Source organism: Argopecten irradians, chromosome 7, assembly GCF_041381155.1.
Source record: "Argopecten irradians isolate NY chromosome 7, Ai_NY, whole genome shotgun sequence".
NCBI classification, from domain to species: Eukaryota; Metazoa; Mollusca; class Bivalvia; order Pectinida; family Pectinidae; genus Argopecten; species Argopecten irradians.
In genome coordinates this window covers 15,333,879-15,394,826 of record NC_091140.1, presented here as the reverse complement: position 1 = coordinate 15,394,826, position 60,948 = coordinate 15,333,879, and the positions used below count along the sequence as shown (strand labels likewise).

The window sequence follows — 60,948 nt, the reverse complement described above, 5'->3', positions numbered from 1 at the left end:
ATGTTTTTGTGTACGTCCGAAATGATGAAATACACATGTATAGAACAGTAATGGTTGAATGAAAAAAGGTGAATTTTGGACAAATGAGTTTGGAACTAAGACTTAACCTGTATAATGGACATAGTCAACATACACTGTACATGACATTATATCTATATACGTATAGTTCTTCTTGTATGCATAAATGTATACTGATATCAGATCAATTTGAAAAATTTTTACTAAAATTTTCTTTCTTTCACAACAGTACATCAGCAACAAAGAAAACTGTGGATCAGTGCAAAAAACAGTTCCACAACATCAAACATAGGGGTAATTAAACTATTATATTGCTCATAATTCATAATTAATTATAATTTGAGCTTATATGCCATGGTGCGGCGTCTGTTGTCTGTCCGTGGTCCGGTTGTCTGTCCGGCGTCAACTTTTCCATTGAAACAACAACTTAATTCTCCCAAAGTTGAAGATCTAGAGTCCTGAAGTTTAATTGGCTTATAACATGCTGAGATGAAGGGCTACAAAGTTTGTTTAAGTAAATGACTTCGACCTTCATTCAAGGTCTTCAAGGTCACAGGAGTAAATTAGATCAAAAACAACTTCTTCTGGATAACCAGCCTAGAGACATATTACAGATGGATGAATTGCCATTTATAAGTATGATTTACTCAATCAGTTTTGTCTTACACAGTTACTGTGTAGATGTATGTCTTTAATTTATTTTATGAAATATTAATTGGTTTATGAGTCATACAATACCTGTATATGAAATAGTATTTGATGATTTACTGATTTGTGTGCTGCAAATTAATTTATAAAATTTATGGATAATATATAAACACTTATGTTATGCATTATTCTCTTAAAGTGAACAGTCGGCCAAGGATGGCTAAAGTCGGTAAAAATGGTGTGAATGTATCCAGTATTATTTCTTATGGAATAGAAAAATAAACTTTCTCGTCAAAATCTGTCTGCGTAAGTAGAAATTAATTTAAAATATAGGAATCGTAAAACGTCCTCCCGACTGACTATGTCCGTGGTTACATTTCCACGCAGCCTCGCTTTCAATGCTTTCATCTTTTCTTTATTTCAATGGTCAGAACTGGGAAACGTAAGCAGAACTTGACCGTCTTATTATTATATGAGAACTTTTGGAAGGCCAATGAACGCATTTAGACTGGTTTTCTTTGCCCGACTATTCACTTTAACATTATCTTTTCAAAATTATACCTACTGTAAAGGAAAGGCATGATGATGCCCGTAACCCTAAACCCTAGGATGTTCTCGCCGCCACCTTCCAAGAAGTTGCTGTGGGTACGGGATTGGAAACCGGCCTGGGGTGAAAGGCATCAGCCAGCCAATAGATACAGAGGGTATAGCATTTTTAATACAATCGGTAGCACTTGTATTATAGCTATCTGGTATACTTTATGTGTAGGACTTGCCCTATAATGACATCTAGTGGTGACCTCTTGAACCATTTCATTCATTAACTTCCATTCATGAATTCATATATTTTGATATTGGAAATTAATTTGGAGTACTTTGAGTACTTTAAATATAGTTAGATGATAACATATACATCTCTAAATGACGGTATATTGAACCCTTCACTTAAGCTGGACAGAGAGATATCTAGCATTCTTTCAGTGAGGGTAAGATATCTCTGTCTTAATCAGGGTTAGATTCTTAGGTTGTCAAAACTTGCCAAATCTTGTGTTTGACAGGTTAAGAATCTTACCCCCTCTGGTTGAGATTTCCCTGCCTCACCCTCTAACATGTATATATAGGGTACAGGTATTTGATTAATGTTGATTACACTATTAGACATAGCCCACTTCATCTGTATCATCAAATTGTTTTACAGGTCTAGATTGTATTGATGACGCCCCTTTAGCTAGTACTGCTTGCATACCAGGTACTACATGTTTTTCCTCATCAGCCTGTACACCCGCAGACGCAGCAGCAGTTCCAGATTTAGACAATGGTAAAAATTAATATGTTATGAATATGCATAAATGATAAACTTAAATGAACTTTATTCTGTCTAAATGGAAGAATACTAGAATGAATATAGATTCCAGACCTACTTTGCTTTTAGGTTTAAATTCTTTGTATGCTTATCAAAGTTTTTGCCAGCTATTTTGGGAAAACGACCCTTAGCAAAATTTGGGAAAATATCATCAGTGTTTTTCAAAATAGGGAAAATATAAAAAGTATAGCTTAAAATGAAGTTCTTTTTCAATTTCAAATGATCTGGAAAAAATATAAGATCTTTACAAAAGGCCTTCAACTTTTACAAGATGTTGATATTATTGTTGAAACTATTCACATCATTTGGGTATTTTAACTTAATTTTACCACAATTGGGAAATTGTTGACTGAATTTGGGAAAATACAGTGCTATTTTCAATTTGAAATGGATCCTTTTACCGAACTCTACAAAGGCCTGGCAAAAACCCTGCTTAAAGATGCATGTTCGGTCATTTTTTCCTTGAAATATACTTAAAAATTGTTTTGATATCATATCTATCTATCACCCACAAGATGTCAATTTTATTACAATAATTGCTCTGCAAATAACCATTGTTAATGATTACCATACTTGTACATAATCTTTGGAGTTACAATATTGCAGCTAGGTGAATACATTATTTATGAATTATTTTGTTTTTAGATGTGTCCCCTAGAAGGAAGAGGAGAAAGACCGCCTCATCATCTGTTGAGACAGACTTGATAATAGCTGAAAGGCAAAGAGTGGAAGCTGAAACAACAAAACTTCACATGGAGACTGATCTGATAATGATGAGAAAGACCAACGAAAGGGAAAGACATGAGTTAGAGGTGCAATGCTTAAGAATGAAGCTAGAAATTTTGAAAAAAAATCTTGTTTTATAGATACGCAGGCAGCTCTCTCTGATGCTATTGGTTTACATTAGCTTGAAATGTAAAGATATTCCTTGTTTTTTTTATAAATAACAGTTATATTTCATTGGTTTGGTAGGGCAGTTTGATGTTTTTCGTTAGTGCGAAGCACGAGTGATGAATATAAAATATGCAACCTCATGAAATAAATAATCAAAATGCCAAAGGCCAGCTTTGCTGTTCTTTCTGCTCTCAAACAGCTCTTGTAATATGAAAAAAATGTGCAAAATTGACATGTTGGAGGTTATATTTGTTTTCTCCTGTTTGAAAGAACATTCAATTATTAAAATTTCACATATTGATGCATAATGGATAAATCTGCTAACTTAATGAAGAAAGTTAATAATTTAATATGCTTGTCATAATTTCACTTGTCACATATATCCTTCTGTATCAATTTTTTATATTGATTTAAGACAATGAAATATGATGTGAGTAAAGTGAAAGAGTGAAATGTTTTTTTTTTTTTTTTTTTTTTTTTTTAATTTTGTTTGTAATATTTTTGGATACATATAAGGATCTTAAATTTGTGTTCATTTCATATGATCAACAGCTTATAAGACTTGTTTCATAAATCTCATATGAAATGATCACAGATTTAAGATACTGTACTTTTTATTACATAACTACAACCTACATTTGGAAGAATCCTGCGTCAAATTCAAAATATACTGTAAAATTCCAGCAGTGGCCGCCATTTTGTCCTGCCGTCTCCAAAACCCTGGGGTCATTTTAACGTTTCTGTTATAACGTCACATTTTCCAGCCAATGAAAATCACTCTAGGTTATATTATATTATTGACATATGTTAAAATATTACACAGATGAAATCACTGGATATCAGGAAGTTCATGTAATGAATTCAAATATGAAAAGACTTGTAATAACAAAATGAATCACAACTTGGGCCTCTTGTTATTTAGTTTAAAATAGAGTGGCCTGCATTGGTATGGTAAAACATTACCTGTAGGAGTCAATAATCCGTCTTATTAAGCTTTTTTTCATTTTTTTCAGTTCTATAAACGCCATGGGCACTTATTGGCTGGAAAACGGTGTACTGTATTGGCCATGATTAGTAAAAATAGTTAAAAAAAAGTCAGGCATATTTTAAATCTTTCTGTACTCATGATAGTCATTTATCTTTTACAGTCTAGGGTACCGCGAAAATACCATTTTGAGCAAAAGATTTCATAGAGAAGTGAATGTTTCGAAGCCTGCTGAACAAGTTATAATGTTTCAAATGTTTAATGTGTGGGTAGGGTAATATATATAGATGTTAAACATGTAAAGAAATTTTGTAATTCTTTGAAGTCTGTTTCTGACCGGGGAGATAATCAAGATAGGGATTTTATGAAATTTTTGGTCAAATTTTAGTGTTGAATTCAACGAAAGATTGAACCTCCCACATAAAAGTTTAGCAAGATGGTACTTCTTTACCAATTTTTATTCACAGTTGTGTGAGATGACTCTCTTCAAAATAAGCGATGAATGACGTTATTCACATGTAAAAGACTCACAAGTTCATGTAACATTGAATATGATGCTGATGTTAGAGACATCACATGTTGCAAAAACATTGTTAAAGGGACAATTCAGTCTAAGAGTGCATTTTAAATTTACACATATATCGAGAAAAAAACAGTTTTTACGGAAGTTAGAGTAGTTGGTATTACTGTGATATGCCAGAAAACCCTACTGCGGTGAAATGTGTTTGAAATGTTCAAACTTGCCTGATGTCCGCCATTGTACAGTCATTGTGGTCTGACATCTTGTAAGCTGAGCCCTGGCCCGTGCCTGTGGAGTAAAGCTTTTGCCTGGAACTACTTAAATTGCTCTTACAGCAGTGTGCTTATGTTATGTGTGCTTTGTGCATGTTTTTGTCTAAAAACCTACTTCATCAAGTCCTCGGTGGTCATTTAATGTATTTGTTTAACTTGCGTTATAACGACTCGAATATGGGCACAACGTACATATTGTACCGGCTGAATAGTATTACGTACTATACCATTTGGAATTTCGACAGTATCAATTAAAGAACTTATCAAATTGGAATTGGTCAATTTTTGTTGTTGTATGTTTTATAAGGAATGCAGAACAATATGAAAAGAGGAGGGAGGCTTGTAAGGGGAGGGATGCTTGTAAGGGGAGGTACGCTAATTATGGTGAATACACTATTTAAAAAAAAAAAACGATTTTATAATTTCAGATGAGAGCTCGAGATGACAGAAGAAGTTCAGAAAAATGTGTTGGCAATATGATGTCTAAGTCCCACCCCATCCTGGATTCCTCTATTATTAAAGTTAAATTCTGCACTCTCATCATCATCGCTATCGTCATCATGGTCTGAATTGTTTATGATGTCTCTTTGCTGAATCCCGATGTTTTGGAGTACCACACAGGCTATCACTACTGTGGCAGCTCTGTTCGGGCTGATTCTCAAACCACTTTGTAGGCACGAAAAGCGTCGTTCAAGATTCCAAAAGTTTGTTCTATTAGCACTCTGGTGCGGCATAGTCCACTGTTGAAATTGTGCTGGCTTGGTGTTCCTGGATTCACATAAGGTGTCATTAGAAATTGCCTGGTTGGATATGCAAAGTCACCCAGAAGTAATCCTTGATGTGTTCCTGGACCAAGATAATTTACAGGTATATGTATAAATGACAAATACTTATTAGTTCAGTTTTGCCCCTGGATAATAACATCCAAGGGACCCTAATTATTGAATCATAACATTGTAGGTTTAAGACCACTTTAAAAATTATGATTGATTGGTTTTACAAATTCGTAATCATGCAATGACCAATTTTAATTTTTAATGTAAATAGCATAGCCCGAGTGTTACAATTAGACTTTTATAGACTGATATCTATTCTAAGTATCGATTATAATTCCTGCTTTCTATTTGCAGGTACCGTATACATGCATGGAATCCAGAATTCAGTTTCACCTTGTGAATTTGCTACATATTTTTAATTGACCTCCTGTTAATACCAGTAACAAAATAATCATACCATTTTCAAACTTGTGACACAAGCTACTGTTCCTGAATATCCTGGCATCATGACAGCTTCCTGGCCACTGTGCTACACAACTTGTGATCATGAAGTTTGCATCACAAGTCATCTAAACAAAACAATTATAATTTGAAGAAATTGATGAATACAACATGTACTGAAACTTATTTATATGTAATTATCAATAAAATTTATAATTAATGCAACAAAAAAGTAAAATACAATAATACATTCCCATTTTAAAAAATCATAAGTGTTGGAAATTAATATTTTATTTTTGAAAATAAAAATAAGATTTCATAATTCAAGTTTTTTGTCTTACATTAATAAGTTCTGAAGAAATAAATGTGTTTGTCTATTTTCACTAATATCAACACAAGATTATGTAAATCATAATAAGAAATTATCTATTTATTAACCTGGCAGTTCAAAGAGTGAAATCCTTTCCTGTTGACAAAATCTGCCTCATTATGATTTGGAGCCCGTATCCGAATAAATGTTCCATCCACACAACCAGACACATTTGGAAATCCTGCAGAATGCCATACATTTATATATATTTTTTTTTTTTAAAATTATTTATTTATGTTCATTATTTGTTCACATATTCAAAGGCCAGCTACATTTCCTAAAAAAATATAGTTTCTTTGAAACATTAATTGCATTAGGAAATATATATCGATGACCTAAGATGAGGTTACAATACCAAACAAATGCAAGATTTCCTGCGTAATAATATGATAACAGTGGAGATTCATTTCGCTGTTTTGCCTCTGGTGCAGTGATAATCAACTACCGTGCAGTATTTAGGACGACGGTGTGAAACATAAGACGACCCACGTTATGAAACTTAGCATTTTGTTTATTTTAATTCAATTGTTCAGAAGGTGATGATAAATGTAGTATTAACAGTAAGTTAATAACTTTTGCGACTCCATAAAATTATCGATCTCGTTTTACATTCCCATTAGTGGGCCTTTAAAAATCATTGGATAGGGTACTGTAACCGTTAATTCAATTTTCAATTCTTTATTTTCCTTAAGTTTACAACTTATTGGAATTGTGCAAAATACGCACATATACATATATATACAATCACATAGTAATTAGTACAATATCATAGACAAGTTACAAATGTACTATACATTAAAATCAAAATGTGTATTATATAAAGGCTACATAACTTAAAGGTTAAGTATACAACATTAATATAACTGTACTGAAATTACTGGAGGCGGGATCGTATTTTCATGGCCTCAAATATAAATTTTGCTAATTTACGTAGATCACTTATATTTTCGCAACATAATAATTGTATCAACTTGTATGTAGATGGTTTACGCCAATAAAAAGGTTTTACATATTTCTTTCTTAAATCATGATAATTAATACATATTAAAATATTGATATTCGTCTTCCACATCTAAATTGCAACCAGGGACCAATCTTTGTTCTCTAGCAGTATCGGTATATCTGCCTGTTTCGATGGCCAAATCATGAGCAGATAGACGAAATTTAGATAAAACAATTCGGTATTTCGGAGGTATATATTTGGTCAAATAGTATTGTATAGTAAAATGATTCACAATATGCTTATATAATATACATTTTAATGAGGAATCCAATAAGCCTCTCAAATGTTGCTGACTTTGGTCAAATAGTCGTTGCTTTATCAAACATAATATATGTTTATGGTTATACATGTACAGATAGTGATGATTCCATACATTACCAAAACCAATAGAAACATGGTTTATCCAATTGAAACAATTACCAGTGTCGCTATTACTTAAATATAAAAGAGCGGAATTCAAAATACAGTTATTTGAGACCATTAATTTAAGCCAATACTTTATCATTCTGTACTTCCTTAAACATTCTAATGGATACCGGCCTAATTCAAAATATACCATGGCGTTACAAGTTGATCTCTTAACTTTTAGGATCTTCTTACAAAATGATAAGTGATTTTTTTCTATATCACACCCTTTCGATGATCCCCACACCTCGCAAGCATAATGCAAGATGCTAGAAACATACGTGTCAAATAAACGTAACAAGGTTTCAAAATTTAAATATAAATTAGAACACATAGAAAAAAGTGCAAACATGGCTTTACGACCTTGGTCAGATAAATGTTTTTGAATTTGATTAAATTTATTATTATACTTCAGCTTTACATCAAGATAGCAAAAATCGTTTACTATTTCAACTTCATTGCCATTATATCTCCACGATTCCTTTTCAAGTATACGTCCTCCATTTCTAAATACGACTATTTTCGTTTTATCAGTATTAACAGACAATTTCCACTTAGTTGAGTAACTATAAAGACTATCTAAGAGGCACTGCAGCCCTTCAACAGTTCCAGAGAACATTACCAGGTCATCCGCGTACATTAGGTGAAACAGACTCAATTCGCCGAAATCATAGCCAGAATTTCCATTTTCAATAAATGAAGTTTCAAAATCATTAACAAAAAGTGAAAATAGAATCGGTGATAATATTTCACCTTGCATTAATCCAATATTGTTCTCAAAATAATTAGAACATTTACCATTTACCAAAACACAAGATTTAACCGATTTATATAGTGACTTAATAACAGATAACATTTTCCCTCTAATGCCTAATTTAGACAGCTTACGCCATAAGCAGCCAAAGCTTAATCTATCAACAAAGTCAAACGCTTTCCGAAAATCTACAAAACAACAATATAGGCGTTTCTTTGATGACAAAGTTTTAGATATAATTGAGTGCAAAGCAAAAATTGCGTCTATAGTACTAACTTCTGGTCGAAAACCAAATTGCGCATCAGTTAAAATGTCATATTTGATACATACATCTAAAATACGTTTATTTAATACAGAAGTGAAAAGTTTACAAAGACAACTAATTAAACTAATACCCCTAAAAACCGTTGTAGTAATTTAATACATATGAAGGGAGATAAATCTTACAAATAATAGTACCGTCTTCAAGAACCGAAGCTTATTTACAACAAGGACGTCGATCTACAATTTATCACTTATAAATTCTTGCTTACAGCTAACCAAAATGTAAGTTGTAAACTATGAATATTATTAACGTATACATGTGAAGCTTCGGGATATTTCTGTGTATTGAAATTGTACCAGATGGTTAATCGTGGTAACGATTGGGATTTTAGTACGACAAGGCCGATATCTGGGTCGCCGATAGGTGGCTCCAGCAGTCGGAAAGTTTGTGTTGTCATTACCTGCAATGCTGAAAAAGTCGTGTTTGACTGTTGAGAGAACCTGTCCAGTGGGAAACACTATGAATCGCCGAGCTAAGATGCAGAGTGCCGAAGAAACGGCCAATACATATCTAGAAACAGTCGACTCCGAGAGTCCAAGAGTGTCACATGACATAAGAATGCAAGTGTGAAAAGTACCGGTAGCGAAAAATCGCAAAGCGCACAACAGCACAGTCATGGGTGTCAGTGCTTGGCAGCGTTGTGTCGGTCTCTCTAAAAATGGCGAAATCAACGTTAAACTATACATAATCGTGTTCTGACGAAATTTGTATCTAATAAATATGTCTGCGTCAGGTAATGTGTCCAGAGGATTACCCAAACGGCGGTAAATTGGTACACGTCTTTGGCGTCGGCGTCTTCGCTGTAAACGACGCAGCAGTCCTCGAATGTCCGCCATATTTGAGAATGCGATTACAGACTTGAGAATGCTTAGGACCGTTCTCAAATATCGGCCCGTTCTCAACTTAAAATTTGAGAATTGAGAATTAAGAACGTTTGTGAAAGCCAAATTTAAGAATTTGCTTAAAGTTAAGCATATACTCAAAGTTAAGAATTAAGAACAGACTTAAGAAGTTTTGTGCAAGCGGGGCCAGGTGAGCTAAAAATTAACTTAAAGTTGTATGGTCTATAACTTTCGCTCTTTTTGTCATAGTGAAAACCGTTTAAGTGTTATACACATTCTTCGTCGTCTGCCTAAGTTTTAAACTTTCTAATTTTACCACTTCTTATAAAGTTCGGCACTGGAAGTATTTTTAATTATAAAAGTAAAAAATCTTTTTAACGTGTACACGTGAAAAATAGGCTCGAAAGATGCCGAATAATTCCGAACTCTTCCGAACATCGTCGCGACAATCTCGAAGTAAAACGATAGTTGTGAAACCAAGAGAAAATGTCAATAATTTTTCATAAACAAAACACGTGGTCGACCTCAGCAGACTCTATCTACAAAGAAAATAATGCTCGCACATTACAATACTTGATACACAATATTTTACGGCAATGTGTAAATTGGATGTTTCAAATACTCGCTCTGTGGACATATACCAGCATGATTTGCTCATATTAGCTTGAAGGAAAACGTAAACAACCTGGCTCACCACGTGCAGGCCGTGTTGAACGTCAGCCACGTGATACGATTCGGAATCCGACAAAACCCGAAGTCACTGAACATGGCGGTGATTGAAGGCGCTTTATTCAAACCAGGAATATATTATCCCTAGATTTCGGCTCTCTTATAGGCATGCCTTTGTGAAGCTAAATCATCAAGTTACATGGCAATGTTTAAATATCAAATGTTTTAGTTACATATCGTTACAATGAAATTAGCAGCAATATAACTTTAAAGAATCATCGATTGTTTAGCGGCTATGTCTCGTACATGTACATTTGAGGACCCGGATGTAAACAGTCTTTGACCTCACGCTATCTTTTCTGAGGAACAGTGCCTGTACCGGGATTAGCTCAGTTGAGCAGTAGCACACAAGGTGTGATGCCCCCAAGATTTCAAGACCCTACCCGTGGCTAGGTAGGACTGATCCGGGGTCCCCGCTCTGCACAAGTTTCATTGACACAAAACCCTGAACTTAACAGAACACACTGAATATAATCGGACACTCTGCATGAGTTTAACCTGACAACTCTGAATTTAACAGAACACTCTGAATATAATCCACCGTGGAGAAGGTAAACGGAATCGGGGTGCGCAGGAGGTACGTACCTCTGACTCAGGTGGGCGCTGCATGAGGCGGCATTGGGGGGGGGGGAGCTCGAAGGGAGAGAATGGCCGACGGTGTTGTTTTTTTTTACATTTTTTCAATGCGATCATAGACACAGATATTGAGAGGGAAATTAAAAACCAACAATTTTTGCATGTAGAGTGATTTCCATTCTACCAATGAGATGTGTTGATTGAAGCCAAGGATGCACGATTCGTTCAAGCTAAGCCACATTAGTCAAGCGAGTAGGGGTGTGGGGTGGTTTGTTTACATTTTTCGCTGTCAAAATACATGCGGTGGTATTACGTAGTTCACAATTCCAGAACTAAACGAATTAAGATTTTCATTACCATTGAAAGGTACTGTTAATAGTTAAATTTCTCCGTGACTTGTAAAATGGTTGAAATTTGGCAAAACCCTTCGTTAGCGAGGGACGGGATCGCGGGGAGACCCTATTTTACCTGGGGACGGCGCATGGGTGGGCCTCTCGGGGTTTTGTTAAGTATATACATGTACGTTAGGCCTACTTTAATCTGCAGCATGATCTCCTCAGTTAAAATTAATTTAGATGAGTCTAATTTCCAAATTATATACAATTGTACATGATTTATAAGTCATATGCGTTCCTGTTTTTGGCGATATTTAAACCAGAGACATACTTGATGCTTGACACAATGGTGTCGCGTGATGGATAGTAGAACCCGATATGGATCGCTCGCGTTCCTTATTCCACGTTTGGTAGTCTGTACTACGCGTTCTGCCTCTGCGTTACCATCAGGGTGAATCCCTTCATAGTCCTTCGCAATATATCATAAACGCTTCACTCGCGTATTGCGGAATGTTGTCCGACTCGACAGTTTCGGGATCCCGTGCCTTGCAACAAGGACGTATACACTTATAAATCCTTGCTTGCAAATATCGACTGCATATGGTTTATGACAGCTTGGGATGATGATGATTTCAACGAGACGATTTTAATATAACTCGAAAAATAGTCGACAACGAGTAACGAGAGAGTAGATCGCGTTCTTAATTTGTAATAGATCGCTACTGACCTTCCGGAAAGGTCCTTCTGGGAATTTCAATTGGTCTCAATCGTTCAGGATAGTCAAACTTTCTGTTTGAATTTCATTTCAACTAATTTTATTCATGATAATCAATAGGATTGGGTAATAGGCTTAGCCTATATAAACCCTCTCCTAGCCAGCGATTTGACAAATTCAATCATGTATACATTTGACAGATTTAACAACACAAATATTCAAACAATGATAAAGTATTGAGTGAGAATGGTATTATATAAAAAATATGCTATGTATTATTAATGATGCTCCTGTAGATGTACTTACAGTAATAATTGTATAAAGGGAGATAATTCAATAATAGACAGAATGATAGACTGATAGTAAGACAGTAATATAACAGTAAGCCACTGATACCAATGCCCTAGTTGGGCCTTTTGCTACTGCAAACCTTTCATTTTTTTGTTCATGGAAACAAGTTAAACATACTAAATTACTGTTTATTTTTGTCACCAGCTGTTTTTTCGCAGTTCTACAATACACACATTAAAGGATTTGTGCAGCCAAAATTTTTTTTTTATAATAAGTCAGGATATTGCTTTGGATGAATGAAAAATTAAGTCCCACCCAACGAATCGCCTAGCTTTTAGGGCTATCGGTTGGTTTTGGTCGTGATTTACGGGTTATGTCGACTACGGTTCAGAGATAATGATCTAGGTGGTCACGTGGTCTTGTGATGTCAGAGTAGTCCGTGGCTACACAAGGTAAGCCTAGTACTATACATGTATACAGCATATATACGCATACGTTAGATCTACAATTTGAGTTGTTCGAGTAAATGGTTATGCTAGCTTTATGATGTAGATATTTTCAGTTTCAAAACATTCCATTTACACCACTTCAAAAATTCAAACAAGCATATATCTAACTTTAGATAAATCATTCCAATTTGATAGTGATATCAAAATGATGTTCGGATCAGTCTGGACTGAGATTTAGATATCATATGATGTAAATTTCAGTGTAATAAAAAAACAGTATAATGTAACACTATCTTTTTACGAGTAAAATCCCAAAATTTAGCATGAATATATCTAGAATCCATGTTTTTATTTCAAACTTCTGCTATAACGATGCAAACACGGCACAGTTTTTGAGTAAAAATAAATGTGGACGGTTATCAGTTATGTGATATTGGAGAAACAGTACCGAACTTATACCGAAAATAATATGTATATCTATATTGTTGCCTTTGAAACTTTATCCATATCGTTTACTAAAAAGCAGAAATACATCAATGGAATTATGATATATGTTCCTAAATTACAGTTTAAGTGTAATTTTAAATTCATTATTTCAAAATTATACTCAATCCTTAAAATAGTATCATACCGAGATTTGATAGTATGATATATGAATATTTATCGTATAATCCAAAAAGTAACCACATAAAGTGTTCAAATGAAAATTGAAATTACTTGTATACAGGCATTATAAATAGATAAAATATCTTGTACCTTTTTAGAAATATACGAAGTGATATTTTACAAATAAGTATATTTAGTGTGATAATGTTGTAACCCTTCTTGTATGACTATACACGTACATTTATATTCGAAACGGTGAAAAAACATGCTTAGAATTGTTACTAATACCTTAGAAATTACGGAAGATTGCAATATGCCACGATTCCGTAATTACAGTGCTAGACTGGAATATTTTTTAAGGTTAAACCTTTAGTTGAAATAGTTCTTAGAACCATTTTTGTTTCTGAATAAGTCACTTTCCATTTTTGTTTTACCTGTGTACGACATATACATGTATATATGTGTATGTAATATATATTTCTAGGTATGATCAGGTATATTTTATTTCCATTTGCTTTTACATTTTCATTTTAAAAAGGGAGGTGACAATAAAAAAAACCTAGAGCATAGATGTACGGGGTTTTCATAATTCAAATTACAATCCAATTAACGGATGTCCTATTCTGATTGACAGTAAGACAATAGCAAATACCCGATATAGTCCACCGAATAGCAAATTGCCCGCGGCCAGGTAATTACAGGTGAGTTCGATGAATGGCGTTGTGTACAGGTATACAACATCCTGGTCAAGGTATTACATAACCATCAAACCAAAGGCATGGCTAATTATATAAGTATCTATAATATCGGTGTATCTACTCGTATATCGATTAAAAATTGAAAGCGTCCGCACGGTCTGAAAAAATAGTTTGTTTTGCTTAATATCTCAATTATTTGATCTTTTATAATATCAAAAGTAAATTCTTTCTACCACATGTTGAAACCTTTTACGGTATTTTAATAAAATAAAATGTATCTCGATTTATTCGGTTAGCAACATACAACACAATGTTTGTAATGATCAATCATCGGTGTGTACGTATGTCAAGCATCGTATCCTTGATGCTTTAATCAAGGATTTCTTAAATTGTTACGTAAAATTTCATTTTACAGTCACAAACTTTGCAATTCACAATGTATCAAAGATACAGACTACAGGAAAATATTATCTAATTAAAGCTTATTCGTTGCTGAACTCCTCGACAAAAAATCTGAAACTTTTATTTCTGTGTGGATTTTCTTTCATAATTACACGAAAATACCTGCTATTAGAGCATAAATTAGAGTATTTGAAACATCGAATTTCACTCTTTTAGTTATTTATATTCGAGCCAAAGTTATTGTACGATTAACTTCACTCAAAAGTAATCATAAAAAAATCTTTGATCGGCTACTCCTGTGACCGTCGATGTAAGTGATAGTACAGCTACAATTGTATAAGCCACGAACTATTATGACATCACACGGTTTAGAGCTAGAAAATATGCATAATCGGGTGGTCAGAAAATTTGACCTCGATATCGGAGGTTTACAGGTTATTCCGGTCGCGCGCGGCCCGGAGTGATTTCTACACGGTCTAATAAAGCCATTTCCAGCATAAACTGAAATTATCACTTTTGACTGCACAAATCCTTTAATATTTACAGTCAGTGGTGAATTGATAGTATAAACCCTGTTGATTTCAACCAAAGGCTACTCAACTTTATTTTTCGATAGATTGAGTATGTCACGCGCAATTTGGAGCCGCGCGGATGAATTTATGATGGTCCAAATCAGAAACTTTTGGTGTTTTCAGTAACCGAACGTACGTTCGATGAACATGTACATGTATCAAAATAGGTTTTAACACATATACATGTACGTGTGTAAATACAAATGTAGAAAAGTTACATTGTTTATGTTACTACGTACATCTTTGACCAATGCTTCCGTGCGTATGATAAATAAACAATGTTGTACAATGTACAGTTTTGCACATTCCGATGACGTCGCAATGTTTACATGTTGTGTGTCGGTGAGTCTGTGTTGTTCTCTACCACATGTAGCCTAGATCTTCATTCTATTCGTATTTTTAACATCTTTGGTTGTACGCGAATGGATAAGATATGTCAGAACAACATCAGTATTTGAGGTAGATAAGTTTAACCAGAGATTTAAATAGTAGGGATAAGAAGGTACCTCATAGCTTTACTTAACGACGCCCGCAGCGGAAGCTATCCCAGAGTGCATCGCGTGTCTACAGTAGAGTACAGTCTAACGACGCCATATTGAAACTACGCTTCGTCCGATGAAGCGATCTAGGCTATAATTCAGGTGATGAACAGGAAATAACCAAATAGCATAAAGTTTGCTCTTTATTGAAAATGTAATTTATTTGAATAATCCATCACATTTTTCATAATTGTAGAGGTGTTACGCTAAATAAACGTAATGTTAACTGTGAATGTCCTCATCCCGGCATGATTACTTCCTCGATCGATACAATGGATCGCCCCGTGAAATATTAATATAATAAAACACACATACTCTGATTTCAATAATTGACCGAATTTCCATTTAGTTTTCAAATATTTGTTGCTTGGTAAATTTTAAATGTTAATATATTAAATTGATATAATTTGAACATATTGAACCTTTTGAATTTTCGGAGGTAAAACTGTACACAAATCATCGAAGCTAGCCTAAATTTTATAATGGCGACGATACCGTTCCGATAGGGTCGTGAAAGATAGCACAATTAAACCCACATACTCTGAATTCAATAATTGACTGATTTCCATTAAAATTTCAAATATTTGTTGCTTGGTAAATTTTACATGATAAAATATTAAATTGATTGAATTTGAACATATTGAACCTTTTGAATTTTTGGTGGTAAATCTGTACACAAATCATCGAAGTTACCCTAAATTTATAATGACGACGATACTGTCCAGATAGGGTCGTGAAAGACAGCACAATTAAAACCACGTCCTCTGATTTCAATAATTGACTGATTTCCATTTATTTAGTTTTCAAATATTAATTTTCTATTGATTGAATTTGTACATATGGAAACTTTTAAAGCTCAAGTACAAGTGTTAACATATTATCGAAGGTACCCAATATATCATGGCGAAGAGATACAGTGCCGATCGAGCTGTGATAGATAGCATAATTTGATATCTAATTAACGGAAAGTGATTTGCAACTGCTATAATCACAGGTGTCTTACTGTCATCAGGTGAACCGTCGGCCAGAACACCTGGTCATCGCCTCACTTAACTCAACGGGGGTCTATTTACCTGTGTTTGAGTCTCGAAGGCTATGCAGTAAGTTTGTAAATTAGATAATATTTTTCTAATCTTAATTTTCCCAAACAGTTTTATTTATAATGCATAGAACCATGTTGAAATAAAAGTGAAATCTAAGTGAAATGTAAATATTCCGCTTTACCAGAAATTTGAATATAATTCATTTAAATATCTTGCTTTACCAAGCAATTTTTTTTTACTAAAGCAAAATTGAATTTCCAGGGTTAAACTCATTAAATTTATATGTGTCGTACTTTTCATTCTAACGAATCAAGAAAAGCTTTTATAATATGTCATTAATCACCAAAATTTACCAACATTTTGATCATTGCTTACAGAATTTTCAATGCATAGGTTTTAATTTTACAATTTTTCATAAAAAACAACACAGAAATATCTCATCAGTATCTCATCAGTCCAACATCATTGGAAAGCCATTTTTGGCTTATATAGATATATGGTAATATTTACATAAATGGTTAAATATACATGCATGAGATTAGCGTCTCTAATGCAACAGTAAAAAAGGCTATGAGATACTTTTCGATGTTTAGTGGTTTGTATATAGTCGTATAGTCATATATAGTAGTAAAATGCCGTACACAGCTTCATGGGCTAACACTATGATAACTCGCCTCTAGCTATTAGTGCGCAGACGCACGGCTTGGTCTCGCGGTAACCGTTCATCCGTTTACGATAACAATAGGTGGGTACGTGATATCGCGAGAACAGCCCTAGTTACTTATCCCAATGATATTTAAATCTCTGGTTTAACCAAAACGACCTAGCACGACAAAGCATTTTTGTTCACCTCGGCGGACAGACAAGTCCTGTACGTTATCTAGAATCTACTGTGAATCGGCGAGAGTAGGTACGTTTGGGTGTTTCGAAATATCAATGAAACGGAATCCTACAATTGTAGCTTTACAATACTTGTAATAGATACCTCTAATATTTATTGAAGTGTTTGAAACAACAATATGAATATAGTTAACATTTTGAGAGCGGTACAGTAAACGTTTACAGTAGTGGGCCTACCTGTGTTTGTACATGTTCCTCGAAACGACGTCCGATACATTTGAAAATCTCCAAAATCCGGAAATAATGACATGAAACTATGTAAACATCCGTGTATTCAAGAAATTTCAAACGTGAACTGATTAAGTAGAACTCAAGTGATCACAAAATTGAAGAAACTCTCTGTTTGTCACACCTCCTTGACACAGGCGGTTTGAATCGGACACCGCGTCACAACTACGTTAAATATCCTGCCACGTTATGAATTGTGTAAGCGTGTGAAATCATACGAAGCAAAAAATTAAAACCAAACTGCTTTGCACCATGGTGTTTTTAACAACAGATAAATAAAATGATTTATAGTTCCATACCGGGAAAACCCCAGATATATGCTTCATCAGACGGAACTCATTTTATTGGTATGTTCATTGATAAATTGGCGGGAATTTCCGCCACTTCAAGTGGCTGTTCCAAATGCCTGTCGGAACCAAACGATATAATTCAATTTTAGTCTTATTAATGCCATAAACACTATTAAGGGTAAATTTTGAGCTATGAAAATATAGTTCAGACTGTAAATATAAGGATTAAAGTCTCTTTCTGGTGGTTCTATCGAAGGATAAAGTTGAGTAGGGTATCGATATTTGTTTCATGGACCGCTTCGCGGTCCATTCCAAATATCGATACCCTACTCAACTTTATCCTTCGATAGAACCACCAGAAAGAGACTTTAATCCTTAAATAACCCTTACTTAGAGCTTGATATTTGGGTTTTCATACCAATTATGGAGCGCAGGGGATTATGCCACGCTTTGTGGCTCCCTGTTTGTGATTCAAATTTGACCAGATTGTTTTACCAAACCGTATACTAATTGTTGTACCAAACAGGAATTTTGTGCGTACCAAACACGTTCACTCTAGACAAAACATGCTCATTAAACATAATCGATTATGGCACAAAGGATAAATTTACGATAAATTTGAAGTGGTAAATAGTTTTTGTTCTATCCTAATTCTTCATTCAACATCTTATCTTAAAGAAATGCATCCGATATCTTCAGATATGTTCATATTTTCACGCATTTTTCTGAGTTTGTACGGAAATACGATCCATGTAACATGTTTGAATACGAAAAAGGAGGCTTTATTCTTATTTTCACATACAACTGTTGGACATATTAAAATTTTAAGCTTTCACTGTTCTAATTTTTGATAAGTTTCAATGAAAAAATGAAATAATATCGAGATTTTAAAGCGATTTAGAATGTACCCGTCTCATTTTATTATTTACGATTTTTCCGGATGTAGATACCAAACAACCGGGGCCGGATCCCGTTACCATACAGTGTAATTTGGAAAAGTGATAGTTACTATAGATACCTAATTGTTCTGTTTATTCATTAAGTTTTTTAATTGTGAATGAGTAAGTGAAGTGTAGAGTTTTTTTTATTATCATTGAATGTTGATAGGAAATAACGTTTAAAATAACTTTCAGTTCTGCAAAGAGGTGGATTAATTATTATGTTTACCTTCAATTGATATCTAAACTCTTTATTGTCATTTATGTATTGAATTTATAATATCTTTTAAACATGATGGTGATTCGAAGTTTAATATTTTATACAAATCAAGTAGTTTCTGATTTTTTTTGTCGCATTTCGGCTTACGTTTCCCACTTTAGTTATTTTCTAGTGTAAATTACCTCTATACGTAAACCAGTAATGATTTCTGTTTGGCACACTGTACAGTTTCGATCCCTTGCCACCACACAGAATTTCACGATACCTTGATGACCCTCGTGTATCCTCTGAAGATAAGTAGGGATAATGATACGGTTTCCACGCACGAGCAATCCTTGACATAGACTTATCTCCTACCTGATCTGCCAATGGACGTGTCACCACGTTTAAAGATGGTTTTTCAAACTCGGTCGAGCCTTCTTAGCAATATTTCTCGATCAATCGTAAGACGCTGTCCTCTTGAATTGCTTTACATAGCTGGTAGTGACATTACTACACTCCCCACAAAATCCTCTTCCTCTGACGTCAGATTTCGTATTGGAACTTTAGAAAGTGTGTCCGTTGTGTATTTAAGGCTGGAAACTCCGCCACGTGGAAATAAACACCCACCTTACTTCAATCGCCCAAAACCACATTTATTCGGAAAACATATTTACACACTATACACGAATGTATTTAGGAGATGTTTATCTTTCAACTCCTGTACCACATCCACACGGAACAAGCCGAGAAAACATCGTTGTTACAACCAACTTTAAAAAATAAACGCACTTTGAAAAAAATATCAAAGTGAGTTTATCAATTTTTGTCAAACATAAAGATATGGCGGTGTATGTTTGTCATCAAACATAAAGATATGGTGGTGTATATTTGTCATCAAACATAAAGATATGGTGGTGTATGATTGTCATCAAACATTAAGATATGGTGGTGTGTAGTTGTCATCAAACATAAAGATATGGTGGTGTATGTTTGTCATCAAACATAAAGATATGGCGGTGTATGTTTGTCATCAAACATAAAGATATGGCGGTGTATGTTTGTCATCAAACATAAAGATATGGCGGTGTATGTTTGTCATCAAACATAAAGATATGGCGGTGTATGTTTGTCATCAAACATAAAGATATGGCGGTGTATGTTTGTCATCAAACATAAAGATATGGTGGTGTATGTTTATCATCAAACATAAAGATATGGTGGTGTATAGTTTGTCATCAAACATAAAGATATGGCGGTGTATGTTTGTCATCAAACATAAAGATATGGTGGTGTATGTTTGTCATCAAACATAAAGATATGGTGGTGTATAGTTTGTCATCAAACATAAAGATATGGTGGTGTATAGTTGTCATCAAACATAAAGATATGGTGGTGTATAGTTGTCATCAAACATAAAGATTGGTGGTGTATATTGTCATCAAACATAAAGATATGGTGGTATATAGTTGTCATCAAACATAAAGATATGGTGGTGTATATTTGTCATCAAACATAAAGATATGGTGGTGTATATTTGTCATCAAACATAAAGATATGGGGTGTATATTTGTCATCAAACATAAAGATATGGTGGGTGTATAGTTGTCATCAAACATAAAGATATGGTGGTGTATAGTTGTCATCAAACATAAAGATATGGTGGTGTATATTTGTCATCAAACATAAAGATATGGTGGTGTATAGTTGTCATCAAACATAAAGATATGGTGGTGTATAGTTGTCATCAAACATAAAGATATGGTGGTGTATATTTGTCATCAAACATAAAGATATGGTGGTGTATATTTGTCATCAAACATAAAGATATGGTGGTGTATAGTTGTCATCAAACATAAAGATATGGTGGTGTATAGTTGTCATCAAACATAAAGATATGGTGGTGTATATTTGTCATCAAACATAAAGATATGGTGGTGTATACTTGTCATCAAACATAAAGATATGGTGGTGTATATTTGTCATCAAACATAAAGATATGGCGGTGTATATTTGTCATCAAACATAAAGATATGGTGGTGTATAGTTATCATCAAACATAAAGATATGGTGGTGTATAGTTGTCATCAAACATAAAGATATGGTGGTGTATATTTGTCATCAAACATAAAGATATGGTGGTGTATATTTGTCATCAAACATAAAGATATGGTGGTGTATAGTTATCATCAAACATAAAGGTATGGTGGTTTATATTTGTCATCAAACATAAAGATATGGTGGTGTATGTTTGTCATCAAACATAAAGATATGGTGGTGTATATTTGTCATCAAACATAAAGATATGGTGGTGTATGTTGTCATCAAACATAAAGGTATGGTGGTGTATATTTGTCATCAAACATAAAGATATGGTGGTGTATATGTAGTTGTTATCAAACATAAAGATATGGTGGTGTATATTTGTCATCAAACATAAAGATATGGTGGTGTATATTTGTCATCAAACATAAAGATATGGTGGTGTATAGTTGTCATCAAACATAAAGATATGGTGGTGTATAGTTGTCATCAAACATAAAGATATGATGGTGTATAGTTGTCATCAAACATAAAGATATGGCGGTGTATATTTGTCATCAAACATAAAGATATGGTGGTGTATAGTTGTCATCAAACATAAAGATATGGTGGTGTATATTTGTCATCAAACATAAAGATATGGTGGTGTATAGTTGTCATCAAACATAAAGATATGGTGGTGTATATTTGTCATCAAACATAAAGATATGGTGGTGTATAGTTGTCATCAAACATAAAGATATGGTGGTGTATAGTTGTCATCAAACATAAAGATATGGTGGTGTATAGTTGTCATCAAACATAAAGATATGGTGGTGTATGTTTGTCATCAAACATAAAGATATGGTGGTGTATAGTTGTCATCAAACATAAAGATATGGTGGTGTATAGTTGTCATCAAACATAAAGATATGGTGGTGTATAGTTGTCATCAAACATAAAGATATGGTGGTGTATATTTGTCATCAAACATAAAGATATGGTGGTGTATAGTTGTCATCAAACATAAAGATATGGTGGTGTATGTTTGTCATCAAACATAAAGATATGGTGGTGTATGTTTGTCATCAAACATAAAGATATGGCGGTGTATGTTTGTCATCAAACAGCGAGATAGTTAAGACGACTTAACAAGGTAGTTATTCGACTTAATTGGCGAAATAGGTATGTTTCGATTTCATTTCCACACTTTGTTCAGAAATAACATATTGTGAACGTAGTAAAAATAATGACTAGTCAAGTGAATTATTCCATTTGGAAATGTTATAAAAACGCTTAAAAATTCTTACTGTATATAATTTCTTTTTTTTTTAAATACAAAATACGATATGATAGCATTTGAAATGGTTATGTGCTTTGTGCGCATTGAAGACACCCGTAATAAATCATAGTTATGAGTGCCATAAATACCATATTATGATATATCAATTCTTTGTATGAAAACAACATGATTAAAGTATGAATGAGATTTTGAAACAAAAGAAGTACTGTGATGAGATATCAATATACCTGTACTCAACAATGGTTGTTAGTTTTCATTTGAAAAATAAAAATGTAATCACGTTATATGCTTCACTTCATTGTTTTAGTATTATTTTAGAGGTAGTTTTTTAAGCAGTTATACTTTAGTGTAAATCATGTATTATATAATGATATGTATTTGAATACAACAAGAGGCCCATGGGCCTTAACGGTCATCTGAGTATTGGCACAATACAACACTCAAAGAATATAGTAGTGGCAAACAATTAAGGCAACACAAAGAACTCTTTTAATAGAAGAAGTTCAGGTTCTGATATGTTTGATGAATTAAACCATCAATGAAGGTCTTTTGGTCCCCACCATGCTACAAGTCCTATATCCAGCCTCTAGGACTGTTACTTATGTACAAGAAGTCGTTTAAAGTTTTTAGCCTTTTTGACCCCAGTGACCTTGAATGAAGATCAAGGTCATTCATTTGAACAAAGTTAGTAGCACTTCATCCCAGCATACTACTGGCCAAATATCAGTACCTTGGGCCTTCTGGTTCTTGAGAAGAAGTCTTTTAAAGACTTTTACCTTTTTGAACCCTGTGACCTTGAATGAAGGTCAAGTTCATTCAGTTTAACAATCTTGGTAGCCCTTCATTCGAGCATGCTAAAGGCCAAATATCAGTGCCCTGGGCCTTTCGGTTATTGAGAGGAAGTTGTAAAAAGATTTTAGCCTTTTTTACCCATGTGACCTTGAATGAAGATCAAGGTCATTCATTTGAACAAACCTAATAGCCCTTCATCCAAGTATGCCACCGGCTCAATATCAGATCTCTAGGCCTCTTAGTTATTCACAAGAAGTTGTTTAAAGGATTTTAGCCAATTTGACCCCTGTGACCTTGAAAGAAGGTCAAGATCATTCATTTGAAGAAAGTCGGTAGCCCTTTATCCCAGCATGTTACAGGCACAATATCAGTACCCTGGGCCTTCTGGTTCTTGAGAAGAAGTCGCTTAAAGATTTTTGCCTTTTTGACCCCTGTGACCTTGAATGAAGGTCAAGGTAATTCAATATAACAAACTTTGTAGCCCTTCATCCCAGCATGCTACAGACCAAATATCAGTGCGCTGTGCCTTTCGGTTATTGAGAAGAAGTCGTTTGAATGAAGCGTTTACGCACTGCGGACGGCGGACGGCACACGACGACGGACGTGTTCTTCTCTCATTTCGGCTGAAGTAACGAAATATGTTTAATTTTGAAATAATATTTCATAATATTACTCCTCACTGTAATATGACAATAGTCACTAAAAACAGTATGAGTCACAAAAGTTTTTTTTTTCAGAACTGCAGTGCTCTACCTCTGTTGTGATGAAAATATACATGTTTTTTATCAATAGACGGATTTTGAAATCATTATGCAACCAAACAATATGCATATTTAAAGGGATAAAGATTGATTTAAAAAAATAAAGTTAGTTGTTAGATCACTGCTAATTACATGAGTTTTGTTTCGAGTTTCGAAGGAACCCATGATATTACAATATCGCTATATCATTCGGGGGTTGCAGTAGTTTGAGAAATAGACTGACTTTGACGATTTGTTACAACCCAATTTGAAAAAAAGAATACGCTTTGAAAAAAAATATTTCAAAGTGAGTTAAATATGGTGGATGTTCAACGCACTTTGAAAAATTATTCCAAACTGCGTTGCACCAGATTTAACGCACTTTGTTTAATTTTTTTCAAAGTAGGTTAAGATGGTACATTGGAATTTTATTTCAAACTGCGTTTTTGTAAATCTTTGTAAATAATCCCGCATACAGAATTTCGGAAGTCGCACTAAATAAAATGTCCTGACAATGCAGTCTTTACTACTTGGGAGGTCTGGGGTCAGAATGTTTCTAACGTGAATGTGTCAGTCCCTACCACGGCTAGAAACACAGCTATACGTTTATCATTAGCTGCGATGGCGTATAGCTCTAAACGACGGACAGACGATTTCTGACAGATGGTCGTCGTCAGAGCTACGATTCCGTCCCATTGACCGCAGTGTTGCAAAACATCCAGCAGTAAAAAATGCTACATTTCACGTGTGTAATGTTAATTTGTAATTAAATTCAACATTTTTAACATAAAATGATTATTTATTTACCCATCTCACTGTCTGAATTATATTTAATGGCTCACATCTCTGACACGGTTCCCTTGGCCGCCATTGTTATTGCGAAACAATATAATGTCACGGAGTTTTTAACATGAATTAATATAAATTCCCAATAATACTTAAAAATTTTTAAGTTTCAAAATGCTTTTTCTTAGTTAGTTGGCTTTTTTTAACTTCAAAAAGTTGTATCTATTGAGTGTTTCATTTTGTCACGGTTTCCGGTCAATGAAACATGGCGGTGTATTTAAAAGAATTATATGTGTTGTGTTTGCCTGGGATTTTACCACTAATAGTTGATTAAACATAATAATCGAAAGGTTTGTGAATTGAATATTGATCATAATTGTCAGAACAATACAGTTACATATAGATATAATCCGAAAAATATATTTTTGTCAGCCTCAATGTGCCCGATGTGGATCACACCGGGGCTTGCAACACTATCGGCAATGGGGTGGAATTCATACCCTGCCGAGAACGGAGTGGCGGCAGGTCTATAGTTTATCATCGGCAATGTTATTGGCTGCAAAAAGATGCTCGAGCCATTGGATTTAACAATTGAAATCTTCTTTCCTCACCATGAATTCGCCTATCCGTCCTACTATCACCATAGTGCTTATCTACATAAACACGGAGTTTGTTATTCGAAATAAATCAGCCTCGTCACCAGTAGTAATATCTTAGGTTCCGTCAAAACACAACTCATGCAAATAGCAGTGATCTAACAACTAATTGTATTCTAGAAGAAAACCCGGCACCGGAGTTCTGGATGTCATATTAAATGCGGACAAAACATGAGTTAGCGAGAGCACACATTGAACTATTATTGCACAACACGTATAACCTCTCAATCCCGCATATTAATAAATGTAGGGTTTTGGACACCAACTCGCAGTAGTTTGAGGTGTGTGGGTGTGTATTTCCATGTGTAGGGGGTCCAGTCTCGGTCTATAGGTTTAACACCAGTATAGCCATATACCGTTATACTTTTTACAGCAACTTATACTTATCTGTGGTGCCTGTGATCTCGGACCACATTTTGCTGATTTTGAACTGCATCATGTTGTCTAACCTGCACTACAGCTTTTTCAAACGTTAGGTAAGAATCAAACTGCAGTTTTTCAGACATTTTGCTATCCCGGACCCTCACAACGATTCTGTCTCCAATGGACCTCGTCCTTTAATCGCCCGTATTCACAATGCTCAACTGTTAATTATATACTTAGACCCGTGATAATTTAACATATATGATCGAACTCTGACCGACTTCGTCTTCTCAACAAATAACACCTTAACAATGATTAATCAGTATTGTCAAATTGCGCATGTGTTATATATATGAAGACGGAGTCCGACTTGGTTATCGGTATAGCAAACACATCCGAATTGCTTTTTCTATATTATCAATTAAGATTCTTAACAATAACGTGTAATTCGGCAATATTTTGCGTTTTTTTCATGAGGAATGTCGAACAATAGTTTTATGTTGCTTCATCGAATTGTTCCTTTCAGAAATTCAAATTAATAAAAAGTCAAAGTACTTCGTTAATTCATCAATTTTAATTCACAAATATTAATAAAAAATAAATGTTTAAAAGGCAAACGAATACTCAAGATATTTTTATGGTTTAATCCTCGCTCCTTAAAGAGTCAAACTATATACATGGAATAAGAAGAATTCCAAATAATCTCAATTAATTTTTGATAGGTCTTAACCTGAATGCGAGTGACCTCCCTTTACTTAAACAAACTTGAAATGACTCTTATAACTATATAAGCGTTAGCATGATCATCCTAGTTACTCTCACGTTCGTTAAATCCCCCACACTATGTTATAACAAATCTGAAGTTGTGCATCGACAGATGATACAGACTGTTTGGTTCCTTGATGTACATCAAACATTGGTTGATCTAAAATAATTACAGTAAGGAAGTCTATGTAGGTCTGTGATTGGTGAATTTTCTGTCCACAAAAACCTTTAGTTTTGCGTAGACATCGTCCAGAGGTGGATATCACGAGAGTGATAGTAACCCCTGGAATATCGAGGATGACGTCTAATGGGACTTATCCTTTAATATCTTATTTATAAGAATGTGGATGTAAAAAGTGACCTCACTGGAACGTTTAGTAATAAAATTCCATCTTATACGCCATAATTAAAAACTTAGTATATGAGATAACTAAATAATAACCTAGATAAAATGAATATTTTTAAAATCATCAGTCAGTCTTAATCACTATTATATTGTAACCTCACTCTCAAGGGTCATTTAATTTTGATTTGAAATATGCAAATTTTAAACCATAGAGGACGAGGACGAGGACGAGGAGTGCTTTTGACTCCACATCAGATCTAACATATCAATATCTTATGTCTATATATACTATGTAACTAGTCAGTCGTTGTCTATTACAGAGTGAATGACGTCACGGGTAGTTATCGATTGTGACGTCATTGTATTGTAGGCAACAATCACGTCGCTTTGTTCTGAAATAAAACTATAAGCTCAGAAAAGTATGAAGAAACAATCATTTACCAGTAAGAGCATATAACTCTGTAATATGAAAATACAGAATTCAATTCCTTTCAATCATGGTAATATGCATAGCTAACTAATTACAAAGTAATGATGCATACAAATAATGGCAAGAGGCGACACAATGATACATATCATACATGTATTTTCATGGATTAGTATACTGTAGTAAGAAACACAACAGTATAACATTAAAATGGCGAAGAGCATTGTACCTAGCACAGGGCGAGGATTTATCACAGATAGAACTTCAACAATATCTCATTCTTTGTTATGGCTATGAAAGACAGAAAGTCTTATACAGCTATAACTCAAATAATTATAGAATTATAAATAATGGACTAGATCTGAATGTTGTCCGATATAATTCTCGGTAAATATATAAATATACATTTGTATGTCCTATTTTTTTACTACTGCATTTAGAACATATTCGTTAAACGGCTGAGCTCAATTTATATTCTTCGCAATCATACTTCATTTTTGTTTTTGTATCTCTCCTTGCTCGAATAAGGTTCGTTTTCGCGTTAAGTACCTTGATACATCTTATCTCATATTTACGGTAGTTTTATCCCATGATAAATACAAAATGGCTCAACAATACTGTTACTTATATATGCTGCAAGGTACTTAACGATATCAATACAAAGCCCTAACTTTAAAGAACCAAAAAAGCCGAAGCCAACATCATACGGCTATAAATCTTCATACAGATGAGAAATATACAAATCAGTAGTTAAATTGATTAAAAGTCACCAACATTCTGTCACTCTAACATTGTATATCTCATTAAGCTATACCTGAAGTGCACCATAACATATTTCTCCCTTCAAAATGTATCTGGTATAGTAATTTGATAGGTATATCATATGTCATTTTCCTAATCGTGAAAAATACCATGTCATACATACTGAATGCATATGATGTTACACGTGAAGGTGATTACCTCCAATAAAATACTCCTGATTGTACATGTAATCATCTCTTACATCACAAACCGCTGCATTCACTGCTTGTTTAACAGGTTATTTTTCGTGGACGATTGACGTTGTCGCAAAATCTAAAACCATTAAATCATTTTTAAAAAAGACTAATATTAAATATCTTTTGTCGATTTTCCATTTTCATTATTTTTTCGTCAAAAAAAAACCCCCGTTCATTTGATATTCCACAGCAATAACATATTACAATGTTAGTGACGCCCTAGCTTAAAACTAACACTTCTTTATCTGTACCATGTTCTAGACTTGTGTGCTATGTATAACATCTGAGGATGTCGCTATCAGGATAACTGGAAATGACCTGTAGTACCAGGACAAACATTTACAAGAAAAGAGACAAAATGGTTTTAACCAGATTACATTTATGTCGTATATATTTTGGTACGTTGAAGACGAAAAGTAAAAGAATACGCACATTTTGATTTAACGTTGTAGGTAAGAACGACATAAGTAAAATTGTTATTACAATCATGTCATGGCAATATTATCATCAAATGTACGTTAGTACATTAACCAGACACGAACATATTCAAATTCATTTACTTGCTCTAAAAACGTCTGTGTTTTAATTGTTTTGTTTTTCTTTTTGTTCTTTATTTAAGAATTGTAGTAATAATTTACTTTGTTCCATATTATTGTTTTTTTTTTCTTTTTGTTCTTTTTAAAAATTTATAACATTCATTTGCTTTGCTCCATATGATGGGTTTATTTTTTTTCCTAAGATGATGTATTTGACCATGACTTGATATGTTGTATCATTTTCAGGCACTCGTACAATAAAAACCAACTTTATTACATTGTAAGGCAATTGTTTGTAAATACATAACAAAACAATCAAGAGGGACGAAACCGTCGGCAAGTTATTAATGTAAAAAATCAATAATAAAACTCAAGATGATAAATAATACCCTGTGGTCTAAAGACTAATTAAAGTAAAAATGTATTTACATAGAAAACGTCTCTAAAGAACTCAACCTATTATCTACCCTGTGTATTTACACGACTGTATATTTATTCAATTTCGCAAGGAGAAAACTTCGCCTTCTAATTTGCGCTTTGCCAATTCGAACAAAATTACAAAAAAAATACAGGTCAATTTTGTTGTCATCGTTTCCGTTTCACAATGTGTATTAAGAAATAATCCAGACATTAAATTAAAATTGAATCCCTCGCGAGCATAAACAACTATACAGTATTATTTCATGTACCCGTAATGTACCCATGCAGTCAAAGACATGAAAATAAAAATTAATCACATCATCGTTTCCCGTAACTTGCCGAACAGTCATTGCATTAAAACCATTAATATACAGCAAAAACCTCACAAACAAGAAATATATGAATTTTGAGTTACCACAGTATTCGAGTTAATTAATGTACACGATACATTGAACAGTGTGATCAGAGCAAATAAAATATTCGGATTAAACAGTGAATTGAGTACCACGAGATCGAATTAACGAAGTTTAAGATGTATTACAATAATTTAAACAAGAATCCTAACAATGTGACAATACTTAACATTACCTATTCAGCAGCAGAGAAATGTCAAACGAAACTTTCATAATTATGTAATGCATAGTATCAACCAATATCCTGATGTAATACATTGTCTCTATCAATATTCCGATGTAATACATTGTCTCTATCACTATCCCGATGTAATATATTGTATCTACCAATACCCCAATGCAATACATGGTGTCTATCAATATTCTGATGTAATACATTTTGTCTATTGCTATCCCGATGTAATACATTTTGTCTATTGCTATCCCGATGTAATACATTGTATCTACCAATACTCCGATGCAATACATTGTGTCTATCAATATTCCGATGTAATACATTGTGTCTATTGCTATCCCGATGTAATACATTGTATCTACCAATACTCCGATGCAATACATTGTGTCTATCAATATTCCGATGTATTACATTGCATCTATTAATATCCCGATGTAATAAATTGTAACTTTCAATATTCCGATGTATTACATTGTATCTACCAATATCCCGATGCAATACACTGTATCTATCATAATACCAATGTAATACATTGTATCTACCAATACCCCAATGCAATACATTGTGTCTATCAATAACCCGATGTATTACATTTTATCTACCAATATCCCGATGCAATACCCCTTTCATCTACCAATATCTTCATATAATACATTGTATCAACCAATATTCCGAGCACAGAACAGACTTATGTTTAATTATTGTCTTGCTTTTGTTTTGCCGGTAAGCCAATAACAGCCAAGGGAATTTTAGTCAAAAATATGTTTCAGTGTAATTCACTAGAAGCCATATGATTTTTTTGTGTGTAAAAACCAACTAGGGAAACTACAAATGTATTAAAGGTAGGTTTCGTCAAACCAAATAAATATTTTTGTTCAATCCGATAAACGGAAGAAAATATGAAAAAACATATTAAAAATACCCCAATTTAATTTCTTTATGAGTAGAAAATTGAACAAATGTGTTTTGAATACAAAATTGAAGAAAATCCTTGATTTATTACGATGTGAGCCAGACAGAATAGTATGCAAATGAAGCTGCGATGTATTGTGTTGTCGAAGTTTCGCGTATGCGCATTGTTACGCACTAAAAGTAAACAAAATGGCTGAACGAAAGCGTGCGAGATAAAAAATATATATATATATCTGAATCGGCAACAAAGAGGATGAAATTAGAATAGAATAGGTAGCACCCTCGGATATATCTAGGGAATGAAATTCAGAGATGGTATGTAGCAATAGAAGAAACAGAAACCACATCTCATGTAGAACTTGCCCGGATCTGTTGATTCAACACATACGCCAGCGCACATACAGCCGCAGACTAACTACATATGTGTTTGGTGTACTAAGCTAGCGAGCGTTTATAAGTAACATGAAGTGTTTTAGATTATATGATATGTATAAACAGTCCATCGCACTTCGACTTGTTGTTTTTTTAACTAAACATGCCGTCGCAAACTGTCACTGCTATCTGACTTTTTGTTGCACGCTTTCGTTTGTTGATGGGCCTCGTTTTGGCGCTCTTTTTTTAGAAGAGTATTTTCTTGGTCAAGCTAGCTAGGCAACTGACCACTCATATTGTTCGCTGTATGCATTGAAAATGATCTGAAGATTATATCTATGTAAGGATAAATTTCAATTTCGTAGTCTTTATATTTCATTAGGCGAAACCTACCTTTAACATTCACCCATTAGACACACATTTAGCATCTTCTAGTTCAAAGACAGGAACAGGCCATTATTGGATTCTATGGATGGATGGATTAACACGACACTAGTAAATTACGTTAGTTTATACAGTATAGCACTTATCTGTTGTGTCAATGTGGAAAACAATCCACCTTACAGCAAAATGGCATCACAATGTCATGAAAAAACTGGTTATAAATAGTTAATCATCAATGTGTACTGAAACATTAAAAAAGATAATCAATGTACAAGTATTCGGAGATTTTCTTTCTTCTATTATTAGCAATAATATCATAATATACAATTTTTTACATTACAAGGAAAGTTAAAAATCAACCCCTGTTGTGTAATTATTGTATTGAAATGAATACAGGTATCATACTAAAAAAAATTCTATGATCACGTACATGTTTAGTCGTTCTAATCTAAAATAGTTTGGCATATGTTAATACATGCTTAATGAGTGCAACATGAGATTGTATGTCCTGGTGACATTCAGCCATTTGATGTCTGTCAATACATGGTTACCAGGCCAAGTAGCTAGGTATATCACACTCGTGAGGCAGGGACATATGGAAACTACACGGTAAGGCAACTCGTGCGTAACCTGGAAATGTCATGATAAAAGGCAATTAAACTACACATATCCGGGGCCAACCATCTCGAGCATGTGTCGAACCTGAAATCAGGAAAAAAATGGAAATAACTAAGAACTAAATGCTATGAAAATAACTTATGGTATATACCGATACTATAGTTTGTCATAGGCGGGGCAGTGTCTGATCAGTATACCGCAAATCATCCTCGATAGGGGTTACTATCACTGCAGTGTATAGCGACAATGATTATAATCCCTGAGATCTTCAATAAATTATTAAATCATGTTTTAAGACGTACAGTACTTACGTTTCGAATCTGTAGTTGACTCATGATGTTAACTAAAAATAGCGAGGCGAATCCAGTGTACTGTATGAAACAAATGAACTCCTAAAAAAATGAAACCAGTATGTCAGGCACATTACGATAACTGTCTCTCTGTGAGTGTATATTCTATATATTTCAATGATTTGAATTTTTTTTGAAACATCTACAGTGCCTACTGCTAACCAATTCAGGAGAATTCCATATTTTGATGTTGTTTTCTGTTTGTGTGCGAAACATATATCAGTGATTGTATTTTATATAAAACATGGATTGATAACCTATACAGCAGTCCATCCAATGATCTTGTTGATAACGATCTAATAGGCTCTGATCTTTGTTATCAACCAGATACAATAACTTATGCATACATGGGAAAATTTGGTTTACATCTGTTCTTTTCGTGAAACAGTGGGGTCATATTACAATTTAATCTAACAATGTTTGACGTTTTTATGAGACAAATATAGGACCCACTGCCTAACCATAGATGACTATTATTATTGTATTGTATGTCAAAAAGAAGAAATGTCACAAAGAAGAATTTTGAAAGAAAAGTTTAGTTTTTATACACCGAATTTACTTTTTATTGTAAGATCGTGTCTTTACAACATATGTGATAAAAGAAACGCACACTTTCAAGAAAATTGTTAAATTCCTTGTGGAGAGCCAAAAAAGCAAGTGATTGTCCGGAAACGGACATGTAAAAGAACAAATAAATTTGTCTCGCCGAGTGTTCGACAGGTAATGTACGTAGTCTCTGATTATCTTGTCTATTGATGATATTTCTCGTTAACAAGAGATCCCAGAGGGATCTTGGCGCCCACCAAAGAATGATCTATGTCTGACAAAGGAAAGAGGGATCTTTTCTCTGCTTTTCAAACTTTTGCAAACATACTACATATAAAATTTGAGACAGATCGCTTCAGTACTTTCTGAGAAACAGCAGTAACAAACTTCAACTATCAGAATCCAAGATGGCTCCTTGACGGCCATCTTGTTGATCGATCGGTCCCAAATCGAAATATGCACAACTAGGGCCCTAGGGGGATCTATATATGAAATTTGAGACAGATTCATTCAATACTTTCTGAGAAATAGCGATAACAATCTTTAATTATCAAAATCCAAGATGGCAGCCTGCCGGCCATCCTGTTGACCCGATCGATCCCAAAATGCATTATGCAAAACTAGAGCCCTAGGGGAACCTACATATGAAATTTGAGAAAGATCCCTTCAGTACTTTGTGAGAAATAGTGATAACAATCTTTAACTATCAAAATTCAGATGGCTGCGTGACCGCCATTTTGTTGACCGATCGATCCAAAAACGCAATATGCACAACTAGAGCCTTAGGGGAATCTACATATAAAATTTGAGAAAGATCCCTTCAGTACTTTGTGAGATATAGCAATAACAATTTTTAACTATCAAAATCCAAGATGGCTGCCTGGCGGCCATTTTGTTGACCGATCGGTCCCAAAACGCAATATGCACAACTAATGCCCTAGGGGAACCTACATATGAAATTTGAGAAAGATCCCTTCAGTACTTTGTGAGATATAGCGATAACAATCTTTAACCATCAAAATCCAAGATGGCTGCCTGGCGGCCATCTTGTTGACCGATCGGTCCCAAATGCAATATGCACAACAAGGGCACTAGGGGAACCTACATATGAAATTTGAGATAGATCCCTAAAGTACTTTCTGAGAAATAGCGATGACAAACTTTAAGTATCAAAATCCAAGATGGCTGCCTGGCGGCCATCTTGTTGACCGATCGATCCAAAAATGCATTATGCAAAACTAGAGCCCTAGGGGAACCTACATATGAAATTTGAGAAAGATCCCTTCAGTACTTTGTGAGAAATAGTGATAACAATCTTTAACTATCAAAATCCAAGATGGCTGCCTGACCGCCATTTTGTTGACCGATCGATCCAAAAACGCATTATGCACAACTAGAGCCTTAGGGGAATCTACATATAAAATTTGAGAAAGATCCCTTCAGTACTTTGTGAGATATAGCAATAACAATTTTTAACCATCAAAATCCAAGATGGCTGCCTGGCGGCCATTTTGTTGACCGATCGGTCCCAAATGCAATATGCATAACAAGGGCACTAGGGGAACCTACATATGAAATTTAAGAAAGATCCCTAAAGTACTTTCTGAGAAATAGCGATAACAATTTTTAACTATCAAAATCCAAGATGGCTGCCTGGCGGCCATTTTGTTGACCGATCGGTCCCAAAACGCAATATGCACAACTAATGCCCTAGGGGAACCTACATATGAAATTTGAGAAAGATCCCTTCAGTACTTTGTGAGATATAGCGATAACAATCTTTAACCATCAAAATCCAAGATGGCTGCCTGGCGGCCATCTTGTTGACCGATCGGTCCCAAATGCAATATGCACAACAAGGGCACTAGGGGAACCTACATATGAAATTTAAGATAGATCCCTAAAGTACTTTCTGAGAAATAGCGATAACAAACTTTAAGTATCAAAATCCAAGATGGCTGCCTGGCGGCCATCTTGTTGACCGATTGGTCCCAAAATGCAATATGCACAACTAGGGCCCTAAGGGAACCTACATATGAAATTTGAGAAAGATCCCTTCAGTACTTTGTGAGAAATAGTGATAACAATCTTTAACTATCAAAATCCAAGATGGCTGCCTGACCGCCATTTTGTTGACCGATCGATCCAAAAACGCATTATGCACAACTAGAGCCTTAAGGGAATCTACATATGAAATTTGAGAAAGATCCCTTCACTACTTTGTGAGATATAGCGATAACAATCTTTAACCATCAAAATCCAAGATGGCTGCCTGGCGGCCATCTTGTTGACCGATCGGTCCCAAATGCAATATGCACAACAAGGGCACTAGGGGAACCTACTTATGAAATTTGAGATAGATCCCTAAAGTACTTTCTGAGAAATAGCGATAACAAACTTTAAGTATCAAAATCCAAGATGGCTGCCTGGCGGCCATCTTGTTGACCGATCGGTCCCAAAACGCAATATGCACAACTAGAGCCCTAGGGGAACCTACATATGAAATTTGAGAAAGATCCCTTCAGTACTTTCTGAGAAATAGCGATAACAAACTTTAAGTATCAAAATCCAAGATGGCTGCCTGGCGGCCATCTTGTTGACCGATTGGTCCCAAAATGCAATATGCACAACTAGGGCCCTAGGGGAACCTACATATGAAATTTGAGATAGATCCCTAAAGTACTTTCTGAGAAATAGCGATAACAAACTTTAAGTATCAAAATCCAAGATGGCTGCCTGGCGGCCATCTTGTTGACCGATTGGTCCCAAAATGCAATATGCACAACTAGAGCCCTAAGGGAACCTACATATGAAATTTGAGATAGATCCCTTCAGTACTTTCTGAGAAATAGCGATAACAAACTTTAAGTATCAAAATCCAAGATGGCTGCCTTGCGGCCATCTTGTTGACCGATTGGTCCCAAAATGCAATATGCACAACTAGGGCACTAGGGGAACCTACATATGAAATTTGAGATAGATCCCTTCTGTACTTTCTGAGGAATAGTGATAACAAACTTTAAGTATCAAAATCCAAGATGGCTGCCTGGCGGCCATCTTGTTGACCGATTGGTCCCAAAATGCAATATGCACAACTAGGGCCCTAGGGGAACCTACATATGAAATTTGAGACAGATCCCTTCAGTACTTTCTGAGAAATAGCGATAACAAACTTTAAGTATCAAAATCCAAGATGGCTGCCTGGCGGCCATCTTGTTGACCGATTGGTCCCAAAATGCAATATGCACAACTAGGGCCCTAGGGGAACCTACATATGAAATGTGAGACAGATCCCTTCAGTACTTTCTGAGAAATAGCGATAACAAGAATTGTTAACGGACGGACGGAGGGACGGACGGAAGGACGGACGACGGACCACGGACAAAAAGCGATTTGAATAGCCCACCATCTGATGATGGTGGGCTAAAAATATCGGTTATCATGCAATGAATTCTTTTGCAGTAATTACCTACCCAGATTTTGTCGAGAAATATGGCGAGAAGGATGTACTGGAGCATGGCCTGGGCCTCTATAAGCCTCCAGGAATAGAACACTACCCAGGTAGTTAAGGAATGCAGGGCTAGTGTCTGTTGTTCCTGGAAAGTAATAAAGGTCAAGGTTTTAGAATCATTTGCCTGCAAGAATTGTAAGTAACTGGCTCTTATTATGGTATAAGATTGATGTATGAACGGCCATTGTTGTAAATGAAAAGTCTGAAAAGTAATAACATATTTATACAACATTCGGAATAGCCAATTGTTGGCTAAGAAATAAGAAATTATACCGCTAAGAAATACATGTGTTGTCTGTTGTTCCTTGAAGTCATAATGTAAAACGTTTAGCAGCATTCTCCAATGTTAGAATCACAAATACCTCCAGACCTAGTTGTTAATTAGGTGATTAGGCTTATCACGGTGTAACATCAAGATAAACAATTTCTGGCAGCATCGATTTTACATCTAATTAAAGAGATTTTTAAGAACTAAATTCTTGACGCGCTAAATTTATATATAATCATAGGTTTGCAAAAAAATAAATAATTATAAATCAATAAATGCAAATTCCACTAAGCATGTGATTAAGCTAAACATCTTTTGAACAACCAAGCTTTGTGATTGATAAATTGTCATATTTGTTTTATTTGGATTTTCAGTGGAATTTAGAAGTTGTTTACCACATAGTTAACGTAACATAGAACATCATATTTCTTTTTCTCTGCTTCCACTCTTCATCCTATATGTCGAATACACAGAAAACTGTGTCCGCCTGATTGAGGGAAGATTTAGGTCAATCTACAGTTGACAGATGATGCGGTGCGGTTTTTATCTCCCAGTTTCCTTACTTCTTAACAATGATTTGCGGTCTTTGTTTTTCTCCACAAACAAATTTATTTTTATTTCTTGCACTTTCCCCTGGATTAATAATTATAAGTTTTGCTTTGACGTTAATACCAAAGTGAGGTAAGTAACTTACAGTTTAAGTAATTACCTATTAATTATTTATTTTGCATATTTCACGGATTTAAGATAATGATGAGAGATATTTTTTATAACTTATTCAAACAAAGTTAATAAATAGATAACAAAAAATATGTTTGTGGAGAATAAATATTGAGCGTCAATGCACGCGAACCCACTTTAAAGATAGATGACGTCACAGAGGAAACTAGTCCTTAGATCATTACAGAATATTGTATTGTAAGATGGTAATACAATTGAATTGGACTACAGGCAATGCCTATATTAGCCCTCTCCCAGAATAGCTACCTCAGTATCGGTATCATGAGTACATGTATTCCGTTTTTGCATATTACAGAGTTAGCTCCCTTGAGGGTAGTATCGATGGTTACGTCATTATTTTGTAAGCGCAATTAACGTAAAAAAACCTTAAAATTAATTTTCTCATTTTAAGATCAAATCGCGAAAACTTTGAACCGCGAAAATAACCGACTATACGATACTATGGGTCCGTATTTGTGTCATGTGTTTCTCCCTAAAGTAGCAGATTGCTTGGTAAAATTTATATTTTTGGTCGAAGTTGGAATAACATAAGTACAGCTCCGCCGTAGCCGGTCCCAAAACCTGTGTTGAGAAAGGAGGAGGGGAAGACAAGAGAATGTCTCGAGCAGAGGTTGTAACCTAAATCCCGACCTAAAACAACAACAACATTACATAAGTACTTGTTTGTTCCACCCTACAGATGTACTGTTTACTGATCTAACAATGTTATCTGGTATATAACCGTACATATTACTTCTTTGACCCAAATCACTGCTGTAATATTATTTCGTTCGCCTCTCGTAAGTCGTTGTATTAATGAAATGATTTCATCGTTGATACTAATCTCTATATTGAAGTACACACTGACATCGTATCAGCTATTATCAGTAACTGTTTCCCCAATAGCCACGATAAATTTCACTTTAGGTTTATCAGTTTGCGTGGAAGTTTATCATCACCCATATCAGCTATTGATCAAAATTGTATTATCAATCAAATGATAAAATCGATTAAATACACGGTAATGTTTCGGAAACAGCAATTCAAACCCCTGATAAAACAATTTTATTCTATACTAGGTATTCTTCACGAGACAAATCTCTACATTACTCTGTATAAGAGACAATTCATCAGTTTAAATGCAGATGTTCTGATATAACATTAGTATGTTTATTTTATACCATTTTTCGTGAGACGAATCCTTTAATCATCCTTATATATAAGAGATAATTCACCAGTTTAAATCTAGATCTTCTGATAATACATTAGTATGTTTATTTCATACTATTTCTCGTGAGAAAATCCGTATAATTCTCCTAATATGTATAACATTTATTGTATTTCGTTTTCGCGAGACATTCCTACATCTCGTTATATAAACGTCACGGTTAAGTAGCGGAATAGCATACTAGTGTGGTACTTAACTAACTTAATCTCGTGCATTTTTTACAATCATGAATGTTGTGTAACTTTTGCGCTAGTTTATGTACTTGGGCACTATTGACTATTTTTTTTCCAAAACAGGCAGTAGAAATTCAGGCATTAGAAATTCTACTGAAAGAATGATTTCGGTTGATTCGTTGCTTTAATTACGTCCTCTTTACAACCAGGGCCATTCAAGGACGGTCTCTTCTGTATGCGATGTGTATATGTGAATGTCTGTATAATTAGGGGGACTACAGTATGTTCGTGTTTCTTTGCAATATATACATTATATAGAGGAAGTTCTTGCCCATTTTAAAGTGCTATCTCGTTGAATCATACCGCCGGAGACACCACGAAGCACACTCGGGCGACCCCATCATTATACTGAATAGCAATCAAAGGTACCCCACCGTTGACAAATGGTATTTTTTTCGCTAGCAAAAACAGGAGCAGACGAATAAGTATTTTTCTTTAGTTTCAAAAGTTATTTACTTTATACCATTACCACTACTGAAAAGTTTGAGCTTCTAATTTTACTTCAAGACAAAATTATTGAAAATAATTAATTGCATCCCGAAAAAATTCCGAGGCAGTATGTTCAAAATGGAATGAAGTATTGATTGTGCATGCACCAAAAGAAAAATAAATTATTTCGTTTTATTTATTGTATTAATTAGACATATACACAATTAAACATTAATCATTGTTAAATTAATGAATATCGTTTATGCTCTGTCGACGGTAAGTATCATTAAATAGTACATTTGTATTACGGTACAATAAAACAGAACAATAAAATACGTTATTCCAGCATCATGTCTGATAATATCAAACCTCTTTGTGTAGTATATAGATTGTCATCTAAGATGAATCATCTTTGAGAATTTGATAAAACAAATAAGAAAGGTATTGGATGGTACCATTTAAGTTAGCTTCGGACAAGACTGAATATCGTCACTCGGCTAAAAGTTAATCTACATTACACGAAGAAGAATAAAATCCCCGCATACCTACCTCTTCTAACGATGTTTCCATCTTTGTAGTGAAGATTCCACCAAACGCTTCTGTGGTTTTATCAAAAGTCATCCCTGTCAAGGCTAGCATGAGACCATAACACAACACTTTATAAAATATATGATTTCTAGGATATTTCTGTTGGTAGTGCTTCTCGCCGTCCCCTGAGGGTGCTGAACCATTCTCAGAAGACTTCGTGAAAGGTAAAGACACAGTTGGCTGTTTTTGCACCTGATTTTTCCATAAATAGAACAGAACGCCAAAACACAACGCTATGCCACTGGTTGTATCACAAATAGTGTCAACAACGAAGCCAATGTTTGTTCTGTCACTACGGTACCCGTGCAGTCCTTTGTGACTTCTGTAAACGACGCCATCATAAACGTCTAGCCAAAGGCGAAGTTCAAAAATTAAAACACCAAGACGACGGCGACGTAATGATTCTGACGTCACTAATTTTCCCGAAAGAAATCCAAGGGCGAGGTGAGTAGCGCTAATCATATTAGGGGTGATGAAATAGAATATTCTGCTAAACTGTGTATACTCGTCAAAATATTCAGTTGTCAAACTGATGATGTAATGGTTTGTTGGTGCTGTCATAAGAAGTTTCACTGACAATGGGCGGAAGGGCGAGTAAGATGTTGTTTTCTCTTGGTCAACAAGTGTTGTTTTCTGAAGGTTCATGTACAGAAGGATGTCCATAATGACGAAATACATGAGTAGGAACAGTGATGTCATCAGGAGTAGACTCCGCTCCGTCCGACATGTCTGCAACAGATGGTTCAGCATTCTCAATGGCGGATCGGTTGTCATGGAGACAAACCGGACACTGACAGCTTCTTACTATCCTTGATTTTTTTTTCTGTTTTCGGTCTATACAACCGGTATCTTTTCCTACAACAATAAAGCAAAACATCAAATAAGATATATTTATTTTACATATCCTAATGATTAGATAGCAAGCACCAGTACCATTTTCAGGCTCTTTGAGCACACCTCTCGAATACTGCACATAGCTCTTGGGTTCAGCAAACTGCACCCAAAGACCACTTCAATTATTGCAAATGTTGATTGTTGACAATACGGAAATCTAGCTCTCTCGCTTACCCAATAGTAATTCTCTTGCACCACCACGCCTGACCCCCAAAAAAAAACCTCTGGATCAGTGACAGTACTAACTACCAAGGTGTATAAGTAACAGCACGAATTACCAGGGTTTATCAGTGACAGGACTTACTACCAGGGTGTATCAGTGACAGTACGAACTACCAGGGGTTATCAGTGACAGCACTTACTACCAAGGTTTATCAGTGACAGGACTAACTACCAAGGTGTATCAGTGACAGCACTAACTACCAGGGTTTATCAGTGACAGCACTAACTACCAGGGTTTATCAGTGACAGGACTAACTACCAAGGTGTATCAGTGACAGCACTAACTACCAGGGTTTATCAGTGACAGCACTAACTACCAGGGTTTATCAGTGACAGCACTAACTACCAAGGTTTATCAGTGACAGCACTAACTACCAGGGTTTATCAGTGACAGGACTAACTACCAGGGTTTATCACTGACAGGACTAACGACCAGGGTTAATCAATGACAGCACTAACTACAATGGTTTATCAGTGAGAGTACTAACTACCAAGGTTTATCAGTGACAGCACTAACTACAAGGGTTTATCAGCGACAGTACTAACTACCAGGGTGTATCAATTACAGTACTTACTACCAAGGTTTATCAGTGACAGCACTAACTACCAAGGTTTATCAGTGACAGTACTAACTACCAAGGTTTATCAGTGACAGCACTAACTACCAAGGTTTATCAGTGACAGTACTAACTACCAGGGTTTATCAGTGACAGTACTAACTACCAGGGTTTATCAGTGACAGCACTAACTACCAAGGTTTATCAGTGACAGTACTAACTACCAAGGTGTATCAGTGACAGTACTAACTACCAGGGTGTATCAGTGACAGTACTAACTACCAAGGTTTATCAGTGACAGCACTAACTACAAGGGTTTATCAGTGACAGTACTAACTACCAGGGTGTATCAGTGACAGTACTAACTACCAAGGTTTATCAGTGACAGCACTAACTACCAGGGTTTATCAGTGACAGGACTTACTACCAAGGTGTATCAGTGACAGTACTAACTACCAGGGTGTATCAGTGACAGTACTAACTACCAGGGTTTATCAGTGACAGCACTAACTACCAAGGTTTATCAGTGACAGCACTAACTACCAGGGTTTATCAGTGACAGTACTAACTACCAGGGTGTATCAGTGACAGTACTAACTACCAGGGTTTATCAGTGACAGCACTAACTACCAAGGTTTATCAGTAACAGTACTAACTTCCAAGGTGTATCAGTGACAGTACTAACTACCAAGGTTTATCAGGAACAGCACTAACTACCAAGGTTTATCAGTGACAGTACTAACTACCAGGGTTTATCAGTGACAGTACTAACTACCAGGGTTTATCAGTAACAGTACTAACTTCCAAGGTTTATCAGTGACAGTACTAACTACCAAGGTTTATCAGTGACAGCACTAACTACCAGGGTTTATCAGTGACAGCACTAACTACCAAGGTTTATCAGTGACAGTACTAACTACCAGGGTTTATCAGTGACAGCACTAACTACCAAGGTTTATCAGTGACAGTACTAACTACCAGGGTTTATCAGTGACAGTACTAACTACCAGGGTTTATCAGTGACAGCACTAACTACCAGGGTGTATCAGTGACAGTACTAACTACCAGGGTGTATCAGTGACAGTACAGCACTAACTACCAGGGTGTATTAGTGACAGCACTAACTACCAGGGTTTATCAGTGACAGCACTAACTACCAGGTTTTATCAGTGACAGTACTAACTACCAGCGTTTATCAGTGACAGCAATAACTACAAGGGTTTATCAGTGACAGGACTTACTAACAGGGTGTATTAGTGACAGTACTAACTACCAAGGTGTATCAGTGACAGTACTAACTACCAAGGTTTATCAGTGACAGCACTAACTACAAGGGTTTATCAGTGACAGTACTAACTACCAGGGTGTATCAGTGACAGTACTAACTACCAAGGTTTATCAGTGACAGCACTAACTACCAGGGTTTATCAGTGACAGTACTAACTACCAGGGTGTATCAGTGACAGTACTAACTACCAGGGTTTATCAGTGACAGTACTAACTACCAAGGTTTATCAGTGACAGTACTAACTACCAAGGTTTATCAGTGACAGTACTAACTACCAGGGTTTATCAGTGACAGCACTAACTACCAGGGTTTATCAGTGACAGCACTAACTACCAAGGTTTTATCAGTGACAGTACTAACTACCAGGGTTTATCAGTGACAGCACTAACTACCAAGGTTTATCAGTGACAGTACTAACTACCAAGGTTTATCAGTGACAGTACTAACTACCAGGGTTTATCAGTAACAGTACTAACTACCAGGGTTTATCAGTGACAGTACTAACTACCAGGGTTTATCAGTGACAGTACTAACTACCAGGGTGTATCAGTGACAGTACTAACTACCAGGGTTTATCAGTGACAGCACTAACTACCAGGGTGTATCAGTGACAGTACTAACTACCAGGTGTATCAGTGACAGTACTAACTACCAGGTTTATCAGTGACAGTACTAACTACCAAGGTTATCAGTGACAGTACTAACTACCAGGTGTATCAGTGACAGACAGGGTATCATACAGAAACAGTGACGTACTACCAAGGTTTATCAGTGACAGTACTAACTACCAAGGTGTATCAGTGACAGTACTAACTACCAAGGTTTATCAGTGACAGCACTAACTACCAGGGTTTATCAGTGACAGTACTAACTACCAGGGTTTATCAGTGACAGTACTAACTACCAGGGTGTATCAGTGACAGCACTAACTACCAGGGTTTATCAGTGACAGCACTAACTACCAGGGTTTATCAGTGACAGTACTAACTACCAGGGTTTATCAGTGACAGTACTAACTACCAGGGTGTATCAGTGACAGTACTAACTACCAGGGTGTATCAGTGACAGGACTAACTACCAGGGTGTATCAGTGACAGTACTAACTACCAGGGTGTATCAGTGACAGTACTAACTACCAGGGTGTATCAGTGACAGTACTAACTACCAGGGTGTATCAGTGACAGTACTAACTACCAGGGTGTATCAGTGACAGTACTAACTACCAGGGTGTATCAGTGAAGGACTAACTACCAGGTGTATCAGTGACAGTACTAACTAACCAGGGTGTATTAATGACAGACTAACTACAAGGGTTTATCAGTGACAGTACTAACTACCAAGGGTGTATCAGTGACAGTACTAACTACCAGGGTGTATCAGTGACAGTACTAACTACCAGGGTGTATCAGTGACAGTACTAACTACCAGGGTGTATCAGTGACAGTACTAACTACCAGGGTGTATCAGTGACAGTACTAACTACCAGGTTTATTAGTGGACAGCACTAACTACCAGGGTGTTATCAGTACCAGGTTTATCAGTAACAGTACTAACTACCAGGGTGTATCAGTGACAGTACTAACTACCAGGGTGTATCAGTGACAGTACTAACTACCAGGGTGTATCAGTGACAGTACTAACTACCAGGGTGTATCAGTGACAGGACTAACTACCAGGGTGTATCAGTGACAGTACTAACTACCAGGATAGGGTGTTTATCAGTGACAGTACTAACTACCAAGGGTGTATCAGTGACAGTACTAACTACCAGGGTTATCAGTGACAGGACTAACTACCAGGGTGTATCAGTGACAGGACTAACTACCAGGGTGTATCAGTGACATGACTAACTACCAAGGTGTATCAGTGACAGTACTAACTACCAAGGTGTATCAGTGACAGTACTTACTACCAGGGTGTATCAGTGACAGTACTAACTACCAGGGTGTATCAGTGACATGACTAACTACCAAGGTGTATCGGTGACAGTACTTACTACCAGGGTGTATCAGTGACAGTACTAACTACCAGGGTGTATCGGTGACAGTACTAACTACCAGGGTGTATCAGTGACAGGACTAACTACCAGGGTGTATCAGTGACAGTACTAACTACCAGGGTGTATCAGTGACAGTACTAACTACCAGGGTGTATCAGTGACAGTACTAACTACCAGGGTGTATCAGTGACAGGACTAACTACCAGGGTGTATCAGTGACAGGACTAACTACCAGGGTGTATCAGTGACAGGACTAACTACCAGGGTGTATCAGTGACAGTACTAACTACCAGGGTGTATCAGTGACAGTACTAACTACCAGGGTGTATCAGTGACAGGACTAACTACCAGGGTGTATCAGTGACATGACTAACTACCAGGGTGTATAGACATACTATCAGGGTGTATTATGAAATACTACCAGGGTGTATCAGTGACATGACTAACTATCAGGGTGTATCAGTGACATGACTAACTAACAGGGTGTATTTATGACAGAATTAACTAACAGGGTGTATTAATGACAGGATTAACTACCAGGGTGTATCAGTGACATGACTTACTATCAGGGTGTATCAGTGACATGACTAACTACCAGGGTGTATCAGTGACAGTACTTACTACCAGGGTGTATCAGTGACAGTACTAACTACCAGGGTGTATCAGTGACATGTACTAACTACCAAGGTGTATCAGTGACAGTACTAACTACAGGGTTTCATACTTTACAGGTGTATCAGTGACAGTACTAACTACCAGGGTGTATTGGTGACAGTACTAACTACCAGGATGTATCGGTGACAATACTAACTAATTGTCAATCAGGGTGTATTGTCAATCAGGGTGTATTGACCAGTGACAGTACTAACTACCAGGGTGTATCAATGACAGTACTAACTACCAGGGTGTATCAGTGACCGGACTAACTACCAGGGTGTACCAATGCCAGTATTAACTACCATGGTGTTTCAGTTACAGGACTAACTTCCAGACTGTGTCAATGAACTGATGACAGTACTTGTTACCAGGGTATATCAGTGACATACATTATGTATCACTGCAGTCGTGTAAAATATATATCTCGGTCAGTTTACCAATGCTGACACTTAGTATATAAAACTGTATGATAGAGTGTATACATTATGTGTATGTTACTTGTACGTGTTACGTATACTAAGTTATCAAATACTTAGACTAGTGAAGAATGTAATCTTACATTTCGGTTAGAGACATAAAACTATGTCAATGCATATGTGATGTGCGCCTGTAAAGAACCCACCATAACACAGAGTACAGAGACGAACCCTCGCTTCTCTTATCCCAACACCATTTACTGACCTTTACACGCAGTTGGAATATCCACAATGGGAGCCACATGATATTAAACTTGATATGGCCTACATCCGGCATTCTACTCGTACATTTGTGTTCAGTAAATATCACTGTCCCGTCCACGAACAAAGATATGCATACTCATTCCAAAAATCCCACTTTCGCACGTGACCGCGCCCGCTCTACATACGCATGTGCGCGTGTTTGTTGATAAGCATGTGTATGTGACGTGTGTGTGTGTGTACTGTGTAGCAAATTCCATCGTAGGACGGGCGCTGTGCTATACGGTTAGTTTTACATATCAAGTAGATATAGCATTGATAGTCATGGTACGAACCTCTTTATTAGGTTAAAATCCAATGCTGATAAGGATATTGCTTTATTGTGCTAAATGGCATTAGGTTATATCTAACCATGTATAAATATAGTATTGACTTATTAGTATTTATTATTATTAAGAATACGCTAAAGCAATAAAAACATTGGCTACTTTAAGAGCTCTAAAACCTCGAATAACATAAAAGGAGCATTAGACCTAAGTATTAAAACATAAACAACACACCGTTTAAGCACAAAGAATGGTACACAAGAGATACGCGGTTATATATATATGTACGGGTCGATACACGGTCGGCGAATTTCTTGTCCGCCGCTTGTGCATATATATACTTCAGTAATATGCATAGCTACTATCAAGACTGGCGTTCCGAATACATGATGTTTACTAAATTATTCAATCACTTGATACCTCATCGACTGACGCTAACAAATTGATGTAATCTGAACTGTAAAAGAACAGGGCAAACACACAATTTATGTCCAGTGTTCTGACCAGGAATTCAACCATGGTCTCTAACGTTCAGTTACCATTTCAAATTCCTAACTATAATAGACTTTAAGATATTATTTTCAAAACTGGTTGGTCATAACTGCTTTGAAAACTGATCGAATCACTTGAACATTTGGTGTGAATTATTATTCTTACTTCTAGCCGACATTATTAATAGGCGAACCAAGATTGATGCCTGTTGGAATAAGCGTCAACATATTCGCTCAACAGTAATATTTCGTTCTTGACTTGAATAACATGATCGATATCCCCTTTCTATATAAAACAATATTTGGATATCCACTGCACTTATTCACCTAAAATGATCCGGGTATACCTTATCGTCAACAGCAGAACTGGTAATAGTTTTTTTTATATACCTCAGGCAGCCTCCCAAATCATAAAATTGTCAAAAGTTTCTAAATATATCACACAGCCTCCAAAATCATAAAATTATCTAACAAAAGTTTCTAGATATCACACAGCCTCCAAAATCATAAAATTGACAAGAGTTTCTAGATATCACACATCCTCCTAAATCATAAAATTGTCAAGACGTTCTAGATATCACACAGTCAAATAATACATCGACTCATACATTACTATCCATAGTTTCATAATTAGAAAAATTTGGTATCCTCTCTGTTTTCGAAAAAAAATTGTTGAAGATTTCTTTACAAGGATCTTTATTCATATGTTAGACCCATCTTAGTAAGTATGTGTGTGTGTGTAAGGGTTACGCAGTGCGCTACCCGATTTTCGTCTGGTACTATTACTAAAAATTAAATTACATTTACAAGACATCCTAGTTAAGATCCCTTAGATGTTATCATCTTGAATAGTGTTCCCTACACATATACCGTAAAGTTTTCAAATGTCAAACTCTGGTTTCAGGTTCAGAGGAAACTCGGGCTGCATCCAACCTGTTGACGTGTACAAGCATTATCGAATCTGGAGTCTACATAACAGAAGCAACTGTATAACTAAATAATTCAATATATATCATCATATCTTCATTAACCCATATTTCTCGACACTGGTCTGGCTGGATGTTGTATTGATAATACAAAATGTAAATGAACTAGCTTTTGCACACATTGCACACATCACATGCACACGTTTTGAGCGGACGAAGACGTGCCAGACAGTATGGATTACACATATGTATGCAGGTGTCCCAAGCATGGCGATGTTCAAAACAATTAAATATTGGACTGTATCACATATGTTCACCACATTTCTACATCTGATTGAAGCATACCTTCAGCTGTACAGGAAATCGTGCATCTATTGTACTACACGTTACCTACATTACCGTCATGTTTATATACAAATGTGGACGTAATGTCACTTGCCGAACTCTCACCTGCTTGACTTCGGCCAATAACAATGCCCATTGTCAATCAGTGTATTACACTCACCTGGGATTCGCTCGTGTCACTCCCCATAAACTGGTCCCTCTTTCATCAGGAGTCCGACCCACAGTCGCAAAACCCTCTTTGTCCCATACCTGGAAATAACATTACACCTGTATGTGTTTCAGACTGTGTGCTACGCTATACACATGTAATACACAGGTAATCAATAGGGGATGTAATCTACTTCACGCTTCATCGCACCTGTTCTTTGTTTATATTAGTCGTGGTAATAACGATATCTTGTCGTCTCATCTGACCACTAACTTTATCTTCCTTGTGATATTATCGCAGTGTATTGGACAATGGCCATGACGAGGTCAGGTGATTGCAAGTTTAAATTAGATATTAGAGCAACAGAGCAATTTACCTAGCTTGTTATCAAAGTATATAAATGCTCCATAGGGTATAGTAATAGTGTTACTGTTGGTCTAAATGTTATAAGTAGATATATTTCGTCTTACACGAATTGTTATCCTAAATACCCAGGTGGAAGGTATATTAATTACAGGTAAATTGCATACGTCAATACCTCTATCCTAACACACACACAACCATCACACATCTAACTCTCTCGTCTGTACTGGTGATGACTCAGTGATAGCTTTAAGCTATGAATGAAGTAAGTTGTCTTTCCTGTCCTAATCTCACCCGGTACCAGGTAATATGCACCATCTGAACTCCAGGTGTTACTATCACTGTCGTTATATCCACGATGCATCCTCGATACTCTAGGAGGCAGGGGTTACTATCACTGACTTTATATTCACGTGATATATAACGTCAGAGATAGTAACCCCTTGGGTATTGAGGATGATTCACGACGTAGGGTAAGTAACCACTGGAATATCGAGAATGGGCAAGATTTATAACAGGTAACGGAATCAAATGGACATCTAAAGCGTCGTTGTCATTACAACAAAACGACAAGGAAATATTTGTTAAAGTTCCTAGTATGTCGTAAGGCTGGGGCTAAGTTATTTATATAAATACTTATCAAATAAATTTCCATAAGGACAGGTCTTGTGGTTCCCACCGATCATGAGTGGTTCATAAGATATTGGGCGTCTGTAATTTAGAATTCAAATATTCAAATATGAGTCCAGGATATCCCTCTACATATTGAATGTAGTGGTCCCTATCACGATGGTTTCCATTGTAATTTCCACGATGCATGATAAGGACTTTGGGGTCCCTTTAAGGGTTTAGAAGTGATTAGATCAACGTGAACTATGTGATCGCAAAACATTATTGCTCAATGATCCTTTACACAGGTAACAAGTTTACATTATGTTCGTAAAACAAAGAGAAGTGCAGTTCTTACAGTGGCGGACCTATCAATAATGAAGACGTCCAAACACTTCATTAGCGACTGATATCAAATGAGATAACATCAAATAGTAGACACAGAAATGGTACAAAACCAATGTTTGAACGCAATCTATGGCATCAAGAGGAAATCAGTTTAATTGGCCGACTTACTCTGGCCACGACACCAGACTTGGACACTCCTCTGACAGTCTGTAAATATAATGTAAGATGTCACCGTGCTGTCCTATGTCTACGGCTATAATCATATATATATATATATGATAATGTTGATAATAAATACGATAATTGTATTGTAAACTGACCACCGTATTTGCATATACACTTATGAGGCTTAATGTAAGCTAAAATTATTATAATATACAACGTGAACATTTACACGGCGACAAAAGCAACTCGTAATCATATTGTTCTATACTCTCAATTTATACGCAATCTTCTGCATTTGAAAAAATAAAGAATAAAACAATTGGAAACAACAGGCTTACTTCGTCACAAATAATCATTATAAGATATAATGTGGTACTGCAGCACAGAAACTATTGTCGCCATATATGTGGTGTAGGAAGATGAAACGTAATGGGCGGGCAAAGGTCCTCAATATTTCGTAACCACCCACCCCTAACCACCACCCACACTTGCGCGCCCCGCACCCACAGGAGATACTTGAAATACTTTTTTTTTCATATATCATTACATATGATCCTTGTACACATCTATAGACAGTGGAATCGCTATCAGGAAATATAACGATACTAAACCCCTACACCTGTATTATATATCTACTATAACAATGATATAACAATACTAAAACCCTACCTGTATTATATCTACAATAACAATAGATATAACGTACTAAACCCCCTACCTGTATTATATATCTACTATAACAATGATATACATACTAAACCCTACCTGTATTATATCTACTATAACAATGATATAACGTACTAAACCCTACCTGTATTATATCTACTATAACAATGATAAACATACTAAAACCTACCTGTATTATATCTACTATAACAATGATATAAACGTACTAAACCACTGTATTATATCTATTATAATCAATGATATCTACTATAAACTACTGTATTATATCTACTATAACAATAAATAACTACTATACCCTACCTGTATTATATCTACTATAACAATGATATAACATACTAAACCCTACCTGTATTATATCTACTATAACAATGATATAACGTACTATACCCTACCTGTATTATATCTACTATAACAATGATATAACATACTAAACCCTACCTGTATTATATCTACTATAACAATGATATAACGTACTATACCCTACCTGTATTATATCTACTATAACAATGATATAACGTACTAAACCCTACCTGTATTATATCTACTATAACAATGATATAACGTACTAAACCCTACCTGTATTATATCTACTATAACAATGTTTATAACGTAATGATATAACACACTACTAAACCCTACCTGTATTATATCTACTATAACAATGATATAACGTTACTACTAAACCCTACCTGTATTATATCTACTATAACAATGATATAACGTACTAAACCCTACCTGTATTATATCTACTATAACAATGATATAACGTACTATACCCTACCTGTATTATATCTACTATAACAATGATATAACATACTAAACCCTATCTGTATTATATCTACTATAACAATGATATGACGTACTATACCCTACCTGTATTATATCTACTATAACAATGATATAACGTACTAAACCCTACCTGTATTATATCTCTACTATAACAATGATATTAACATACTAAACCCTACCTGTATTATATCTACTATAACAATGATATAACGTACTAAACCCTACCTGTATTATATCTACTATAACAATGATATAACGTACTAAACCCTACCTGTATTATATCTACTATAACAATGATATAACGTACTATACCCTACCTGTATTATATCTACTATAACAATGATATAACATACTAAACCCTACCTGTATTATATCTACTATAACAATGATATGACGTACTATACCCTACCTGTATTATATCTACTATAACAATGATATAACATACTAAACCCTACCTGTATTATATCTACTATAACAATGATATAACGTACTATACCCTACCTGTATTATATCTACTATAACAATGATATAACGTACTATACCCTACCTGTATTATATCTACTATAACAATGATATAACGTACTATACCCTACCTGTATTATATCTACTATAACAATGATATAACGTACTAAACCCTACCTGTATTATATCTACTATAACAATGATATAACATACTAAACCCTACCTGTATTATATCTACTATAACAATGATATAACGTACTAAACCCTACCTGTATTATATCTACTATAACAATGATATAACATACTAAACCCTACCTGTAATATATCTACTATAACAATGATATAACATACTAAACCCTACCTGTATTATATCTACTATAACAATGATATAACGTACTATACCCTACCTGTATTATATCTACTATAACAATGATATAACATACTAAACCCTACCTGTATTATATCTACTATAACAATGATATAACGTACTAAACCCTACCTGTATTATATCTACTATAACAATGATATAACATACTAAACCCTACCTGTATTATATCTACTATAACAATGATATAACATACTAAACCCTACCTGTATTATATCTACTATAACAATGATATAACGTACTAAACCCTACCTGTATTATATCTACTATAACAATGATATAACATACTAAACCCTACCTGTATTATATCTACTATAACAATGATATAACATACTATACCCTACCTGTATTATATCTACTATAACAATGATATAACGTACTAAACCCTACCTGTATTATATCTACTATAACAATGATATAACGTACTAAACCCTACCTGTATTATATCTACTATAACAATGATATAACATACTAAACCCTACCTGTATTATATCTACTATAACATGATAACATACTAACCTACCTGTATTATATCTACTATAACAATGATATAACTACTAAACCCTACCTGTATTATATCTACTATAACAATGATATAACGTACTAAACCCTACCTGTATTATATCTACTATAACAATGATATAACATACTATACCCTACCTGTATTATATCTACTATAACAATGATATAACATACTATACCCTACCTGTATTATATCTACTATAACAATGATATAACGTACTAAACCCTACCTGTATTATATCTACTATAACAATGATATAACATTACGTACTAACCCTACCTGTATTATATCTACTATAACAATGATATAACATACTAAACCCTACCTGTATTATATCTACTATAACAATGATATAACGTACTAAACCCTACCTGTATTATATCTACTATAACAATGATATAACGTACTATACCCTACCTGTATTATATCTACTATAACAATGATATAACGTACTATACCCTACCTGTATTATATCTACTATAACAATGATATAACATACTATACCCTACCTGTATTATATCTACTATAACAATGATATAACGTACTAAACCCTACCTGTATTATATCTACTATAACAATGATATAACATACTAAACCCTACCTGTATTATATCTACTATAACAATGATATAACATACTATACCCTACCTGTATTATATCTACTATAACAATGATATAACGTACTAAACCCTACCTGTATTATATCTACTATAACAATGATATAACATACTAAACCCTACCTGTATTATATCTACTATAACAATGATATAACGTACTATACCCTACCTGTATTATATCTACTATAACAATGATATAACATACTAAACCCTACCTGTATTATATCTACTATAACAATGATATAACATACTAAACCCTACCTGTATTATATCTACTATAACAATGATATAACATACTATACCCTACCTGTATAATATCTACTATAACAATGATATAACATACTATACCCTACCTGTATTATATCTACTATAACAATGATATAACATACTAAACCCTACCTGTATTATATCTACTATAACAATGATATAACGTACTATACCCTACCTGTATTATATCTACTATAACAATGATATAACATACTAAACCCTACCTGTATTATATCTACTATAACAATGATATAACATACTAAACCCTACCTGTATTATATCTACTATAACAATGATATAACATACTATACCCTACCTGTATTATATCTACTATAACAATGATATAACATATTAAACCCTACCTGTATTATATCTACTATAACAATGATATAACGTACTAAACCCTACCTGTATTATATCTACTATAACAATGATATAACGTACTAAACCCTACCTGTATTATATCTACTATAACAATGATATAACATACTAAACCCTACCTGTATTATATCTACTATAACAATGATATAACGTACTAAACCCTACCTGTATTATATCTACTATAACAATGATATAACATACTATACCCTACCTGTATTATATCTACTATAACAATGATATAACATACTAAACCCTACCTGTATTATATCTACTATAACAATGATATAACATACTAAACCCTACCTGTATTATATCTACTATAACAATGATATAACGTACTAAACCCTACCTGTATTATATCTACTATAACAATGATATAACATACTAAACCCTACCTGTATTATATAATCTACTATAACAATGATATAACATACTAAACCCTACCTGTATTATATCTACTATAACAATGATATAACATACTAAACCCTACCTGTATTATATCTACTATAACAATGATATAACGTACTAAACCCTACCTGTATTATATCTACTATAACAATGATATAACATACTAAACCCTACCTGTATTATATCTACTATAACAATGATATAACGTACTAAACCCTACCTGTATTATATCTACTATAACAATGATATAACATACTAAACCCTACCTGTATTATATCTACTATAACAATGATATAACGTACTAAACCCTACCTGTATTATATCTACTATAACAATGATATAACGTACTATACCCTACCTGTATTATATCTACTATAACAATGATATAACATACTAAACCCTACCTGTATTATATCTACTATAACAATGATATAACATACTATAACCCTACCTGTATTATATCTACTATAACAATGATATAACATACTAAACCCTACCTGTAATTATATCTACTATAACAATGATATAACATACTAAACCCTACCTGTATTATATCTACTATAACAATGATATAACGTACTAAACCCTACCTGTTTATATCTACTATAACATGATATTAATCTACTATAACAATGATATAACCTAAACCCTACCTGTAATATATCTACTATAACAATGATATAACATACTAAACCCTACCTGTATTTTATCTACTATAACAATGATATAACATACTAAACCCTACCTGTATTATATCTACTATAACAATGATATAACGTACTAAACCCTACCTGTATTATATCTACTATAACAATGATATAACATACTATACCCTACCTGTATTATATCTACTATAACAATGATATAACGTACTATACCCTACCTGTATTATATCTACTATAACAATGATATAACGTACTAAACCCTACCTGTATTATATCTACTATAACAATGATATAACGTACTATACCCTACCTGTATTATATCTACTATAACAATGATATAACGTACTATACCCTACCTGTATTATATCTACTATAACAATGATATAACATACTAAACCCTACCTGTATTATATCTACTATAACAATGATATAACATACTAAACCCTACCTGTATTATATCTACTATAACAATGATATAACATACTAAACCCTACCTGTATTATATCTACTATAACAATGATATAACATACTATACCCTACCTGTATTATATCTACTATAACAATGATATAACATACTAAACCCTACCTGTATTATATCTACTATAACAATGATATAACGTACTATACCCTACCTGTATTATATCTACTATAACAATGATATAACATACTATACCCTACCTGTATTATATCTACTATAACAATGATATAACATACTAAACCCTACCTGTATTATATCTACTATAACAATGATATAACGTACTAAACCCTACCTGTATTATACTACTATAACAATGATATAACATACTAAACCCTACCTGTATTATATCTACTATAACAATGATATAACGTACTAAACCCTACCTGTATTATATCTACTATAACAATGATATAACATACTAAACCCTACCTGTATTATATCTACTATAACAATGATATAACACACTATACCCTACCTGTATTATATCTACTATAACAATGATATAACATACTAAACCCTACCTGTATTATATCTACTATAACAATGATATAACGTACTAAACCCTACCTGTATTATATCTACTATAACAATGATATAACATACTAAACCCTACCTGTATTATATCTACTATAACAATGATATAACGTACTAAACCCTACCTGTATTATATCTACTATAACAATGATATAACATACTAAACCCTACCTGTATTATATCTACTATAACAATGATATAACATACTATACCCTACCTGTATTATATCTACTATAACAATGATATAACGTACTAAACCCTACCTGTATTATATCTACTATAACAATGATATAACGTACTAAACCCTACCTGTATTATATCTACTATAACAATGATATAACGTACTAAACCCTACCTGTATTATATCTACTATAACAATGATATAACGTACTAAACCCTACCTGTATTATATCTACTATAACAATGATATAACATACTAAACCCTACCTGTATTATATCTACTATAACAATGATATAACGTACTAAACCCTACCTGTATTATATCTACTATAACAATGATATAACATACTAAACCCTACCTGTATTATATCTACTATAACAATGATATAACATACTAAACCCTACCTGTATTATATCTACTATAACAATGATATAACATACTATACCCTACCTGTATTATATCTACTATAACAATGATATAACGTACTATACCCTACCTGTATTATATCTACTATAACAATGATATATAACATACTAAACCCTACCTGTTTTATATCTACTATAACAATGATATAACATACTAAACCCTACCTGTATTATATCTACTATAACAATGATATAACGTACTATACCCTACCTGTATATATATCTACTATAACAATGATATAACGTACTATACCCTACCTGTATTATATCTACTATAACAATGATATAACATACTAAACCCTACCTGTATTATATCTACTATAACAATGATATAACGTACTAACCTGTATTATATCTACTATAACAATGATATAACGTACTAAACCCTACCTGTATTATATCTACTATAACAATGATATAACATACTAAACCCTACCTGTATTATATCTACTATAACAATGATATAACATACTATAACCCTACCTGTATTATATCTACTATAACAATGATATAACGTACTAAACCCTACCTGTATTATATCTACTATAACAATGATATAACATACTAAACCCTACCTGTATTATATCTACTATAACAATGATATAACGTACTATACCCTACCTGTATTATATCTACTATAACAATGATATAACGTACTAAACCCTACCTGTATTATATCTACTATAACAATGATATAACATACTAAACCCTACCTGTATTATATCTACTATAACAATGATATAACATACTATACCCTACCTGTATTATATCTACTATAACAATGATATAACGTACTAAACCCTACCTGTATTATATCTACTATAACAATGATATAACATACTATACCCTACCTGTATTATATCTACTATAACAATGATATAACATACTAAACCCTACCTGTATTATATCTACTATAACAATGATATAACGTACTAAACCCTACCTGTATTATATCTACTATAACAATGATATAACATACTAAACCCTACCTGTATTATATCTACTATAACAATGATATAACATACTAAACCCTACCTGTATTATATCTACTATAACAATGATATAACATACTATACCCTACCTGTATTATATCTACTATAACAATGATATAACGTACTAAACCCTACCTGTATTATATCTACTATAACAATGATATAACATACTATACCCTACCTGTATTATATCTACTATAACAATGATATAACGTACTAAACCCTACCTGTATTATATCTACTATAACAATGATATAACATACTAAACCCTACCTGTATTATATCTACTATAACAATGATATAACGTACTATACCCTACCTGTATTATATCTACTATAACAATGATATAACATACTAAACCCTACCTGTATTATATCTACTATAACAATGATATAACGTACTAAACCCTACCTGTATTATATCTACTATAACAATGATATAACGTACTATACCCTACCTGTTTTATATCTACTATAACAATGATATAACATACTAAACCCTACCTGTATTATATCTACTATAACAATGATATAACATACTAAACCCTACCTGTATTATATCTACTATAACAATGATATAACATACTAAACCCTACCTGTATTATATCTACTATAACAATGATATAACATACTATACCCTACCTGTATTATATCTACTATAACAATGATATAACATACTATACCCTACCTGTATTATATCTACTATAACAATGATATAACATACTAAACCCTACCTGTATTATATCTACTATAACAATGATATAACGTACTATACCCTACCTGTATTATATCTACTATAACAATGATATAACATACTAAACCCTACCTGTATTATATCTACTATAACAATGATATAACGTACTAAACCCTACCTGTATTATATCTACTATAACAATGATATAACGTACTAAACCCTACCTGTATTATATCTACTATAACAATGATATAACATACTATACCCTACCTGTATTATATCTACTATAACAATGATATAACGTACTAAACCCTACCTGTATTATATCTACTATAACAATGATATAACGTACTAAACCCTACCTGTATTATATCTACTATAACAATGATATAACGTACTAAACCCTACCTGTATTATATCTACTATAACATTGATATAACGTACTAAACCCTACCTGTATTATATCTACTATAACAATGATATAACATACTAAACCCTACCTGTATTATATCTACTATAACAATGATATAACATACTAAACCCTACCTGTATTATATCTACTATAACAATGATATAACGTACTATAACCCTACCTGTATTATATCTACTATAACAATGATATAACATACTAAACCCTACCTGTATTATATCTACTATAACAATGATATAACATACTAAACCCTACCTGTATTATATCTACTATAACAATGATATAACGTACTAAACCCTACCTGTATTATATCTACTATAACAATGATATAACATACTAAACCCTACCTGTATAACTATATATATAAACTACTATAACAATGATATAACGTACTAAACCCTACCTGTATTATATCTACTATAACAATGATATAACGTACTAAACCCTACCTGTATTATATCTACTATATAACAATGATATAACTACTAAACCCTACCTGTATTATATCTACTATAACAATGATATAACATACTATACCCTACCTGTATTATATCTACTATAACAATGATATAACGTACTATACCCTACCTGTATTATATCTACTATAACAATGATATAACGTACTAAACCCTACCTGTATTATATCTACTATAACAATGATATAACATACTATACCCTACCTGTATTATATCTACTATAACAATGATATAACATACTAAACCCTACCTGTATTATATCTACTATAACAATGATATAACATACTAAACCCTACCTGTATTATATCTACTATAACAATGATATAACGTACTATACCCTACCTGTATTATATCTACTATAACAATGATATAACGTACTAAACCCTACCTGTATTATATCTACTATAACAATGATATAACATACTAAACCCTACCTGTATTATATCTACTATAACAATGATATAACACACTAAACCCTACCTGTATTATATCTACTATAACAATGATATAACATACTATACCCTACCTGTATTATATCTACTATAAACAATGATATAACGTACTAAACCCTACCTGTATTATATCTACTATAACAATGATATAACATACTAAACCCTACCTGTATTATATCTACTATAACAATGATATAAACATACTAAACCCCTACCTGTATTATATCTACTATAACAATGATATAACGTACTAAACCCTACCTGTAATTATATCTACTATAACAATGATATAACATACTAAAACCCTACCTGTATTATATCTACTATAACAATGATATAACACGTACTAAACCCTACCTGTATTATATCTACTATAACAATGATATAACATACTAAACCCTACCTGTATTATAACTACTAAAACAATGATAAACAAACGCATACTATACCCTACCTGTATTATATCTACTATAACAATTGATATAAAACGTACTAAACCCTACCTGTATTATATCTACTATAACAATGATATAACATACTATACCCTACCTGTATTATATCTACTATAACAATGATATAACATACTAAACCCTACCTGTATTATATCTACTATAACAATGATATAACATACTAAACCCTACCTGTATTATATCTACTATAACAATGATATAACATACTAAAACCCTACCTGTATTATATCTACTATAACAATGATATAACATACTAAACCCTACCTGTATTATATCTACTATAACAATGATATAACAACTACTAAAACCCTACCTGTATTATATCTACGATAACAATGATATAACATATTTTATCTATAACCTAAACCCTGTATTATATCTACTATAACAATGATATAACGTACTATACCCTACCTGTATTATATCTACTATAACAATGATATAACATACTAAACCCTACCTGTATTATATCTACTATAACAATGATATAACGTACTAAACCCTACCTGTATTATATCTACTATAACAATGATATAACGTACTATACCCTACCTGTATTATATCTACTATAACAATGATATAACATACTAAA

At 34.2% G+C, this 60,948-nt stretch overlaps 1 protein-coding gene and 1 pseudogene across 4 annotated transcripts; both read right to left on the bottom strand.

The window, feature by feature from the left end:
* Window positions 1-2,820: 2,820 nt before the first annotated feature.
* On the bottom strand, window positions 2,821-9,756 carry LOC138327040 (putative nuclease HARBI1; annotated as a pseudogene).
* A 16,587-nt stretch (window positions 9,757-26,343) lies between these two features.
* LOC138327662 (ceramide phosphoethanolamine synthase-like) lies at window positions 26,344-50,265 on the bottom strand. Of its 4 annotated transcripts, XM_069273947.1 has the most exons (6): window positions 49,888-50,265; window positions 48,570-48,658; window positions 39,989-40,882; window positions 36,524-36,646; window positions 32,466-32,546; window positions 26,344-32,238 (listed from the first exon to the last, which is right to left on the bottom strand). In XM_069273947.1, exons 3-6 carry the CDS (start codon window positions 40,799-40,801, stop codon window positions 32,197-32,199), a joined length of 1,059 nt encoding a protein of 352 aa, XP_069130048.1. In that variant the 5' UTR covers window positions 40,802-40,882; window positions 48,570-48,658; window positions 49,888-50,265; the 3' UTR covers window positions 26,344-32,196. The 4 variants fall into 4 exon arrangements, with proteins under 4 accessions (XP_069130048.1, XP_069130046.1, XP_069130047.1 ...); XM_069273945.1 differs by lacking the exon at window positions 49,888-50,265 and having other exon boundaries at window positions 48,570-48,833; XM_069273946.1 differs by lacking the exons at window positions 48,570-48,658; window positions 49,888-50,265 and adding an exon at window positions 46,326-46,541.
* Window positions 50,266-60,948: the final 10,683 nt, after the last annotated feature.

Bases quoted from the DNA above. Each gene is read 5' to 3' on its own strand.
- LOC138327662 (XM_069273947.1), bottom strand. From the start codon at position 40,801: ATGACAACCGATCCGCCATTGAGAATGCTGAACCATCTGTTGCAGACA. The intron at 36,647-39,988 runs GTAGGTATGCGG...ATTACTTTCCAG, and splicing joins TGGAAACATCGTTAGAAGAG to GAACAACAGACACTAGCCCT. The intron at 32,547-36,523 runs GTAGGTAATTAC...TCATTTTTTTAG, and splicing joins TATTTCTCGACAAAATCTGG to GAGTTCATTTGTTTCATACA.